At 53.9% G+C, this 60,948-nt stretch overlaps 1 protein-coding gene across 1 annotated transcript; it reads right to left on the bottom strand.

Annotated features, from left to right (window-relative positions):
* Nucleotides 1–2,869: 2,869 nt before the first annotated feature.
* MN1 (MN1 proto-oncogene, transcriptional regulator) lies at nucleotides 2,870–52,515 on the bottom strand. The gene is made up of 3 exons (XM_043437767.1): nucleotides 52,165–52,515; nucleotides 46,823–50,863; nucleotides 2,870–5,869 (listed from the first exon to the last, which is right to left on the bottom strand). Exons 2-3 carry the CDS (start codon nucleotides 50,538–50,540, stop codon nucleotides 5,688–5,690), a joined length of 3,900 nt encoding a protein of 1,299 aa, XP_043293702.1. The 5' UTR covers nucleotides 50,541–50,863; nucleotides 52,165–52,515; the 3' UTR covers nucleotides 2,870–5,687.
* Between the last annotated feature and the right edge of the window lie 8,433 nt (nucleotides 52,516–60,948).

Raw genomic sequence — 60,948 nt, 5'->3', positions numbered from 1 at the left:
GCCCTCACTAGTATTTACAATTAATTTAACAGACACAATTTATTAATTTTCTCCCTAGAACAACACACGTTGATGTTTTTGAAAAGACCCTGATGCTGGGAAAGATTGTAGGCAGGAGGAGAAGGGGGTGACAGAGAATGAGATGGTTGGATGGCATCACCAGATCAATGGACATGAGTTTGAGTAAGCTCCGGGAGTTGGTGACAGACAGGGAGACCTGGCATGCTGCAGTCCATGGTGTTGCACAGTGTAGGACACAATTGAGCGACTGAACAACAAGTTTCTGTCTCTATGGCTTTGCCTTTTCTGGACATTTCATATAAATGGAATCATCTAATATGTGGACTTTTTAAAAAAAAATATGTGGACTTTTTGTGTCAGACTACTTAGTGTAATATTTTCAAAGTTCACGTTTCTATGGTTAAATAATATTCCATTGTATGAATATACCACGTTTTGTTTATCCATTCATCAACCAGTCGATGGTAAGACGGTGTTTCTGTTAATATGGAAAAACCAACCTGCCAGCCGCACCAGCCTGAAGCTTGAGTCCCACCCTGCCCTCCTCGGGGTGAATACACACCTCAGTGTGAAGCCCCATCTGTTTCACATGATCCCATGCCTTCCCCTCAGTATGCCAGTCAGTGGTCCCTTTGGTTCATGAATCCTCGGAGACGTGAACCCCTTCACTTTCTCATCCATGCGTTTCACACCGATCTGAAGGCTCTCAAATGCTCATCCCTCAGTGTTCATCATTCTCTCATCTTTCTTCCCTTCCTTGGGTACCAAACATGGTCATGTACCACTGTTGCTTTGAATAGGAGATCTTTCAAGCTTGAGGAGATTTTTGCGCTCCTCCAGATTATAGTGAATGGAGAGGTCACAGTCTTAAGACTTTACATTCTGACAAATACACTGTTGCATAACTGCTGACCCCTGAACCACAAGGGGTTTCAGGGTGCTGACTTGCCCTCAGTTGAAAATCTGCATGTAGTTGATAGTCACTTCTCCTTATATCTGTTCCTCCAAATCTGTGGTTCTGCATCATTGGATTCAACCAGTTCCAATTGTGTAGGACTGTAGTATTTACTATTGAAAAAAATTTGCCTGTAAGTAGACCCACACACTTCAAACCCATGTTGTCCAAGGGTCAACTCTATAAGAAAACTTTAAAAACTGAAGGGAAGAAAATACAACAAAATTTCTGCCAAATCAGGGTCTGTTGTATGCTGGGATGAATAAGGTGAACTCCTGTTCATCCTTCAAAACCCTACCTGGACATGACCGTTGGAGGAAGCCTTCCCTAAGCCTCCAATGTGGGGTTCATGAATCCCTGGGAGTGACATTCATCCCTTGTCCTACAGTGGGTGACTGGGCATATTCCCCTCACTGGTACCTGTCAATTTATTTGTCTTGTCTGTCTCCTCCCCACCACATCTCCCCCTTTGGAGACAAAGGGTCTGCTATGACCTCAAGTCTGAGGCTGTAGGTACCAGAGTGAACCTGCTGCCCAAAGGGAAGCCCATGGGACAGCCAGAGCTTTACAGGGCCTGTGAGCTAGTGCTCGTGGTAACCTTCGAGCTAGATGTGATTTACTCCATTTTATTTATTATTTAAATTTTTATTTATTTATTTTGGCTGTGCCTTGCAGCTTGCAAGATCTTTGTTCCCAGACCAGGGATTGAACCCAGGCAAGGATAGTGAAAGTGCAGAATCCTAACCACTAGGCCACCAGGGAATCCCCTCATTTGCTCCATCTTAGACATAAGAAAGAGCTTCCCTGGTGGCTCAAATGGTAAAGAATCTTCCTGTAATGTGGGAGACCCGGGTTCGATTCTTGGGTTGGGAAGATCCCCTGGAGAAGAGAATGGCAACCCACTTCAGCATCTTGCCTGGAAAATCCCACGGACAGAGGAGTAGGGCTGCAGTCCGTGGGTTGGCCAAGAGTTGGGCACACCTGAGCAGCTAACACCCACACATACACACAGACAAGAAAACGGAGGTGGGGTAAGCCACTTGTCCATGGCCCAGGGCTGCCAAGGAAGCAGCCCCCGATGCAGAACCGCCCACCTCCAAAACGCCAGCAGCCGCAACGTGAGCTGATCGACATGACGCTAACAGTTTATGTATATGGAGCCCTCCCACGTGCTGCGTCCACACAAACCGTCTCCTAGAGCAACTCCATGAGCGCTCATCTCACAGACGAGGAAATGGAGGTGCTGAGCACCTATAAAACCTGCCAGAGGCTAATGAAGCTTACTGGGATCCGAATGCTGGGACCTGAAAGAATAACCATTGCCCAGCACGGCCCCGTGCCCCTGCCTCCCTCCTGCACCAGCGGCTCTCAGCTCCAGGGGGCCAGGTCCTCCACAGGACATTGAGCAAAGCTTGGAGACGTCTGGAGTTGTCGCAAGGGGTTGGGGAGGAGAGATGCTACTGGTACTCAGCGGGGAGAGACCAGGAAGGACGCTGAATGCCCGACCGTGAACAGGACGGCTGCCCCCGCCCGCCACAAAGACAGAGTCTGAGATGACCCGACTGCTCACATGTGCGCATGCGCGCGCACACACACACTACAGCATCCAGACCCACATTCCCATCCCCCATGGGCTTCCCCAGTGACTCGGTAAAGAATCTGCCTGCCATGCAGGAAACCTGGGTTTCATCCCTGAGTCAGGAAGATCCCCTGGAGAAGAGAATGGCAACCCATTCCAGTATTCTTGCCTGGAGAATCCCATGGACAGAGGAGCCTGGCAGGCTACAGTCCATGGGGTTACAAAAAGAGTGGGACACAACTGAGTCACTAACACAGGTAAAAGGGGAGGGGTGAGGAAAAATAATGCAAGCCCCGCCCACAAATGTACCACCGTCACCATTAACGTCATATTTATTGTTATTTAGCTGCTCAGGAAAACATATACAGGTATATACAATATGCATGAATACAGAAGACTGCACTTTACATATTTTTTTAAAAAAGAAAGAAAAAAATAACACTCAATTTCATGAGCTATTGTCACAGTCTTCCAACCAAGCATTTCAGAAATGAATTTCTTTTAAGAGTCAAAAAAGATTACAGGATTGCCTAACACACAGCAGAGTTAAGTTTCCATATTTTACATGTGCAATAACGTTTTCATATTCTTTCCCGAAGAGTTTTGCTATGCAGTACCGATTACCAGTGTTTGTGGAGTCTCATGGGTTGGGTGTGTTTTTAATTTGCTTTTATTCTTTCCATTAAACCAAATCTAGTGAAATAACATCCTTTTGCTTAAGGCTATTTTTAAAGCTGTTCCATTCTGGGGTCGTGGGGAGCGAGAAAGTTGAAAACTTCAGGGGTTTCCGAAGTTGCCAGGACCACGAGCTGATGGCCGTGTGCTGACGGCCTCAACACAGGGAAGGTCAAAGACAGAAGTCAAGACACTTGGCTCCCCGGCCTTAAGCAATTAAGGAGAAATCATTCCTGTTTAAGAAATAAAAGGGTGAAGCTCTCAAACAGCTGTACATTTCAGAATCAGAGGGGGCGTGGAGTTTTGCTCAGACTATGGCTGGCCCTCCTGCAGTCCATTGCAGGAGGGGACATTCCCTCCCCCTTTTTCTCCTTTCCTGGCAGAACCCGGGACTGGGTAAGCCCCCACCTTCTTCTCTCTGATCAGTCCACACCACCTGCTTCTGCCTGCCTTCTGCAGGGGCCAGGGTCAACCCAGGTCAAACTGCCCATGCAGGAACTCTGGACGGTCCAGACTCTGACCCCGAGCCAAAAGGGCCGGCAGGAGGAAAGACGAGGAGGGGGAAGTGGAAAGAGCCAGATTTTTCTGGATGCTCTTCTCCCTTTGCTAAAAAGTTCTTTGAAATAAACAATGTGGGTGTTGTATGGTGAGCTCAAAGCCTTCAGGTCACTTGCTAAAAAAAAAAAAAAAAAAAAGCTGGGTCTGTAAACTCTGGGGACCTGGGGCGGGGGGCGGGAGGAAGGATGGAGGGGGCGTGAGGCTCAAAATGGAGCATTTAGTAAGATGCTCAGAAATTGAAATCGAGCAGAAGATTTACGGATTTGGGTGACGTGGTATCAGCCACTCCTTGTCTGGCCCACCCTGGAATCTGGGCCACCCCCACCACCCCCGTGAATCACACAAGCCCTTCGCGGTCATCAGCAGCACCCAAAGAAAGCCTCCCCTGCCCACGCCAGGCCTCCGCTGACCGCTGCTCTGGGAGCGCCAGGTAAGAGGCCTCAGCTGGGTCCCTGCTCACCCAGCCGCTCCTTCACCTCTGCTCAAAGAAGTCATCCCTTCAGGAGATGCTCAGGATGTGGCTCTGGTTTTGCAGCAGGCTGAGATTACACCAAAAGCGGGAGGGGGGATGCCGGGGTTTGAAAAAAAATAAAAACGCCCAAGAATCAAAGTCACTAGTTGCAGTCCCTTTCTCTCCCCTCTAGCCCTCGGGAGTCTGCAAACTCCTCCAAAGAAGACACACAGGCTGGAAGGAGGAAAGGGAGCTTGGCCGAGAAAGCCTAGGGGCTCCTTTACTCAATGAGCTCCTCCAAAAAGTGCTGGTCCCTCCCCGGGATGGGGGGCGGCCCAGAAAGGGGAGAAGTGGGGGATAACCCAGAAACCACTCCTTCTTGCCCCAGTGCCTGGTTGGCAACAGACGTCGGGAAAGGTCAAGGCTGAGACCTGACCCTTCAGCTCCAACAACACCCGAAACCCAGCAGACCTGGCCCAGAGCAGGGCGGGAGCCTGCCATCATCCCCATGCGGATCAGGGATGCTCCGCACAGCATGAAAATTCAGAGCCTGAGCGTTTGGTGCAGAGGCCCAGAAAAGGAGAGAAAACACCACAGTCGAATATTCCAACTACTTCCCACAGAAGCAGGCTGGACACGTCATCACCTCCATCGCAGTGAAAGGCAGCTCCCGGCAGAAGAGAGAAAGGAGCTGAAGGCTGAGCGTGTGTTTGTAGGAACGAAAATATATATGTCTATTTTCTTAGGGAACAGACAAAACAAAATCTCAGGCGGAATACCTAAGGGGGGCATTAATTGTTTGGCTCCTGCCTCACTGATGACAGTTGGGTGTCAATATATAATATTGTGATGACAATTTGACTCTCACCCGGCAATATTCCAGAACTACTATTCTCCAGGATTTCCATTTTAATAAGCAGTGAACAAAGCAAAAGGAAAAAGAAAAAAAAAAAAAAGGAAGTGGGGAGGTACAAGACTAAAAGAGAATTAAAAAGGAAAGCAACTCTTGTCTTATTATGAAATAACAATACTTGGACATACAGCAGCACGAAAATAAAACAAGGAAAGAGGTCATCTAAAAAAACGTATGCCAAGATTACAGAAAAGAAAATGGGAATTATCTAGCAGGAAAAAATGCTTCAGCAAAAGTTTGCTAACTGCAGAAGGGTTAACACTGGTAACATACCGTGGCGGACGAGTTTCTTTTTTTAAAAAAATTTTTTGAGGTTTTTTTTTTTTTTTTTCCCCTTTAAATTAACCCCTTCCGGTCCATATGCCACTAAGCAGGTACCAACCTAGAAAAAAAAAAAAAATCACCCACTCAGCAATAGTGGCCCTTTCGAATTCACATGGTGGGGGTCAGTAGGGTGGGGTCAGGTGAAGGGGGAAGAGGAAAGAGAAAGTGAGGAGGGGAGGGCCTGGTGGGGGAGGGGGTATTTCTTGTCACTTCAAGTCAGGGCGGCCACGAATGTCCCGAATCTGTTGGAAATGTCGGAGTGCAGGGACCGCCAGGTGGGCACAGAGGCTCGGGCCTTGGCATCACCCACGTCGTCTGTGCAGTGGACAGACAGGCACTGCAAGTGGCTGCCGGGCTGGGGCGCCAAGGCCTTGTTCGCAGGAAGGTCGTGGGCTGCAGAGAAAGAAGGAAGAGAGAATGTTAGCAGCTTGCTTGATTCTGCAAGAGGCCCTGATGGGGACAGAGAGGCAGAGGCAGGAGAAGAGAGGACAAGTCCAGGCCCTTTTTTTTTCATGCCTAAAGATAGTCTAAGGAGATCTAAAGTCACTTGGTTTGAATCCTCCTGCTATTGCCTTTGACTTGGGCTGTCACGCTTTAGCCAAGGGAAGACCCCTCCCTCTTGGGTCTATTTTCCCCCACCACCTTGGAAAATAGAAGAGTTAGGCAGGATAAACACAGGGTTTGCCCATCTCTGATGGACTAGAGTTCCCAAAAGATTAACTGCTCCTGAAGTAAGTTGGGAAGGCTTCCTGGAGGAGGCATATCTCAACTGGGTGTTGAGGGATATGTAGGAGTTCATCAGATGCAGTGAATTAAATAAGAGTGGGGAGGATCATCCAGGTCTAGAATATAACCCATTCTCTTGTCATCTGCTGGACAGACATTTGCTAAGGGGCTGCTATGCGCTGGGAACCCCCTTATGAAGTGCCAAACTGCTCAGAGCAGTAGAGACTAAGAGTGTGGACTCCCCAGCCACATGAGTGCCTTTGCCCATCCCCAGCTGCTGCATGAAAAGACTTTCGGTGACAGAGGTAAGGGAATCTACTCCTCTCCTACACCCTCAATGAAAATCCCCTCAATTTCCTTCTCATTCAGTCATACAGCACCAGAAACAGCACAGACCATAATCATGCTTTGATTAGACATCCTTGAGGGGAAAGAAATTTGACAACCATTCACACCTATTGTAAATTATATTAGAAGACAACAGGAATTGGGAGTCCTAGGGCAGGGAAGGAAGACAGCAGTCATTTCAGAGGACTTCTAATTTACTGTTGCCCAGTGACCCATAGTTCTGTTCTGAGGCCTATTAAATCATGATTATTCTCATTGTTTCATTTTCAGAGCCTGACTCTCAGAGAGGCAAGGTGACCTGCCCAAGGTCACACAGCCAGCAAGGAGCAGAGTTGGGTTTGAAGACAGACTGATAGTGAACTCCTGACTCAGCAAAAGTGAGAAGAGCTGGCATTGGGGGCGGGGGCCCAGCTCCAGCCGAGGGAGCACACCCAGATACTGAACTCCACGACCGGCCCATCCTCCTCAGCACACTATGGAGGCCCAGCCTGGGCCCTGCGCCAGGCAGGAGTCACCCCACCCATCCCGCCCTCTGGGATCCGGGGCGGTAGAGGGGGGGAGGCTTCCCCCGAGAGCTGAGCCACAGCCTGCAGAGAACAGCCCTCCCAGAGGGACGGGCCCAGGCAGCCGAGGCCAGGCATGACTAACTGGGTTTGGGGTCCCCACCCTGAAGCCCCAAAGACATCCAGCTTGGGGACCTGCGTTCTTGGGAGGAGCTGAGGCTGGGAGGGAAGATTCTCTCCTGTGCCTCTTCTTTCCTTCATTCGATTATGAAGCCTTCACTGGGACCCTACTATGTGCCAGGCATGGTGGTGAGCCTGCAGATTCCAGCAGGGAACAAGGCACTTTCTTCCTCCTCCTCCTCCTGCATCTGACAGTAAGGCTGGGAAAACAGCGTCAGAGCCCAGTCACTTTGGAGTCAGAGACTGAAGCCTGAATCCCAGCCCAAGCGCTGTGTGCACAGGGTCTGACACTTTGCCCTCTCTGACCCTCAGTTCTATTCACTGGTAAAGTGGGGGTGATGCTGTCTCCCTCAGGGTCTTGTCACAGGTGTCCTGGCACACAGACACATCCCCAGGCAGGGCTTATGAGACTGTCATTCATGTCTGGGGTTGGGGAAGCAGTCCTTGCAATCATCTAGAAGCCTTCAAGCCTGGTCCCCTCCTTCAGACTGGCCAGCTGGGAGTGTTCCTGCCCATGAAACGGGAGTCTTTGCCCATTTTGTGGGCGGGAAAGCTGAGACTAAGATTTCAAAGTCAGTGAGAGGTGGTGGAGCTGGGATGCTGTGACCTCAGGAAGCTAGAGACACCAAATTCGGGGTCCCCTTGCTCCGAGCAGGCCCTGGATTTCAGCCACGCTGATGCACAGCCCTCACTCACATCTCCGCTCTTGAGCCCACGCTTGCCTTGCTTCCGGTGACACCCTGCTGCTTAACACCGTTGTGGGTATTTTGTTCTGAGCATTGCAAGATCTGGATTTGGGGGAAGAAGTAGCATCTATCAGAGGGCGGGGAGAGAGAGAGAAATTCTGAAAGGAGTTCCTTACTTCACACATATTATTCCAAGAAGCCAACACAGCAACGTTTGTGCCCATTTTACAGGTAGGAAACAGAGACCCCTGCCAAAACTTGCAACAGCTAAAGAAAGACAAGACCCAGACATCAGCTCCGGATCCCCAGCTTCCTGGCTCTGCGGCTGACGCACCAGAAAGGCAGACACAGAAGGGCCAGGACACTCACAGGAGCTGGGTTTGCTCAGCTGGTTCCAGATTGCTCCAAATGGCCACGTTTCCTAAAGATGCTCTCTTTCCAAGACGCAGACAACTGAAACGCAGGCAGTGCGCCAAAACCAGAGACAGCTGCTCTTCTTCCTTGGGGTGGATTTAACGAGGGCGTGGCAGGCACACAGCTGAACACATCCATGTATTATCTAATTCCATCCCCCAGCAAGCCCAGCAGCAGGGGGACCCTTCTGCCCACTTGAGAGGGGGCACCTGGGGCTCAGAGAGGGTGAGGGGCTTGCCTGACATCACAGAGCACGGACACCGGATCTCCCAGCCTCTCTGCTGGGGACAAGTGAGCGAGTCTGGTATCCACGGGGAACGTTTCCAGCAGAGAATATGACTCTTCAGTTCTCGACAACCTAAGCATGACCAAACTCATCTTCCCGCCGGGTCCATTCCAGCTGGGGGGACCCAACACGCCCTCGGACCGCGGCTCCCCTGGGCTGCCGATAAAATCAGTCCTGCAGGAGCCGCCTCAAGTCAGGGCCTGCCCCGGCCCGGGGTGGGGAGGGGCCCTCCATCCCCCCTCCTCGGGGGCAGCAGATGGGCCAGCCCCCACGCCAGGGCCCAGAGATAAAAGCTGCCCCCCTCACCCAGCTCCCAGGGTTGGGAGAGACCCTGGGGTTACTCAGCGCCCGGCACTAACAGATACCGCAGAACCGCTGGGTGTTGTCCTGTTTTCCCTTGTTGGCTGTCGGCTTCGTGGGGGAGGGACGGGTCTGGCCTGTTCTGCTCAGCTGGGCCCCGGGCACGCTGACTGTGAAGGGACTTTCAGCCCCATTTGGCAGATGGGAAGACTGAGGCCCCAAGGGACAGGGAGCTGCCCAGGGCTCACCTGAGGCTAGGTCGCCAGCTCTGAGACCCGCCCTCTCCTTTCAGCCCGGGATTCCTCGAAGGGGCAGGCTGAGATGGAACCCCAGATCCTCCAATCTGGGCCACTGGCCCCCTGCTGCAGGGCCTCAGCTTCCTCATCTATAATTTAGGGGAGGCGGGGGTGGGTGGTGATTCCCACGGGCCTGGCTCTAGGCTGCTGGAGGAGGCCATGCAAGAGAAAGAACTGGGCTTCCCTGGAGGCTTAGCGGTAAAGAATCCACCTGCCAATTCAGGAGACACGGGTTCGACCCTTGGTCCAGGAAGGTCCCACATGCTGCGGAGCAACTAAGCCCATGCGCCACAACTACTGAGCCTGTGCTCTAGAGCTCGGGAGCCGCGACTACTGAAGCCCGAGAGCCCGGGAATCTGTGCTCCACAAGAGAAGCCACCACCACGAGAGGCCTGAGCACCGCAACTAAAAATACCCCCTGCTTGCTGCAGCTAGAGAAAAAAGCCCGCACAGCAACGAAGACCCAGCACAAACAAAACGAAGTAAATAAATCAAATTACGGATGGGGGAGGACTTACTAAAATTTTTTCTTATAAAAGGGGAAGAGCTGCTGACACCCTGCCTGTGGGGTCAGTTCCTGAGGCACGGGTGGCATCGACTCAAAATTATAACCACGCGGTGCCTCGCCCTGGGCAGCCACAGGGGCTGAGATGAGGGGCTTCCGGCTCATAGGACAGGATGGCATGCCTGCCCAGCAAGGAAGGACCGAGGGGCAGTTTTTAAGGTCACCCCCCTAATTGGCCGGGCTTCCCAGGTGGTGCAGTGGTTAGGAATCTGCCTAGCCAATGCAGGAGATGCATGAGACGTGGGTTAGATCCCCGGGTAGGGAAGATCCCCTGGAGGAGGAAATGGCAACCCACTCCAGTATTCTTGCCCGGAGAATCCCATGGACAGAGGAGCTGGTGAGATAGAGTCCATGGGGTGGCAAAGTCAGACATGACCGAATGAGCACACAGGCACCCTAATGGCCGGAAGGTACCATCTGAGTCCGCACGCGCAGGGCAGGGCCTGAAGCTGGGATGCCTCGCTTCTCCTCTCCCTGAAGGCTCTCCCCACCCCTTCCCCCTGTGCACAAGCCCTGGCTGAACCATCCGGCCCGTTCTCAGCCACCCCTCCCTAAACGCCACCGACCTGGTATCACCCTACCCAGATACCAGCTGCTTCGGGCTCGCCAACACAAGGCCACGTCGGATTTTGTCTTCAGCGTTTCCCCATCCCGTAAATTCCACAAAGGGAAGACGGAGAGAACCTTGAGCCGGTGCCCAGAAAGTGACCGCGTGAATAATGGATGGAATTCCACTCCTCCGGTGGGTTCCGCAACCATCGTGGCCTGCCGACTGCGGAAAGTGGGACTTTCGGGCACGTCACCCCTTTCAGCTCTCAGAACCTCAGTCCCAGGAAATGGGGGAAATAATCAGACTGGCCGTCACGGAGGCAGGGATGAGGATTAAGTGAAATGATCCATGTAAAGTGCTTAGTACACAGGGTTCCTGCCATCGCCAAGAGGACTGCCCTGTGCGGTTGTGGACCGGCCCTGCAGGGACCGGCAGGGCTTGGGACGGCTGGTCGGAACGCTAACGGGGATGGCTGGGTGAACCTTGGGCTGGCCGGCAGCGGCTGCGGTGAAAGGGAGAAGGGAAAAGATGCGCCTGACTTTACCTGGGGATGTCTCGTTGTTAATTTCACTTCCAGAGGTGCCGCCCACGGAAGGGGGCTGGGTGTTTCTTTTTTTAATGTCAGCAAAGCAGGCCTTGTCACTGCTTTGCTCTGCACTCAGTATCCTCAGGACTGGGCTCCAATCTGGGTGAGCCATGTGCTCAGGCATCCAGAATTCTGGGGGGTGGTAGCTGCCTCCCACCTCCCACCAAACCCCCCAAGCCCCCCAGGGCAGCTTAAGTGCTGCCTCGGCGGTACCCACAGCCACCACTTTGTTCTTGAACCCTCAAAGAGGGGACTTTGACTGGTCACCTCCTGTTCTTCAGCACCCCCTCCCCAGAAGGAAGGCCAGATTATGGGGGTCAAGGGTGGGCTCCAGGTAGCACCGGGGTCAGAGGCCCCCCTGGATGCTAATTCAGGGTGTGGCCTAAGCAAGGGGCTGTAAAACAGGAAACTATTCATGGGCTTGGAGGAGAAAGTGCAATCCCATGGGTGAAGACTTCAGCACGTGATTCGCCCTCAGAAAAGGTTAGCTGCTCTTAGGATTTTTATAATACTCACGACAGTTGAACAGCCCGGGGCTTTGGAGGCAGGCAGAGCTCGTACTGCCGAGCGCCGGCCCTGTGCCGTGGGGCAGTTTCTTTGTCTCCTCGGGGGCCAGGGGCCTGCCCCGCCCCCTGCCCGCCCGAGGCTGGGGGTTGGGGTGCCCCTCCAGGGTACAATCCCAGGCAGAGAGGCAAATTAGAATTCCGAGCGTATTTTTAACTTGAAGCTTATGTAAGGAGCAGTGTGGGCCCCAGAACACAATAGCGAATGACTCTTGCCCGGCTCACCAGCTCACCCTCGCCGGATTCCGACAAAGGGAAATGTATTTTGGTTTTTCCTTTATTTGGACCTGGAAGGGACGGGGTGCAGGGCGGGGGGAGATGCTGGTGTCTGTGACAGCTGCCACTCAGCTAGGGACTGGGCCTCTGGGCCTTGAAGCAGAGCCGGCAGGCCTGGAAGGCAAGGGCTGAGGCGCTGAGCCACCCGTTCTCAGCACCTCTGTCCTGAAGCCCGGGAGTCCCTTAGGGCCCCTAGACACATCCACGTCCCCCCACAGACGCTCCTAGCTCCTAGTCCGAAAGGCCAAGCCATTGCGCCCAGCCTAATGCTGGGCGTCAGTCTTCTCCAAGCTTAAAGTCCAGCACCAGGGGAGGAAGAGCCTGCCTCCAAACTTCACCATCCACTTCCCTCCCGCCCTGCTGCCCCCACCCCAGCCCAGGCCCCCACACCTGCCTGCAGTGGCCACCTTGCTGCTCTGTCTGCTTCCACACTGGCACACACGCCCCTCTTCCCCGAGAGCCAGGTGAGAAACTCTAGAACGCCAACCAGAACAGCCCCTCCCCTCCTGCTGAAACCTTCCATGGCTCCCCAGTGCCCCCAAGACAAAACCTCCAGCGTCCCATGACTTCGCCTGCTGCCTTCTTGGGCCTCCAGCCTCATCTCTCAGCTACAAAGCCTCTCACAGAAGCCTGATCCTTCCCACCTCCACCCCTCTGCTCCTGCTGTTTCTTTTGCCTTGAACACCCCCTCTCCCCAACCCTGCTCCTCACCTCTGCTGACTCCTACCATCGACCTGGCTTGTCAGCCTCATGGTGATGTGTCCCCAACTCCCCCCGCTTGCAGATGGCACCCCTGCCACCAGCCATAATAACAGGAATGATGCCACCAGCGACTGCCCCATGGGCTACAGCAAAGTGGCATCACACCTCCCCCAGCAGAGAGGGAATCCCGACTTCCCAGCCCCTTATCAACAGGTCACCAAAGATGGAAAACACCATGGGGAAGCTTGGGAATCAGATGACCTGATGTCTGCATCTCAGCCCCTGGCACTTTCCCCAGCCTCCGCTTTCCCATCTGTAGAAGGGGTAACATTCCCACCAGTAAAGTTCAGAGAAGCCTGCCCTGGACAGAGTCCCCCGAGAGCCAACACACCCAAAGGGCTCCCCACGGTCTCTCTGGGCGCTGGCACACAGTGAGCACCTGATAAAGATTCGTGAAATATTTAAATGAATTACTCACATTCCCATCGCCCAGCTCTTTGGAAAAGACCCTGATGCTGGGCAAGATTGAGGGCGGGAGGAGAAGGAGATGACAAAGGATGAGATGGTTGAATGGCATCACTGACTCAATGGACATGAGTTTGAGTAAACTCTGGGAGTTGGCGATGGACAGGGAGGCCTGCCATGCTGCAGTCCGTGGGGTTGCAAAGAGTGAGTGACTGAACCGAACTGAAATGAGTAGATGCACAAGCCCCCAGATCTTTCTATCCCTTTGGGATGGTCAGACTTTACATTCAGTGAAGGCAGGAGGGTGAGGTAGGTGCCCTCTGAAAGCAAGGGACACTCAGACACACTAACATACACTGACCTCAGGCTCCCTACGGGACTGGGCCTCGGGCCAGTCTCGCTGGACCAACCCAACACCCGGGGAGAGGAGGCATTTTACAGGGGAGGAAGCGGAGGCTCAGAGAGGGAACGTCACTGGCTCACAATCACACAGCTGATTGTGTGATTGCGGCAGAGCCAAGGTCACCCTCAGGTCTGTCTGACGCCAAAGTCACAGGAGGAAGCAAGACGCCCCAGCCAAGGGGCAGGGACACCCTCTCTGTCCCCATCACTCCCGTTCCCACCCCGCTCCCCCAGTCTCTCTTTCTCTTGTCCACGCCCTCCCTCCTCGTCCTCGTCTCCTCTCCCCCCTCCCTCCCTCCCATTCTCTCTCTCCCCGGATCAGCGCTCCCCTTTCAAGGAGAGGACCCTGCAAGACACAGATGGACTGAACGACCCCCGGGGATAGAGCAGCCCAGGACAAAACCCGAGACTCCCATTCAGTAACTTCTCCGTGGACGCTGACCCAGCGTTTCCACACCAGCCCCTTCAGACTGGGGGGCAGGGAGGCAGGACACAGCCCCACACAGCGGGGGGCTCCTGAGGAGGCAGGAAGGGCCCCCTACCAACAATCGGGAGGCCCCACGAGTGTGAGGAAGGGGCCTCGCTCCAGCCGCTGGGGCGGCTCTGTCTGGGGAGAGCCTCAGCCAGGCCCCTGGAAGCCTTCGGAAATTAATTGGAGTTGACTTGGCTGAGGGCAGCTGTCATTTAGATTGAGAACTGGCCGAGGGCTCCACTGAGGCGAAGCAGAGAGGGCATCGCTGGGACCAGGCTGCTGAGAGCTGTGGGGAGGGGTGGGCTGGGACTGGGGTGGGGGGCTGAATTCTGGGGACCCTCCCCAGCCCCAGAGGAGGGGGCACCAGGGCGGTGGGTGAGCCCCAGAGCCCTCTCCCCAGCCTGAGCATCTCCTCCAGGCTCCTCCTCCCGGCGCCTGCAGCCACGTGGCCAGTGACCTGTGACGGATGGAGCCCTGTGCACCCCCCGGGCCTCTCCCGGCCTGCCGGCTGCCGAGATGTGACAGGCTGGGGGCTGCTGAGCCCACCCCTCAGCCTGCACCTTCCTTCCGACAGCGTCCACGGGGGCCCACTAAGGCTGCTTGGGCATAGCGCATCCAGAGCGCTGGGCTTCAGGGTTGGCTTCGGGGATGTTCACCTCTCCCTGCCTCAGTTTCCTCATCCTTGGTATGGGACGGGAGACAGTATTCTTCTCACAGGGCCGTTGGAAGAGTCCCGTGATAATGCGAGCAGAGTGCTTAAAACACTGCCACGCACCAAGGGTGCCCAAGGAATAGTAGCTGCTGTTAGTACTTCTACTATGATTATTCCCTTGTGGCTCAGCTGGTAAAGAATCTGCCTGCAATGCGGGAGACCTGGGTTTGATCCCTGGGTTGGGAAGATCCCCTGGAGAAGGGAAAGGCTACACATTCCAATATTCTGGCCTGGAGAATTTCACGGACTGTAAAGTCTGTGGGGTTGCAAAGAGTCGGACACGACTGAGCTACTTTGACTTTACTTCTTCTTCTCTATGATTATTACACTGGAGATTCACTCCAGCCCTGTCTCTAACACAGCCGTTCCCACTCTGTTTTCTAACCTTCTCATCCACAATTCACCCCCCTCCCCATGACACTGGACCCAGTGCTGTGTGCCCCTGGGCAGGACACTGTCCGTCTCTGAGCCCCAGCGTTCCGCCTGTACACTAGGGACAACGTAACATGAGGGCCGACACCTCACTGAGCTCCCCCACTCTGCCCGGTGTGCGGTAAGCCATTCAACCATTATCTTTAGAAAACAAGACAAATCTACATCCATGTTTCTAAAAGAATTAGAACCACGATGCTGTCAGCACATGAGAAGAGAAACCAGATTCAGTGACAGGTCTCAATTTTTAAAAATAAGCTTCTGAAACGCAGATGCTTTGGGTGGAGGATCTTGGGGGCATCTGCCCTGGTCATCCATCCACCGGAGAAGCTCTGAGATCTTCCTGCGTCGGGTCGGCGGGAGAGCAAGTGGCCTTCATGGCCAGGAAACTTCCCATAGCGATGCTGTGTCCCACAAAAGGGCTCTGCTTGGGGGTCAGTCAAGGGACAGTCATGCCCTTTGAAGACAAAAGCTTAGGTTCAAATGCCAAACCTGTCAGTGTCAGGCTGTGTGGTCCACAATCAGCTGCCTCGTCTCCCCGAGTCTCCTAAAAAGTCTTCCTCACCTAAAAACTGAGTCTGGCCATTGCTGCCTTGCAGAGAGGGGATGAAATGCCTGGTACCCAGGGTATGTTCAATATCTGGTTACCATGACCATCTCCCCAAACCAGGCCGGGGGCAGCTGGTAAGAGGGAGTCCTTGAGACAGTGATAATGACATGATGACGAGCTAAAACATCACAAGCAAATGCGTGTTCCCGGCTGAGTGCTGGGTGCTGGGCTCAGAGAGCCCCCGGAGATGAGCTGGAAAACACGTAACTGCAGAACAGAGATGATCCCTGGGTGACGGGTCAGGACCCGGGAAGACTTTGCAGAGTGGGGACATGCTAGGGGGGCTTGAGGGTGAGTATAAAGCTCTGCCTCAAGAGAAGCAAGAGGGGAGCTCCAACCCCACCATGACGGCCTCAGAAGAGTAAGAGGTCAGCCCAGACACCCTGATTTAGGGCCTGGGGGACACAGAGGAAGAGGAGGCTGCAAAGTTCAACTGGAGTCAGTCGTGGAGGACTGGAGACTCTGAGAGAGGAGTCTGGCTTTGTTCCTGCAAAGGAGACCCGAGGAAGATTTCCACACAGGGGAGGAACTTCGGGAATCTGTCAGAATTAATAAGAGGCTTGCACCTTCTCCATCCTAGCCCTGACACAGGACACCCGACTAAGAAACTCTTTCCCTCTTTGCAGACGAGGTCCCTTGTTCCCCAACTCTAAGCAAGTGCAGGGATCAGATGGCAGACCCATGAGAACGATACTCAGAGATCGCTGGTCCAACTGGACCTGCCATTCCTCCCTGGCATCTTCTGAGTCAGACGCCTGTAACCCAAGTCCCCAAGGAATCCAGCTCGGGTCCTAACCGCAACCCTGCCATGCCTCAGGTGGACCCCGCATGAGACTCCACCTCTCTGTGCTTCCGGATCCCCTCGGCACAATGGATGTGATCACTGTGCCTGTGCTTTTACATCGCTGAATCCTCCCCGAGGACTCAGGTGGGGAAACTGAGGCACAGTGGGGCAGAACTGCACCCCGGGTTATCCACTGATGAGCAGAAGGGTTGAGGGCAAGTTACCTGATCCCTCTGCTTCTCAGTTTCCCCATCTGTGAAAAGAGATCCTATAGCAGCTGGGCAGTGCTGCTGGGTGATGGACAACTGATAGAATTAACTAATAGACAAGAGCTGGTTAGAGAAGGCAATGGCAACCCACTCCAGCGTTCTTGCCTGGAGAACCCCAGGGACGGAGGAGCCTGGTAGGCTACCGCCTATGGGGTCGCACAGAGTCGGACATGACTGAAGCGACTTAGCAGCAGCAGCAGTTAGCACCTATCATGTGTTTGTTCTTTTAAACTCACTCCTTCCTCAGCAGAACCTTGGAGGGCAGCTGCTACTCAGCCCATTTCACAGATGAAGAACCAGCCAGCGTTAGCATATTACAACCCCTGGGGTGAGTCCGGCCCACTGTCTATCTTTATAAATAAAGTTTTATTGGCACATAATAATGCTCAAATGTTTATATTTTGTCTATAGCTGTTTTCATGCTATAGTATCAGAGCTGAATCACTGTGACAAGAGGTTGTATAACCCACAAACCTAAAATATTTACTATCAGGCCCTTTACAGAGAAAGTTTGCCAACCCTTGAATCTAAGGCTTAGAGGGGTGATATCACTTGTCCAGGTTCACACAAGTCAGAAGGAACAGCCAGCTACCCAGGAGGCGCTCAATGCATGCTCCCAAGAAAGGTATTTGTGTGCCAACAGCACTGCTGATCTGCGAAAACTCACATGGTGATGTGTGGGGAATCAGAAATGTCCTCCCCATTCATAAGGTCCCGGTTTACCTTCTCTGGCCATGGAAGAAACTGACCTGCCTTCCTACTTAAAAATTAATGACACAGTAAAAATGTTGCTTGTAGGGGAGAGGGGTTGTTGTAAAAAAGAAAACAAAACAAAAAAAAACATTCTTGTGGGAAGTCACTGTATAGCACAGGGAGCTCAACCCAGTGCTCTGTGACAATCTAGAAAGATGGAATGCAGCGGGGGGTGGGAGGGACGTTCAAGAGGGAGGGGACATGTGTATGCTCATGGCTGACTCACACATGTTCATACATGGTCCATTCATGGTTTGTTGTATGGCAGAAACCAACATAAGACTGTAAAGCAATTACCCTCTAATTTTTAAAAAGAAAATCTAAAACAAAAAAAAAGATTTCTTTCTTTTTTTGAGAAAGACATTCTCAAGAGCATCCACAAATACAATGAGAGAGGAGAAAGGTGGGCTTTCCGAGGAAAGGTGGGTGGCCCACATCAGACCAGAGGTGATGGGCAGCCACCCAGCAGTCACGGCCCCCCGAGGACCCTTCTCAGCTCAGCCTTGACTCAGGGAAGGACTGAGGGATGGGCGAAGTGGTCGGTGACAGGCTGGGTGGGCAGGGCCTGAGGGCTCTGGTTGGCCCACCCCAGGGCTGGGCCGGGACCTTCTCTCTGGCTGATCCCTTTTACCGCCGCGACAGCTCCGTGAGGACTGAGGTCACACTGCTAGACAGTGGAGAGCTGGAACCTGAACCCGCGTCTGTATCCCTTCAGCCACCCCGTGGCATCTGCTTGGCCTGGAGAGGGAGGCGGTTGGAGCGGTAGAAGCTGGTCAGGGCCTGGGAGAAGCTGGCTGATCATTCTTCATTCCCACACAAACAACAGGGACCAAAGCTCCTGGGGGGCCTAGTCCGGCAGGCCCACCTTCCAGGGGTTCCAGCAGGTCCAGTCTTGGCTTCCTGGGAAGAGGGTGTGTCTGCTAAAAACAAACCCCAGCCTGCTTTTCCCTGCATGCTGGGCTCTCCGCCCCTACTCCAGGAAGCCGGCTGTGTGACTTCAGGGGCATCACTGGCCTTCTCTGGGCTGCCATCCCCACGGTATGTGTCAGGAGTCCCCGCCGCGAGGCCTGCAACCCTGTGACCTGTGACCTGTGACCTGTGATGCCGGCTTCTTAAAGAAGCCACCCAAATGTGTGTTCCCCACTTCAAACTGCGCTACAGGCTGATGGGAAATGTTAGCCAATCTCTGCCTCGGAGTGATGGAGGGGACTGGCTTGGCCCTGAGCACTCCCACACGGCCTGCAACGCCCACAGCGTGCCTCTGGGGTTGACCTGCCAGGTGGGGGCCGCTGCATTCCTTCCAGGCAGGGAGCGTGGGACGCGGCAGGCACAGGGTGGGGGCTAGGTGACTAAGCCGACCCCAGTCTCGCCTTCTGTCACATTTTCCCTGGTCTGGACGCATTTCGCAACACTCACACTCCACCTCTTGGAAGCCTTTTCCGGATCTGGTTTATGTCTCAGGTATGGAGAAGCAGGATTAAGACTCAGCGCCTCTCCTCCCGTGGCAGAGGTCACAGACCCTTCTCCCTGTGACCTTCTGGGGAAAGCAGAATGGGATTCTAGGAAGACCAGACTGACTGGCGCCGTACCCTGGAGAAACTGAGGCCAGAGAGGGTGGGGTCCAGGGCAGCAATGCGACCCAGTAAGAGGGTCCGGGCCGCCTGCGCAGGCCAGCACTTGGTCCTGTCCTTATGCAGAAGATTTCAGTCACATCTGCAGTACACGGTCACCAAGCAGTGGAAACACTATCATGCCAGCTCTCCCCTCTTCCCGGACCACCACTGCCTTCACCTAAGTAATAATTCCACATTCTCCTTACTCACGAAGGTCTCTCCCAGCCCCGCAGGGGGCTCCAACACCCACCAGACTGTAGCATCTGGGGCTGGCCATGACTTCTCAGAGCTTTCTTGTTCTGGGCTACTGCCTCCAGAAGGGGAGCTCCATGAAATCAGAAGTCCTGACTCTCCTATTTCCCCCTGTGGCCTGGCACCGGGTATATGGTTGACTCTCAAACCATATGTGCTGACTGCAACAAACTCCAAAAAAAAAAAAATCATTAAAATAAGGAAGACTCGAACCACATCACCTGGGCCTCCAGACAGACCTGAATAAGGACTTTTCAAGGTTTCCTTGATGACAGAGAAGTGAGACTTTGTTAGGAGGTCTGCCCACTGCCCCTCCCCAAAATCTACTGAGAAGGACCACTCCCTCCAGCCTATCCAGAAATGGAGGGGTGGCATCCATTTAACTCTCCAGACTCCCAACCCAGTCAACAGACTTCCTTCAAAGAGGAAGTTAGCATTCTCACCATTTATTTTAGGCCCCGCTGGTGTATGAGAAGGCACAAGATGCAGGTGTCTTTAATGGAGAGAAAAATTCAAGGGTCAGTGGACATATGCCAGCAATCTCCTTCTGCCAGAGGAAGATGACCCAGGGAGGCCCCCTCTCCTGACCCAGGCCCCCACCAGACACCCTTCCTGCCTATGGACCCTGGGCCTGGACCCGTTGGAATAACCTCTGAGATGTGCTTTAAGTTCACACCAGGCATGGGAATCAATCAGATTACCCGCCAACACTTTAATACCATCTCTTTTTTTTTTTTTCTTTTCCAGGGAAAGGAACCATATCCCAGACACCATTCTATGCATTTCTTTCACATCTCTGTATTGGGTCCTCTTGTTAACCTTTGGAGGGCAGGGCTGTAATTCCTTTTCTTTTCTTTTTTTTTCAGTGTTTGCCCTTGGGTTTGGCTGACTGTGTGCACATTATTCTTTTAATGGATGTTAGGAACAGGTTCAGAGAGGTAGGGTGACTTGCCCAACATCACACAGCTAGGGAGTGACCAAAGTAGATGAAGTCAAGTCATTTTCCAAAGGCTTGCTACTTTTGCCCCATGCCAGAAAGAGAGGGAGAGGAAGGAAGGAAGGAAGGAAGAGAGAAGAAGGGAAGGAAAGAATAAAAAATGGTTCTCAATCTCCTAAAGGCTGTCTGTCGCCTGGCCTTTGGTCTTGGCCCATCCACTCTGTTCATTAGAAGGACTGATGCTGAAGTGGAAGCTCCAATACTCTAGCCACCTGATGCAAGAGCTGACTCACTGGAAAAGACCCTGATGCTGGGAAAAATTGAAGGCAGGAGGAGAAGGGGCAACGAGGACAAGATGATTGGATGGCATCAAAGACTCAATGGACATGAGTTTGAGCAAACTCCAGGAAACAGTGAAGGACAGGAAAGCCTGGAGCGCTGCAGTTCTGGGGTCGCAGTCAGACACAACTGAGCAACTGAACAACAACCACCCACTCTGTGTCTGGGAACACCTGCCTGTTTCCTGGGGTGCTATGGGATGAGAAGAAGGTGGCCTTCATGTCATGGCCTGAGGGGGGCATCTAATCCAGGCCACGCCTTGCCCACTGCAAAGTCTGAGCCCTGGGGAACCAGGCGCCCTGGGGAAGGCAAAGCGGAGCAGAAAGGAAGAGCATTTATCCTCCTGTGCAGAGCTCACCCACCTGAGCAAAGCTCTTGCAGAGGTGGTTTCCAGCTGCCTGGGGGCAGGTATCTGTTGCTAAGCAACAGGCTTTCGCCAGACGACCTAGCCAGAGTTCACAGCATGCTTGGGGTATAACAAGTTGGTGACCTTGAGGCCTCTCTAGGAGTCTAGAAGCAGGCTGGCCAATAAGGTAGCCACGAGTCACGTGTGATGTTTTAAATTTAAATAGAATGTAAACATCAATTCCTCATTCACAACTAACCACAGCTGTCTGGACAGTATAGACACAGGAATCCCCAGGAATCCCCGACACTGCAGAAGGTTCTATTGGACAGAATGAATCCAGAAGTATAATCTACCAAGTCTCTCCTGATCTGTACCATTGGCCGCTGTGACCACTAGCTTTCTTACAAAAGGAAAGTCCTATCATCTCTCACACAGGAAGCTCCCATAGATGGAGGCAATTTCTGAGCTAGAAGGAGCCACAGGGGTCATCTCTTCCAGGATTATCAACAAGTTGGGACTCACACCGAAATCATATTTTCTCTTGAGCCCACAGCAGACATCACTCGTCAGCCTTGGCACTCCCTCCTGTGGAACCCAGACCCAGCCTCAGAGTCTTTCTCAACACAATGCTCTAGGCAGCCAGAACTAATCCATCCAGATTAGCACTTGACATTGAATCAGTAAATCTGACCTAGTCCAATCACAGACAGGAAGGCACTGAGGCTCGTGAAATAAAGTGACTTCCCCGGGGTCAGACGATGGGTCAAGGTCACGTTAGGATTAAAACTCACATCTCTGGCTTCCTGTTCTCCCCACCACATCCCCCCCGTGAAAGCTCTGGATAGTCCAAGTTCAAAATCTTCAAAAAAAAGGGGCCAGGAAATGCAGTGACTAAAGACTAAGAAGAGTGATGGTAATATTAGCAATAATAATAACAACGATGCCATGTTATTGATCACCTGCTATGTGGCTGACCCCAAGCCTCACTTTTCACCAGTACCTTCCGTTATTCTCATGACAACCTCTAAGGAACACAATCACTCTTCCTGTTGTCCAGAACAATGAGTAAAGGGAGACTGGAAGACCTACGGGGACCCGCCCAAGGATGCATCATCACTAAGTGACACTCACACTCTGATATTGATAACTGGCATTCGGAGCACCTAGCACTGATCACACATAGTCCCACAGTCCTCACTCCAACCTAAGACAATCCCTGATCTCGTTTAACAAGACTCTCCCCCTAGTCCTCTCTGGCCAGGACAGCAGATGGATCCCACAATCCCCTGCCTTGATTCACAGAATGATCAAAATTGCCCCCATTTTACAGGTGAGGAAAACTGAGGTTCAGAAAAAGGAGGTGTTCCGAGCCAAAGTCCCACAGTTGGGAAGTGGCATTGCTGGGACCCGAACCCTGGGGAGAGAACACTAAACCTCCTAGGGTTCCCTTTCTGGAGGTCCACTATTTGGATCTTCCGGGGAGATTACAGGACAGGACGGATGCAGGGCCACCTGCTGGAAAAATCAAGCCTGGTACTGCTTGCTGAAGCTCCTCAGACATAAAGTATGCAGAAGGGGCTGTGTATGTCCAACTGCTCGGACCTCCACAGGGCTCTCTACCTTGGGGAGAAATCTGCGGGCTTAAGTCCTGGTGATGGCGACACTTGGGGGCAGTTCACATCTAGCCACTGACAAGCCAGCACCTGGCCTAGCGGGCACCAACTCAGCCTGCTCTCACCCCTCATGCTTCACCACCTCTCGGTACAGAAATTGCCCAAGACTAATTGTAAGTAATATTTAATTTTATCAGGGATAATTACCTGAAATTAACTCAGCTTCTACCTGGAAGCATTTTGTTACCATTGGCTCTCCCAGGGAGCTGGGGGGAACACTGAGCCCCACCTCCCAGGAGCAACCAGGGGAGGAGAGGAGGGAGACGGCGCTGAGAACAGGCAACGGGCATCACCAAGTCATCAAGCAGAGATAACAGCTAGCGCTAATGTGAGCACCTACTGTATGCTTGTGTGAAATGCTCCTCGGATGATGTCACTTAGCTCCCCACGATCCTGGAGGTGGGCATGTTAGACCACGCACCCCCCCAGACCCCCCCATTTACAGAAGAGGCACAGGATCCCAAATGCAATAGGAGCAGACACCTGTGAGCTGTCAAAGAGAGAGCCGGACTCTGGCTGAAGCCCTGCCGGGCCACTTCCTAGCTGTGTGATCTTGGACAAGCCAGCTTGGGCCTCAGTTTCCTCATCTGTCAAATGGGAATACAGAGAGTAAACTGCCCCAGTGGTTTTGAAGAGTCAATAAGGCCATGCAGACAAGACACTTGACACAAGTGGGCGCTTGGTGAGGGCTCCAAGGATGCTGCTTGCACGTTCACTATCACCGTCATCTGGCAGCACTGCTTTCGGGCTGGGCCTCCTGCCTCCACTGGCCCCCGTTTGAGGCTGGGTTGGGGGAGGATCAGGAGAAGAATTTGAAGAAGGAAGGCCTGGCTTTCTCGGCCTCCCCAAGGAGGCCTCACACACAGAACTTCTGAGCCAAGAAGTACAAATGGGCCCCCGTACAGACTGGGAAACCCAGGCCGCCCCTCCCCAGGCTCCAGCCCCCCAACCCAGCCTTCCAGGAGCCCCATTTGGGGGCAAAGGCTCGCCCGGGGCACCAGGAAGAAAAGGGGGCCCCTCTCCCACAGCTGCTACCCTCGCCAGCCTCCCCAAGGCCTGAGGGGGGTCCGGAGCGGCTCTGAAAGGCCGCCGGGCGCCGGGGGTTCATTCAGCTGTTTTCGGGTGGCTCCAATGAGTTCATTTTACCACGGCAGAATATTAAACAGCTCCTGGGGAAACAGATGCTGGGCTTTGGTTTCAGAGGGAGGGAGGAAGGGAGGCCACGGGCTGGCAAGGGGAGAATTCAAGTTCCACTTCAGGTGGCTCCAAGGACGTGTTCGGGCTCAGCTCAGCCTGAGTCGTCGTCACGGTGACTGCGGCCTGGGGACCAAGTGCATGGCATCGTGCGAGGCGGGGGTGGGGGGAGCAGACTGGCACCTTGAATGCCTCACTCAGGTCTCACAGCCACCCAAGGAAACGGGAGCTCTACTATGCCCATTTCACAGACGAGAAAACTGAGGCACAGGGCGGCAGCATGACTCACTCAAAACCACACAACACAAGAGGGCACCAAGATTGGAACTCAGGCCTCCAGACATCATCTTGGTCCTTTTAGCTACGTCACTATCACTCACTGCCCCCATGGCACCCGCCCGAGGGCAGATACTGAGCAAACGGACCCCTGGACAGATGTGGAGATGCTGGGTGCCACACGTCCCTTGTGCTCGGGTTTCCTTCCACTCCCTATCATTTTAATAATAATTTCCCACAACGGAGCAGCTCTTTCGGAGGCTGCCAAACACGTCCGGGGAGGATCACTTCCTCCGAGCTTCATAGCAGCTTCCCCATTCCAGATGGGGAAACTGAGGCCCAGCCAGCAGGGCGAAACACAAAGCCGCTGCCCAATTAAAGGCAACATGATGGAGCCCACCCTCCTCTGCTCCCCCTGCAGATCCAAGGTCCAGATTCATCCTACTGCCCACTGAGGAGGCTGGCATTCTCCCCCCACTGCCGGAGCACAGAGAGGTGAGGAGACTTGCCCATAGCCACACAGCTGGGTTCAGAGGTCAACCCCTTGAGCCAGGGTGGGGCGGAGCCCCTCGGTCCCAGCTCTTCCTGGCCCTCGGCTCTCCACAGAGGTGCTGGTCATAATATGAAGCTTCTTCCCTTTGAGACTTCATCGGTGCCTACATTTTTTCCCATCTATGATTAGGAATAAACAATAATGACAGTTCCCTGGAGAAGGGATTGGCAACCCACTCCAGTATTCTTGCCTGGAAAGTCCCCTGGACAGAGGAGCCTGGCGGGCTACAGTCCATGGGGTCATAAAGAGTCGGACACGACTGAGCAACCAACACACAATGTGTATTGAAGCTTACCAGGTACGAATCACTGATCATAAAGCTTAATGTATATGAACCAGTGTAGCCCCCAGCTACACCGGACCCCCACGAGGTGGACACCCATCATCCTCCCTTCAGAGATGAGGAACCGAGGCTCAGGGATCAACACCAGATGGTCTCCCAGTTGCCCTCGGGCAACTCCACGGGTGATGGAGACCAGGTGGTCACAAGGCATGAGCTCGGTACTGTTTTTCCTTGTTTCCATGAACTGGCAGTGTCCCCGTGCTTAGGGGCAGCCTGGCCCAGCGGGCAGAAAGATGAGAGTTAGGGGGCGGGAGCAGATCTGGCTACACCACCCGCCGGCCACATCCACAAGCAGATCCTTCACAGCTCTGCACCTCACCCTTCTCATCTGTAAAATGGGTCAACAGAAGCAGCTGCTTCATAGCAAGGTGAGGGTGACTCAGAAACTGGCACAAGCTCAGCTCTCAAACTGCCCCCCTGCCCTTTCCACGGCTGCAGAGTGGTTAAGGAGTCCAGACACCATCCTAGAGCCTGGACTTTTCTCTTACTGGACCCTAGGGATGGAGTCGGGGGCACTGGCAGGGCTGGGCAGTCTCCAATAAGTAGGAATCAAAAGTTCAGGACAAGAAGAGCTGAGCCTCCATCCCACCCCTCAGCCTATCAGCTGGCCTCCTGGGCCTCAGGATTCCCATCTGTGAAGTGGGAAGCTTTCTGGGATGCTGACTGGGTTGCCATTGTTCAGTCGCTCACTGTGGCCGACTCTTTGCGACCCCACGGACTGCAGCACACCAGGCTTCCCTATCCTTCACCATCTCCCAGAGCCTGTTCAAACTCACGGCCTTTGAGTTGATGATGTCATCCGACCATCTCATCCCCTCTCTCGCCCCCTTCTCCTCCCGCCTTCAAACTTTCCCAGCATCAGAGTCTTTTCCATCAGAGTCACACTGATGGACTGTGAGCAAGTGAATGTGACCAGACCTGCCCCACCAATCCCGTTTCCAAATGGGCACCATCTTGAGCCCACTTTCCAGAACAACACAGGGGCTCAGTACGTGCTCCGGGGACCACAGACCCAACCTGCATTCTTCCAAGGGCTGCTGATGTGACTGCCCCAGCCCTCATCCTGCTCGCCTGCCCCCCACCAACACCATGGAGGGGGTTAGTTTTCAGCCTGCTAGGTGCCTGCACGCTCAGTCATATCCACCTTTTTGCGACCCCACGGACTCTGGTCCACTGGACAGGCTCCTCTGTCCATGGGATTTCCCAGCAAGAACACTGGAGTGGGTTGCCATTTCTGCCTCCAGGGGAATCTTCCCAACCCAGGGATCAAACCTGCACAGGTGGATTCTTTACTGCTGAGCCACTGAGAAAACCCTGTTTTCAGCTCGAAACCCTAAAAAAAGAAGTCCTGGTGACAAAATTCCCCTGACTCCAGTGAAAAGAGTAAGAGGCGGCGCCCGGAACCCGCAGGCAGGGGCTGGGCTCCAAAGGGTTAAGCTGAGCTCTGATTTCTCCGGATGGCAGAGACAGCCACAGGCTGCCCCCTGCTCCCCGCTGCCTGAAGCCTGACCCCTGACATTTCCACTCCCAGCCGCACTTGCATTTAAAAAAAGGGAAGGAAAAAAATTTAACCATCCACACAGACAGTTTGGGTAGAAATGTGGGGGGCGGGGGAGGGGAGTATCGGGGTGTGGGCAAGGAAGGAGGGAGACTGCTGCAGACTTCCTTTAACAGAGTTCAGTTCACCCAAAAAAACATTTTTTTTTCTAAAGAAAGACCTAGAAGGGAGGCAGAAGGGGGGAAACAGAAGAATGAAAAGGTGGCAGACAAGTTCTCCGGAATCACCGGGCACCACTACATTTTCTGATTAATTAACCCTGAAAGGGCCTCTCTCTCCCAGCCCTTCCTGGGGGAGGCTCTGGCTGGCGGAGCCCCTCTCTGGGGGGGATTCACTTAGAGGTCCCCGGGGCGGGGGGGTGGTGGTGGTGCTCAATTCCCTCTTGCGGACGCATTGCAGCTAAAGCCAAGGATGATAAGGAATTTATCAAATGAGATTTACACAGGGAAACCCTAATTAAGAGGTTGGTCTCCAGTTTAATTGCCTTCAAACCTAGGCAGGCGGGCCCAGGCAGATGGATTTTCAGTCTGACCTCATTAAAAAATAATAATAACCAAATAGAATACAGAGGAAAATCCGAAGTCTGCAATGTGGCTAGCAAGTGGAGGGGGCAGGGGGTATGAAGGGCCGGGGCTCGGCCTGACCCAGAATCCGCTAGCTCGTGCCCCCTCCTCCTTACGGCTCCTGGGCAGGCCTCAGACGCCGAGCTTGTGGTCCTTCTTTCTCCTCTCTGGAAATCTGATGGTTTGGGGGCTCCCCGCTCCTTGAAGTCTCTTCTCCCCTAACCCTTGCTCCCCTTGGAAGCTGGCACACCAAATATAAATTGGAAGCATGCATTTCCCCCCTAACCAAACCCAGGCAGACGCCACATACCAGACAAAACGACTACAGGCCTGGTCATCTGGGGTTAAGAATGGTTTTTGTTTTTGGCAGGGAAGGCGGAGGAGCCCAGAGGAACTGCCCTGGACGATTGTTCCAGGAATGAAAGACAGAGAAGGAAAGACGAGGGGCGGGGAGAGGGAGATGGGCAAACACCTGGGGAACAACAGCCAGAGGTGGTTTTCTGTCCCCCAGGGGATGACATGCAAAGTTTTTAAAACACAAGGGGGGACGTGGAGGTACCCCAACTCTGGGCAGATAGAACTTTGTTCTCTATATGTACCCTTTTCACCGCCCCACCCCCAGCTTTGTTTGATTAAACCATAAATTAATACACAAAGTGGAAAATCAGAAGAGATTTCTTTCCAAAAGAAAAATTTAGGGAAAAAAATCTCCAGCAAACGGGCTTGCTCGCTGTCCCATGGATCAGGGGAGAAACACAAGCAAGACGCAGACTCCTAGAAAGTGTCCGTCTTTTCTGCTCCAAGTAGTTGACCCAGGCCGATGACAATGTACCAGGTCACAGCTAAGGGTGCTTCCTTCCAGCCAGGCACAGTTGTTTTGTTTTGTAACATTCCACTCATGTATTTATTTAAAAAAAAAATTGTTTTTGGCTGCTCCACGGAGCTCATGAAACCTTAGCTCCCCCACCGGGGATCGAACCTGCGCTCCCGACAATGAAAGCAAACAGTCTTAACTCCTGGACCACCAGGAAGTCCCCAGGCACAGTTTTGAAGGGTGACTCAAAGTTTATTTCATAACCACCCATGGAGAACACACCGCTGCCATCCATATACAGTGCGATTAATATGCTTTACACATTATTAGCATCGCTGCTAAGATTTTTTTTTTTTTTTTTCAGAAAGTTCCCTAACGTTAGTAAGCAACTGATTTTCCAAACCCCACATAAACAGAGACGCTCAGACGTGGGTATGTGGGGCTGGGGTATTGAAAACTCTAAGGGGCTTTGGAAAAGGCACAGTTTTTGCCTCTGAGCTGTTTCTCACTGACTTGCCTTCCAAAACATCTAGCCAGCTGTCTGGGGAGTTTCTGCCAGCTGCCACCATGGCTACCATCCACAGCACCCAAAACCACCTCCGAGACTCTGCAGGTGGAGTTTTCAAGGCCCACAGGGAAGACGTGATGCTGTCTAGGGGCACCCCGCTCCCCACTTCTCTGTGGTATGCCACCTCTTCCCCTTGTAGGTCCCCGACTCCTCCTGCCCAGAAGGTGGAAAGCACTGTATTTACAGCAGGGTTTTGTGACCACTATGATGCGCCAGACACGGGGCTGAGAGCTTCCCTTTTTCTCCCCAAGGCCCTTGTTTAGCCCAGAAAACACGAGGAGACTGGGGCCCAGGGCGTGAAGGGATGCACTGGGTCGCTACAGCTGCTGCCCGCCACGCTGTCCTCCTTCCTGAGGCCTGGGATGCAAACGCCAACAGTCTGCAGTCAGGGCACTAACAGAGGAAGCTCCGGCCTCCTCTCCAGGGTCAGGCGAACCCTGATGTCTGTCCCAAGCCTTGGGTAGGACAGAGGCTGTGTCCTGGGCCCCTGGGTCTTGGGCAAGCACAGCCCATGGAAGAGAAGGGCTGGTGAGGACCAGTGTCAGGGCAGGAGGCGGGGAGCGAGTGAAGCTGGGACAAGGAATTTCGATGCCCTAGCCTCCCTCCCTTTCTCACTCACCCCTGCAGAGATGGGGACTGGGATTCCTTGACCCTGGAGCAGCCCCACCCCAGGTCCTCTGGAGGACACCACCATCACTCCTGCCAGGTGTCAGGAGTTTTGGGGTGGTACTGACCCCTAGCCCTGGGACCAAAGATGCACCCCAACAGCTGACAAAGCCCCCTTCTTTCATCCATCCAATCTCTGGGCACCCACTGGCCGTGGGTGGACCAAGACCAGGGGCTGGGGAAAAACTGCCTCTTCCATCTTCATTCTCCATTTACACAGCAGAGCCCCTGCTGTCCTGGCCAGCGGGCACGCCCCAGATCCCCTCTCCTCACGCTGGCCAATGTCCTGTGAATAATTAACGCAATTATCCTTTTTTTCTATATACTTACTGGGTAATTCCCTCTCTTAACAAGCCCGACGTCTGTTTTATCCACAGCACCGATTCTGGCATGGTGCGGGACACAGAGAAAGAAGGTGACAGACACACAGGCCGCATGCTGCCCACTCACGGGGCTCCTGGGAGATATCAGAATTGACCCACTTGACAGACAGGCAGACTGAGGCTCAGCAAGGGTGCCGAGCCTTGCCCAAGTCACACCAGGCCACCTCCTGGCCCCCAAGCCCGGGGCTCTGCCTGCTGCCCCTTCATCCATAGGGAACAGATGGCGAAGATCTGGACAGTCAGTGACAGGACTGACAATTGTCAGGAGGGGTGGCGCCAGACTGGGAGCTGATGTTTGTTTTGGGTTCTCTTTCTTTTGCCAATCTCTATTTTTACTTTTTTTTTTTATTGAAGTACAGTTGATTTAAAATATTGTTAGTTTCCGATGCACAGCAAAGTGATTATCTCAAGCACCTGTCCTTGAGAAATCAGCTTCCTGGTTCATCCTTAAGGGTTCTGAGCACAGGCTCCCAAATCAGACAGGCCCAGGTGTGACTCCACTCTCTGCTGCCCAGCTGGGTGACCTCAGGCAGGTCACTTTCCCTCTCTGAGCCTCAGTTTTCTCAACAATAAAGCAGGGCTTGGTGTGACTGGGGCTCAATGACCACGGCCTGTTACGACTCCTTTGCAACTCAGAGTCAGGGAGGAAAGCCAAAGAAAGGTGGACGCCAGGCCCGGGTCACCCGGAGGCTCAGTCCGGCTGGTCCTACGCCTTCCTGTCCCGTGACCTCTGAAGGGCCTGGAGAACAATGCCTGGGAGAAGAAGGAAATGGTCTCCCTGCGCTAGGACATGAGCCATGCCCCGCCCAGATCGGAGAGAGGACAGTCACTCTCCCCATGCCCCCCGACCTGCGGCAGGCTGAGTGCTCCCTGGGACCTGAGGGTCCTTGGGGAGGGTGGGGACACCCCTGTCCTAACCTATGGCTCGGGTGCTATCACGCTGTTGGAAGAGAGTTTCTGCCTCCTTAGAAGGGACCAGGCAGGAAGAAAGAGAAGGGAAACAGACATTTCTCAGCTACTCTAGGCTCAGATGCAACCAGCATTAATCACTCATCTACTATGTGCCCTGAGCTTCCATCCTCTCGTGCCCAAGGCCCTCCCCCTGGCCCCTCACTCCATCATTCTCAGAATCAAACCATCCTCCTGACTTGAGTGTGATGACAGCCCTCAGTGGTCCAGCCCTTCTTGCCTGGACAGGCTTCCCACACACGCGCGCGCGCACACACACACACACACACACACGCACACACACACACACGCACACACACACACACACACACACACACACAGCCCCTCCCTGTTCCTGAAACTTGCCAGCTCAGTCCTGCCTCGGGGCTCCTGCTCTCCCCCTGCCTGGAACACCCTTCCTGCAGATCTGGACCGGGCTGGCTCCGGGGTGTGGGAACCTATTGTTAAATACTCAGGAATTCTGCAAGCTGGCTGACAGCTGACGTTACAGCTTGACATGGGTCATGGTGGGAGTATTTACACCATGGGAATCGGCAAATGCTCTAAGCAGAACTTTCCCCCTTCCTAGAGAGCCGGCTGTAAAACAGTTACCACGGGCTGACTCCTTCTCGTCACTCGGGGCCTGCCTTAACCATCACCAGCTCACAGAGGCCTCCCCGGTAGCCCCATCGAGAACCTCTCATGCCTGCTGCCTTCTGATTCTCTGTTCCTGGCCCTGCTCTCTGTGACATTCTTCTCATTTGTTGTTTGTCTGCCGGTCTGTCCCCTCCCTTAGAATGTAAACTCCTCGAGGGCAGGAGCTTCTGTCTATCCGCTTCCCCACTGAATCTCAGCACTTACTACAGCACTGCCACGTGCTAAGCATTTGACACATATTTGTTGAATGAATAAACATGCCAGGTGCTGTGAAGTCAGACTTTACTATCATGTTTTGAAGCTCACCTCAATCCTTCACTGTAGTTCAGGGGTTGTCAACCTTGGCATTTTTGGCATCTGGGGCTGGTTAATTCTTTGTCAGGGAGGAAATGGGGTGAGGACGGTCCCTGGGTGTTGTAGGGTGTTTAGTAGCATCCTAAGGGAAATCAACCCTGAATACTCATGGGAAGGACTGGTGCTGAAGCTGAAGCTCCAATACTTTAGCCCCCTGAGGCAAAGAGCCAACTCATGGGAAAAAAGACCTTGATGCTGGGAAAGATTGAGGGCAGGAGGGGATGACAGAGGATGAGATGGCTGGATGGCATCTCTGACTCAATGGACACGAGTTTGAGCAAACTCTGGGAGATAGTGAAAGACAGGGAAGCCTGACGTGCTGCGGTCCATGGGGTCACAAAGAGTCGGACACAACTTAGTGACTGAACAGCAACCGGACTCTACCCTTCAGATGCCAGTAGCGGCCTCCTTTCCTGCCATTATGAGAAGTAGACACTGGCAGGTATCCTGGGGAGAGGGGAGGGGTTCCATCACCCCAGGGTAAGGACCACAGCCAGGGCCCCTCAGGGGACTGTGTCACTTGCCTCAGTTTGCTGCTGAGAACGCTGAAGCTGGGAGAGGAGCTGGGACATGGCCCAGGGCCCCCGGGGGGAACAGAGGATGAGTCCCCTCCAGCAGATCCCAAAGTCCTTGCTTTCACAACCTTCCCCCAACTGCTGCTCACTGCCCCCACGGCCCAGGGCTCAGCGACCCTCTGAGAGAGGTCCAGGGATCCCACCTGTGTTACGGGTTCTGGAATCGGTGATTCACTGGCCCAGGGTCACGCAGCACACAGGAGGCAGCACTTGTGCCCAGGGATTCGAACCCGGGCCTGTGTGACAGCTAAGCCCTCCCACCCTCACCAGGGGCAGGGGGTCGGTCGCCCACTCGCTCCCAGGCACGCTCTCTCTCTGTTCAGCCCGCGCCTGTCAGGTTCCCAGGGCCCCACCTGAGGTGCCAGACGGCGAGGGGTGGGTGGGGAGGGGTCTAACTTCTTCATTGCCAGCACCCAGACTGTTTCTGGCTGGCACAGGCTCCTGGCAAGGCGCTCAGGGGCCAGGGGCCAGCTCATTGCACAGATTCCTTCCGCGAGAAGGCTGACCATTCTTCACACGCATCAGAAAGCTGTTCCTTCGGAGCCCAGGAGGGCTGTCAGGTGAAAGGAAAATACCGGAGCGTTGGCATCCCAACGCCAGGGACCCGGGCCTGAAACCGCGGCTGCCCACACCAGGCTGGGGCCAGCCCACCGAGGGGCGCACGCGGTCTGACTGCCCCCGGCAAGGGCAGGGTCTGCAGCGAGGCCTGAGATGGCTGCTGCAGGAGCAGGGGGTTCCAGCCCTGCCCTGCCCTTGGCCACATAACAGATGCTAAGATGTGCCTGGGTGCCAGGCCCCACGCTCAGGGCCCCAAGTACAGCCTGGCGAGGCTGCCCTCCAGCCGGCATGACTCCATAGCCCACGAGAAGTCACGCGGGCTCTCCATGACTCATTTCCTCACCCCCTAAGATGGGACAACCTAGCAGCTATACCATCTTGCACATCAAAGGGTCATAGGACAGTGCAATGGGAACCCCAGGCATGGGGGCTGGCGGGGGGGGCATCCATAAAAGCTGGGACTGGCATAGTGCGTCCTCAAAGTTGGGCAGGCTTCTAAGCATCTGCTCATGTGTGTGTTAACTCAGCGAACCCTCCCTGTCCCACAAGGTACACTGTTATCCTCTTTCCCTGATAAGGAGATGGAAGCACAGAGAAGTGAAGAAACCTGCCCAAGGGCACACAGCTAGGAAGTGGAGCTGCTTGGGTCTGAACCCAAGTGGTCTGGCTGCAGAGCCTGTGCTGTTAACCTCATCATTATAGAATCATAGTCCCATTTAGCTAAAATTGTCCTATTTAGTCTTCACAATATGTCCATGAGATAAGCAGTAATTTTTTTTTCCCCTTTTTCCAACTTTATGAGGAAACCAGGCTGGGAGCCCTGAAGAGGTGATGGTCACATAGCTCAGAGGAGTCAAAGAGCCAGGCCTGAAATCTAGACCACCCTTCTGGTAGGAGCCAGAGCTACTGTGGTTTCCCCAAGGTCAAGAATTGTCTCCCATTACAACCTATACCTCCTATAGCTCTGAAAGAGGAAGGGGAACGGTGCTGCTAACAACATGTGTCATGGTGCTTCCTACAAAAGGTTTGGAAATTTCAGACGTGGAGCCTCAGCATCCAAGTGCGGGGTCAAGAGGTAGGAAGGCAAGATGAAAGCCGAAGTTCAGCTTCTTGTGCAGCTGCGCTGTGTGACTTTGGCCAAGTTGCTTGCCCTCTCTGGGCCTTGGATCTCTCAGCTGGAAAATGTTGTGGAGAAGAGGCACAGAAAGAGAGAAGCTTTTCTCTCATTCTATGATTTTACCTATGCTTTCACCTTCGTGATGTTTCAATGGCGAAAATTACAAGCATGTTTTCCAGGACACCCATCTACCACGGCACTGAAGCGTCAATCTCCGTCATGTCTGGACATCTGAGTTGCCAACACAAGTCTACCCAATATCTCCACATACGCACACCCTGGCAGGAAAAATTGGGTCAGCAGACAGTGGCCCATAGCAGCCAGCAAAATAAACTCTCAAAGACTTTCCACAACGATGCCGCCGCAAAGTTCTGCTGGAATGCACAAAGTAGGCCTTCTAAGAAGTTCTGCATTTCCACTCCTCCCAAAATGGCCACAGAGGCCCTGGCAGAAAGGCAGAAAGCTGACCCACAGAACCGCCCCTCAGCAGGCACCCCGGGGCTAAAAGCATCCTTTCTCACAGTTGTCACAAAAAGGGGAGAAGGCAGTGGGCACCTAGGGCTCCTGGGAAGTAAGGAAAAAGTCAGGGATCAAGGGACACACCAAGAGGATGATGGGAAATTCCCTGGGGCAAGAGAGGTTAAACCTCCTACCCCGGGAAGGTAAGGGGGTAAGGGGAGCCCAGCACAAATAGTTCAGATCTCAAGACCAGTTTCTCTGTCTGTGGAAACTGTCCAACACCCCCAAGCCCACCACAGGAAGAAGAAAGAAAAAAAAAAATGTGGGTAAACCCATCCCCTCTCCCTGTTCTCAGCCTTAACGTGGACAGAGAAGAGAATTACCATTCCATCCTCTGCAGTATCTAACTTCAAAAATCTTGGGTGCAGAGCAGAGAAAGAAGGGGCCAACCAAAAACTGGGACACCAGTTTTTGCAGGCTTAAAAACAGATTAAAAAAAAAAAAAAAAAACAGATCAATTTTACTCTAAAGTTTAAAATGAAACATGCTCCTGTTTGGGAAAAGAATTTCATTAGGAGGAAAATATAATATAAAAATACCCATTTAGGAAGAATGTGCTATTAATTCTTAGCACTCTATGCAGAAGGGAAAATTGCATTTTTATCTAAATGGTTTTTCTGCATAAGCCATTTACAATACTCTTTGCCTCTCTATAATAGGCCCTGCTACCATTAGTAGTGGGACAACCAGGCTGAGGGCTGAAATCGCCCTCAAACACATTTAATACATAACCCCTGAAAATCTATTCCAACAGGGACCTCAGCAAACAGGCCCAGCATTCCTTTTTTAAGGAAGAAATAAATATTGCTGAGGGGGGTTGGGAGTGGTGTGCTGATGGGGGAGGAAGGGACAAGATGGTTTAAGTTAAAAGCAAGCGCTCTGGGTCCCTTTAGCAGAGTTAAAATTGCAACTGATTTTGGCTGCATGATTGCAACCATTTGACTGCCTGTGTGTGTGTGCAGTTGTGTGTGCTGGTATCCACCCCCCACACACACACTCATGGGTTTCCATCAAACAAGCAAACAAGCAAAGGATGAAATTCAGGATATGAAAACAAACTATTTTTAAACACTAAAGCAAACACACCAAGATAGCAATACTGTTATTTTCCCATTAAACTAAGTTTCTCTCAATTTGAAAAGTGAGAAAAATCTAAACAATACTTCCAAACAAACTGCATAGAGCCTGGGTGTTGTGGCCTCCGCCGGCTTTAACAACGGAAAAATCGCCTCCGTGGAGAAGCAAAAAACAGGCGGGGATGGGGCCAGGCGGCTTTGCCAACGGCCTGCCACGTCCCACCCAGCGGGTCCCCCCCACAGCAGCCCACGCCTGGATGCCCAGTCGTCTCCAACTTCAGAAAGCGGTACTTTTTCTTTTTTCCAAAAAAAGTTTTGCTTTTTTTTTTAAGTCTTCCAGCTCTTTCTCTCTTGGATTCCCAAAATAACTACTTACTTAATACCAAATGCCGGGGAGCTAAATGAATTCATTAAGGAAACGCAAGGGCTGTGATGGACACTGAATGCGGGGGCCTCCATGATTCTGCTGCCATGAGCCAGAACGCCTCGGGCCGCTCTCTTCCGGCAAAGCTTGGTCCATAAATTCCTCCTTTCAAACCAGGGGCCCAGAAATGTCATAATTATAGCTGATACAGGTAACAGGTGTGCCCCTCTGTCCCTCCCACCCTCTCCCGCCACCCGCCTTCCAGACAAGCTGCTGGAAGATTTAGTGGTCTAGCCAGGGGTGTCGTAATTACCGGAAACGACTCTGGTTTTAAGGGTTAGATAAAGACCCTCTCCAAATTTAAGGCCAGACACCGATGTCCATTAGACTTTAACGGGCCCACATAAAAAAAGAAATTGTATCCTCATCTCTCCGAATGCCTGCTTCCCCAGCGCCTCGAGATCATTTCAGGCTGGCTCAGCGCCCAAAATACTCCTGTCCGGCCCTCGTTCTGCAAAGGCAAGGACTCGGTAGAAACTGATGTGCCAGGCATTAAGCAACTGGGGAGGGGGGCTCAGGAAACACCTTTGCTCTATAATTGTTACAGTCAAAACCTCTCTTTTAAAAAATAATAATAAAAGTGGAATTTTAACCTATCATCTAGAAGCAGAGAGACAAGGAGGCTATAGGAGCCTGGGGAGAAGGGGTGGGTGGCTGGTACCCAGAGATGCCCGGCTGAAGAGCCCAGCACCATCAAGAATGACACACGCTCCCCTCTGAGACTCAGTGCTCAGAAAGGCCAAAGCTGTGGGCTGTTTTGCCCTGTTTTTCTTTTTCCCAGCTTTCGAGACTTACGCATACTTTTTCTTCCTTCTTTGGAAGTCAAGCCAGGCGTTCCTCTAAAAGTTACACACACATACACTCCAGGACTACTGTCTGTCCAGGGGCAGCCTGGAAGGAGCCCCCAGAGAGGTTTACAATCCCTCACTCTTCTCCATGTCTGCGCTCAGCTCCCAGTCAATTAAGAATTAATGCTCAGAAACTTTCCGGGGACCAAGACACCAGTAGGAAGCGGATGTTCTCTGGCCATCTCCAAGGCACTGGGAGGCTGAGTTTGCTGGGTCAGGCTTTTTCTCCCTCCTTCCAGACAAGTGATGCTTGGAGGGTCCTCACCCTCCCTTTCTGCCCTGGGAAGGTGGTGGGAACCTCGACTGGGGGCCTTTATTCCGTGACGGGCGAGCGGGCCCATTAGTGCGTACACACACACTCTCATACACACACACACATACACGCACACATACTTCTAATCCCAGCAAAATGCTTCACACACACTGAGCACAAAATAAATGCTTATTAACTAAACTGACCCAAAATAGTGAAATGTACAAGTAAATTAATCATGCCTCTCCCGGAGGCCTAACAGGATTACAAATTCGGCAAAAATTGACCACACGGAGATCAATGAGCTTCTACTTAAAATTCAAAGGGGCCAAAACTTTGTAGGAGCTGCTTCTTGGAGAAAAAAAATAAATGTATTTTTTCATCTCTTATTAAGATTCCTAAGGCCTGTACGTGTGCATGTGGGTGTATGTGGGTTTGCTTGTGTGTGTACTCAAGTCGGGGGCGGGGGGCGGCGGTATGGGAGTGCATGCATGCACAGCAAGCAGAAACCAGCAAAAGGCAACCAGAGCTTTATGCCCAGACAATTTAGAAATAGTCACGGCATAAAGATCGTGAAATTGCTCCAGTTTAAAAAAAAACAAAAAACAAATTTTGGTCCACAGCCTCCCTTTCTTTTCCCTCAAATATCAAACAACCACCAAAAGTTACATCACAGGGGATGAAAGTAATCAATTTGTTTTCAGCCAGTTAGGTCTCACTTGCTACAGAAGTTTTAAGGGCTGCCGATGGCTGGACCATGGGTGCTCCCCCCAACCAAATGGGAGGAAGACAAACCTCTACTGTGTCCAGCTCCTTCACACTAAGCTTATCTCAAGTCAGGGAAACCTTCCTCTTGCTGAATTTGTCACTTAACTTGCATTTCCCTTTTCGCCTACCATTCAGAAAAAAAAGGAAAAAAATATATATATATATACATATTGTGTGGGAGGGCACTGTTTGCGTTTTAAGACGGTGGAACCTGCCGGCAAGGTCTGTCACAGACGAGAATATCCCTAAAGAGGTTCAGGGCTGGAAGAGACGCATCAGTGGTCACTTTATGGGGTCACCAGGGAAAAGGTCACTCCTTTTTCCCACCCCCATCATCCCTCTTTTATGGAATGACCTGGGGGCATCTGTGAAACTTGATGCTTGGCAACAGGCCCCGTGGGACCAGCTCCTCTGCAGGACAAGTTGGCCACAGCCACTTTACAAGGGCTCAACCCGCCCAGGGCCCGTCTGGGTCATCATCTCCACTCTCCCCCTGCCCCACGCGTCTAGCCTGGCCTCTAACTGCACAGAAAGGGGGTCTGATTGCTAATAGACCCACGATGCGGACATCAGCCCCAAGCTGGGTCCCCTATATCTATTTCCCCCATACAGCTGCGGTCATGTGGAAACCCCAGGCCCAGCAGAGGGGAGCTGAGCTAAGAACTTTCTGTCCTCTGTGAGGGCTGACACCAGCCCCCAAGCCATGCCCTCAACCCCCAGCCTTGCCCAAGAGATGGTATTCTAAATGTCTTCCACACTTATAAATTATTTTCCACTCCTGAACCCCGCGTTGGTAAACAACATTTCAACTCTGAGGGGCACACTTCTCCCTTCTCCATCCATCCCTCAATCACTGTCCCCCCCAAAGAAAATAAACTACATCCCAGTCTGCATCCAGTGTTCCTAACTGTGGCTGGCGTTTCTCTCTCTGCCTTCCGGCTCATAGGAAAGAACAGAGTGTCCACATAAGGACTCAGGCCCTTGAATTTCAAGGACTTTTCCAACAGCCCACGCGATCCGGGTAGAACCTGCTCACTTCCATGTGAATTCTCAACCAAGCCAGGCTCTCTCTGGAAGGCTGAGCTCTGGGGATTTCAAAGCAGGCTATGTTTTCTGCCGACTCCCCTGGCCCCTCTCTGATCATAAGATGGTCCCTCAGAAGTATTTTATTCCTGGTGGTCGTTGCCAATCACTCAACAATGCTTGTGTTCCCAGATCCAAGGGCGCCTGAAAACACTGCTTCACGGTAACTTTAAAGGGTCCTATCTTTTTCACATCACACCCTGCCCCGGACGACTGGATGAACAGGGGGCCGGGTGTGTGTGTGTGTGTGTACAAGTGTGTGCGCATGTCTGCGCATCTCCTCTCATTGCAGGAGCTCCCAAATACAACCAGGAACACCATCACTGGGGCCCTCAACTCTGGGGCAGACAGATTTCTTTCCCCAGTCACACACCGCAAAGTCACCTAGGACAAAAAGGCCCAAGCTTGCCCAACTCCAGTCAAAGCGTTGACCTGAGCTCTAAGAGCAAAGGAAACCTCCATGCCCAAACTCTCTTTAAATTATCATCAGCAATGAGAAGGGAAAACTCATTTTAAATCCTCAGATCACATCTCCAGGCTGCTCAGGTCTCACAAGAGAGACAGGGCTTCTGGAGGAGAGAGGAGGGGCGGGGAGGGGGGAAGTCCGGAAGGGTCTCAGCACCCAAGTTAGCCCACATCTCCTGCAAAGGCATGACAATGTTGTCTATTTCTGAGTCGCTGTGGAAAGGGTTTTTGAGACATGCAGGATAAAAACAAGAGATGGTTCCCTCCAACCTTCCAAAAGCCATCCAAGTCACTGGGCCCCAAAGATTCCTCCACAGAACCATCTCCTTGGGTCCCTAATCCATCTTCCAACACACCTGACTTACCTAAACTGAACACTAGCATAGGTAAGTCAGACTGAGCCCCAGAAAACCAGAGATCCTCCCCCTAAGAATGGGAACCCCAGGGCCAATCGCCAAAGGGTCCAAGGTTTTCCAGAAACGTCAATTCAGGAAGAAGACCGAGCCTTGGGGTCACATGGTCCATCCTACCAGCCACAGGGGAGGCGGGGCAGCTAAGTCTGCTGGACCCCTGAGCTTTACTGATCAGAACATAAAGCCCTGCTCTCCCTCTAGCGTGTGAGTTTGCGTGGGGATGTTTATTGGAGGTTTCCCCCTCTTTGGGGAAAAGTCTATCCCATGTATGATTCTCCTTCTGGGATACTCAGAGAGCCAATCTGTTATCGTGAATGCGCTAAGGCCTCCAAACTGTTAAATTCAACTGCCATTATGTTTAAAGGGCATTTGGGTCCTTATGATGATGTACATCAATTGTGAGAAGTTCCACGCATGACCACCGTAAAGTACTCCCTCTGATCCCGCTTTGCAGGAAGCCGAGGTGATGAAACCCTGCCGACTTTCTCAGCCAAAAAGGAAAAACGAGAATGTGGGATGTTGGGGCTACCATGGACACCCCCCCGCCGGGGGAGGAGGTACCCAGGATGGCAGTCCAAAGGGGCCTTGTGGGACCAAAACCAAAAGCCATCGGGACCCAGCAAAGAGCCCCTTGGATTTCTCAAGGCTGGGCAGCCTCTCCACAGCCCCCCCAACCCCTGTCCTTCCTGGACAAACACCATGTTGGGAGCAGACCCTCCTCTTGCTTCCCAAACCTCAGAGGCCGCTGATTAAAATGCAAGCCAGCAAACAAAGCAAGCCTCGGCGTCCTGCAATAATTACACCCCGTGAGAATGATGGCTTGCAAACGTCCCTTCTCTGCGCAAGTACATGAAACTGAACTCTGCCTTTCGATCACGGTCACAAAGTGAAGTTAGGAGTTCAGGGCTCCAGATGTGCACACCCATGGGGTAGCTTCTGACCCACACCCTGAAGTCACCGATGGGCCCACGAGGCTGTGTGAGGATGCGTGCTGTCACGTCACTGGAAGATGGCAAAAAATGATCAAGGCTGCCGCAGCCCTGGGGAACCCCATCCTGCAAAACGTGATGGGCCAGGGTTCCAGAACCATCTCTCCCTTCCGATCCGGTTCGTGAGTTGGGGGGACCGTTGGCTGAGCTGCTATGCACCAGGACTCTGAAGGCAAAGCTGTGACTAATTCAAAAGCCCAGCGTCCTCTCCGCCAAGGCGTTGGTACCAAAAGATTACAATAAAGGAGAGGAATTTCCATAAATGAGAAGCAGCGTCCGCTTCCCACCACTGGGAGGGGGCGTGGGGGAGGGGGGTGGTGGTGGTGGTGGGCCCTGATTCAAAAGATTCCTCTCCTCGGCTGGAGGGAGTTCAGTTAGCTGAACTCAGCCAGAGACACCTCCACGCGCAAAACCCAGCAAGGGACGACGTGTGTCTGCTACCGAAATACTCCAGATCAAAGTCACCCACAGCCCGGGAGGCCCGGGAGGCCGAGGTTTCGTAATTAGGATCTTCAAAATCCTCCTCTATTTTTAGGACGTGCGCTCATTCAGTCCTTTAGAGAATCAGAACCTGTCAGCTAAGGCCAAAGAGACTGAAGGTTTGGTTTCTCTCCCCGCTTCCCCATTCCCACCGCCCCCCCCACCAACCCTACTCTGCTTTCGGAAAGCAGATTAAGGGGAAACTAAAGGAGTAACTGGATGAATTGATGGAAATATACTTGGCCATGCATATGTATATGCGCATATGCTGGGGAGGGGCTCCTTCCCAAGAGAAGGCCATGGGCCCTGCTCCCCTCCTGTGGGCTGCGGACAGACCCCGACCGGACACTGCACGTTGGCCACACTCTTTCAAGCCAGCCCCCAGACCCCTTTGCCGGGCTCCAAGGTGTACCAGAAGGCGAGGAAACTTGGAAAATGTCCCCCAAATGTCTCTCTTCTCAATCATGCACTCGTGTACGTATCAACATCTCTGCCACTAGCAATCAAAACCCACACTAGAATCTGTCCACCCAAGACGCGCCTAAAAATAGACATCGTCCTAAAACAAACACATCGCCTGGGCAAGTCAAAATCCTGACTTGAGTCAAAACGATGACGCTGGGGTTCTTCCAGCCCCTCCAGACTGAAGACATGGGTGGAACAAGCAGGGGGGCATTGAGGGAAGGACATAAGGTGACCCCACTAGTTACAGGGGACCCCCCCATAGATTCAGGGGCCCCCTCATAGATTCGAAGGTCCCCTCTGATCTAAGAGGTTTGGTGCTCTCATGTTGCAATGTGCTTGGGCAGCCTTCTTGCCCTCACACACTGCCTGGACATTTGATCCTATTACATAAAGCTATAGTTTTTTTAACCTCTAAAATTAACCAAATGTAGGCAAATACAGTATCTCTTCCTTGGAGTATTTATCTCTTAACATCTTTCGGTAAAGCAGATCATTCCCTGGGCAAAGAACAAGACTCGACGTTACTGTCACTCAGAGAGAAAGGTGATGTTTGCTAAATCTTCCAGCATATGGTGGGTTCAGGACATTCCGTGAAATCCCAAAGATGGGCTCAAGTTTGCCCTTCCAGAGTGGGAAGAATGCCCCTCCTCTAATTTCACCTGGTCCTCCCGGACTGTTTATTAAAGATGTATATTTTATATCAGACAGAGAATCTCAAGTAACTTCTTGGCAAGGGCAGCTGTATTTTCAGGACCCATTAAGATTCTTTGTGGAAATTTAAATACCTCTGTCAGGCAAACAAAATCATATCAGGAATCATAGAATTTCATTGCTAGAAAGAGAAATTAGATTAACCAACCCTCACTCCTTTCCTAGAAATCTCAATAAAATAGAAGTACATTTCAACAGTCTCTTCCGGTCTGAAGGGGCCTCACCAGCAATCTAAATGAATTTAGGTTTAAATTAAGAAAGCTAAAGAAAGCTATCCTGAGAACAGGCCTTCCATCTGCAAATACTGTATACATCGATACAGATGATAACATATAAGTGTATATTCCATATTAGAAGGCAGAGCCTATTTAAAATCAAAACAGACAGAAAAAAACCCAGTGGCAGAAACCACGACAAGTTCAATGCCGATAAGCTTCAGCCCCTTGGAAATCCTTGTCCTTTATTAATATTTAGTAGAAATGTATAATTGCAGATGTGCACTTGGTTGGGGTTTTATGTCGGGAGGCGGGCAAAGAAGACAGGTTTATTACAACCATGAAATATTAAACAAGCACCAAAGAAGAGGAGCTGTGTGTCCCAGACTAGCCAGGGAGCAGGCAGGCCCAGACCGTCAGCTGCACAAAGGGGGCTCCTATCTGTTTACATTACCCCTGATTAACACCTGCGAAGTTTTGGGTTACATCTTCCGGAGGCTGCAAAAGTCACTTGAAGGCATGCAACCCGTGCTGGGTGATTTCTTGAGGAAATAGGACTGCAAGGCTTCGCCTTCCTAAAACCAGTTGGAAGGAGCCTTAAAAATTCTCTCCACGGTGTGAGGAATGGGGAAAACGACTCAGAAGAAAAAAAAAAAAAAACAGAAAAACAGCACTAGCAGCCTTCCCCCTTGCCTGCCCCCACGACTAAGGAAACCCAGCGTTCAAATCCTGCCTGCCTAGTACTACTCAGCACCGCTTTACTGGGCTCTGACTGGAACACTGAGAGAAGCATGAAATTCCAAAAATTTCTCCCGCATCACTGTAAAAATATCATACTTCCAAAAAGGGCCGGATTGCATGCAGAGCGTAGACGGAGACCTCTCCCGTTTCCGTGTGTGTGAAAGAGTGTTTCTAGACATCTCTGGATTTCATGATAGAGAACAGCCAACAGAATGGAAGTTTGGCAAGGGTAAACTTATTACAGAAGAGAGTTAGTTCAAGTTTTGAAACCTGTAAGGGACCTGTGGGCAGGGGCCGGGGGACATACATTTTTAGGCTTAATATCCTTTATCTACAATCTACGATAATTTCTCCTTCTCTCTGGGTTTTGAAATTCCTCCATAGCCAGACACCTATTACAATGATGGGTGGATGATTTTGCAAACTAATTTCAAATTCAGGTAATCCTCACTGATTTAATAGATGTCTGAATAGGCCCAAACTCAGGCTGGTTTTTCTTTTTCCCCCTCTTCCCAACCTCACCCTTCCCCCACCCCAACTCTGTGCAAACAGAATCTCATGAGGAGACCTAGAGTTTCATGATATGAAAGTTGTTTGGCGGGTTGATTAAGAAGTCTAAGGAAGCATAATTTGCAGAGGCTCACTTTCCTGTTTTTTGGTTTAAAAAAAAAAAAAAAAAAAGATCATCATCACATGTGATTCTGGCCTAGACTTTGTGAGAACGGTAACTTGCCAGTCAAGTTCCCTCCCCTCCGAAGGACATCTCAACCCCAGAAGACAATATGGACACGTCCTCTCCAATCTGAGCAGGATCATTTCTGTTAAAGACCGACTAGTATTTTGTCATCGGAGCGAAGAAATTTCAGAAACAGTGTTAATATTTAATCACATTAGTACTGGCGTGTTTTATGGCGTGACAAAATAAAATATCATTACAAAAATGGGCTTTGCCTGAGGTGGGGGGGATGGGGGCGGGTGGTGAAAGACGGTGCTCGCTGGGGCTGGAACTTGGAGAAGGTACCTTCAAAGCTGCTTCGTGGCTGATGGGACCCTGGGCGTGTGTTTACAGAAAAGCAGGATGCTTTCCTTTCAATTCTTTTTTTTTCCCCTCTCTCTCTACTCTGTTTCGAAGGGGTACACTTCATTCTGATTTTCAGCCAGGGCACCAGGGGCCCCGTTGAAGGCTCTGTGTACCTATTTATACAACGTGCAGATGGAGCTGCGGGGTGTTATCATAATGAAAAGTTTAATCGTCCTTATTTACTACCAGTAAGGGAGCAGGAATCAGATGCAGATATCTTACAAAGCCTTAACTAGCAGTCCCAAGGCTGCAGAAGCTGTGAGTGACCTCAATTCGGGGCTTTATCTAGGAAACTGTCCTTCCTACATCACAGAGTGGAAAACAAAGGAGGTCAAGTGGGTGTCCCTGCCGAGGCTTCTAAGGCAGCCAGCCCCGAAGCCGGTCCCTGGAGGAAGTTTCCCATCTCCCCGTGTGCAGGGGAGGGTGGTGTTTAGCGTACAGGGGGAAATCAACCCCGAAACTAACTAGCATCTGTTTCCAAAAAAATATTTTCCTTTGCCTGACGGTGATAATGTAACAAACAAAACAAAACATTTTCTTCATTCTCAGTCTGCATTTTTTTTTTGTCTGCAAAGGAAGATTAGTCGGGCTGAGAAGGTAACAGTGCAACACCTTGAAAAAAAAAAAATCTCATTAAAACCACCCAATTCCTCTGCACCTAAGGCCCTTCAAAAGACTTGCAGGCCAAGTGCTATTGGTTTTTCTTTATTAATTCTCTAAATCGGGTTTTGTTTTTTTTTTTTTTTTCTTTCTTTTTGACTCTTCTCACACCATTTTGGCCAATGTGGTCTTAATTATGGGTGCGGGGGAGGGATGGGAGAAGGGGGAGGGGGAGGGGCAGCCAGGCCAAGCCAGGTAGAAGTGACAGGGGCTGGCATTTGTGCTAACCAGCTATCGATCGGCAGGACCAAGATGTTGTGTACAAGAAAATAAAAGAGAAGGGAGGCAGAGAGACCAGGATGCTGAGTCCAACTTCATTTAGAAAAAGTGGGGGGGGGGGGGCAGGGAGAGGCAGCAGAGGGTCCCAAACTAACCAATTTATGGCCTTGCCTGGGAGAAGCCTGGAGAATGCTGATGCTGGCCGCAGCATCTGCTGTGCATGCTAAACACCCAGCTTCAAATGAGAGAGCGGCGTCCCGGGCTGGGCAGTAGGCGAACAAAGAGAAAAGCAGCAAGGCCGCATTCATGAATTAGAAAACCCAAGCGGGAAAGCTACCCGGGACAGCGGTCAAAGCCCGGAGTTCTGAGCCACCCAACTCCTGCCGCACTTCCCCTCCCCCTCTCCCTCTGCCCCCATGCCCTGGTCCTAAAACCTACCCGCACCTTAAACCCTGGGTCAAGAGATGGCAGGATGCAGGATGTGGACTGAAACTGAAGGTAGAAGCAGAAGGCAGAGGAGAACCACCCTAAGAGAAGCAAGGATCAGTGGACATATTTTTTTTTAAGACACAGTTATATCGCCAGCTACAGGCTCCAAGGTAATAGCCTGGTGAGACCAAGGGGATCCAGGGTGGTTTTAAAAGCAAAAGGTAGGAATGGGGTGGGGGGTAGAAAATGATGCTACCTAAAAAGTCCCCATAAAAAAATAGAACAGATATCTATTGCAGCCCCGGTCACCTTTAGGTAAAAAAAAAACTATTATTACTTTAACGGCAATGGTGGTCCATTTTACTAACCCCCACCCCACCCACCTTAAAGGCCTCCAGGCCCGACAGGGAGGGAGTGCTTAGAATGCAAAGGAGAACTGGGAGCAGACATCTGTCACCAAAGCCAGGCGAGATATTGACAAACTCGGGTCCTTTGTGTCTTAAGAATATATATCCATATCCCCATGCACAAATGATGCCCTGGTCGACTGGTCTGGTCTCTGCCAAGTAGACCCCACCCTGGCCCCCCCCCCCCGCCACTCCCCCCCACCAACCAAATGTCAAGGAGGTGCACTCTGAAAAGACTGCCTGCCTCCTACAACCCTGACAGGTCTCCAGTTTTTCAATGAAACTCTAATCGTTAAGAAGAGACAAAACAGCTATTCATTAGGAACGAATGTCAAATTAGGCGTTGCCGCTGAATGATGCTGCGGACACCAGAACTGGTAACTTTTTCCCCCAAAGATGCTGGCACACGCGAGGGAGCTCAAGTTGCAGGCTGGCTGACTAGGAAAAGATGGGGAGGCATTAACACAGCTTCCCAGGTGCCCTGCCAGGAAGTGGAAGCTGGGGGGGGGGGGGTTGCGGAAGGATGGTAGGAAACTCCTGAAAAGTGGAATAGGCCTGCTCGTTGAGGGGTGAGGAGGGGTCTGAGTGTGAAAGGGAAGAGGCCTAGTCCTCAGGGCACCCAGAAACTCAGCTAAAACTTGACAGGGGGTACTCTACAATAATCCCCAAATGGGTGCCACTTTAAGTTGTTACTGCAGCTGTGAAACTAGAGTCTACTTGGCAGCACCTAGGGGGAGAGAAGGGGGTCTGCCCACGGAGCCCCTGGGGTAACCAAAGGAAAGGTACCAGCTCTGAGCTGGGCGTCAGGAAGGCCCTCGGGGTCGGGACCCTCCCCTTTTCTGAAGCCTCCAAGGCAGACGCCAAGGCCAGCGATGGGGGTGGGGCGCGTATCCGCCAGGTGAGAAAGGAACTGGGAAGGAGCGCATATACCTTCTTTGCTGTTGGGATTCTGGGGTTTGGCCTTCTCCCAGGGCGCCAGCGTCTTGTCCTCGTCTGTGCCGTCCACCAAAGACTTGTCGGCCGGCATGTACCAGGCGGCGCTGTGCTCTGCCATCAGCGAGTCCAGATCAATGGTGCTCATGGCGCTCTTGACCGCCTCGGAGCAGCAGCTGCCCAGCTCGCTGTCGCCATTCTGCGCGCCCGAGGCCCCGACGGCACACTCACCCTTCTTGCCCCCCTTGAGCCCCAGGGGCTGGTCCTCAGAGATGCTGAACTGCTGCCTCTGCAGCTGAATCTGTGCCTGGAGGATCTCCAGGGGGTGGATCTCGTCAGGTGGCGGGGCACCACCGCTGCTCGTCGGGGTCCGAACCTGCTCCAGGCCCGGCGTGCCGGGATGGCCCGTGCCCCCTCCGCCATAGCTGTCAGGGGTCGAGGTAGAGGTAGACAAGATGCCCAGGCCGAGCGGGGGCGGGGGCGCCTTCGGTCCGTGCTCCCCGGCGCCCACCCCACGGGGAGGGAGTTTGGGCGAGCCTGTCACCAGAGGGCTCCTACTCGCTTTGGCCAGGGCTGGGGGGTTGTCGGAGCTGGAAGACACCTCGTCCTCGTTGGCGTAACTAGTGCTCACCTCGTCGGAGGCGAACTCGCCCACGTGCGGGGAACTACCGTCCGACTTGGCCCCACCGTCCAGGGACGCCATGAGGTCTGGCTGGTCCCCCAGGAGCAGCTCGGCCCCCTTCCCCCACGACGGCGACGTGAGCGCTTTCTCGTGAGGCGTAGGCGCCCCGCGCGCCTCTCCCGAGTTTCCCCCGACGGCTGCGCCCGGCGCCTGCTGCTGCCCTGGGCTCACACCAGGCGCGCCCCCGCTGTCCGGCGCCGCCGCCGCCGAGTACTTGTCGAAGAAGGTCCCGGGGCTCACGTGACCACTGTCCCTTTTTCTGCGCCCCCGTCCCCGGCCGCCGCCCCCGGGGACCGGCTTGCCGTCGTTCCCCGACGTGGATTCCAGGGTGTAGTTGGGGGAGAGGCTAGTGCCGTCCCCCTGGGCGGGCGGATTGGGCGGCCCAGAGGCTTTAGAGCCGCTGCTACTGGTCCCCGACGGGCCTCCGGGCCCTGGAGCCCCAGGAGCAGTCCCTCCTGGGAAGTAATCCGAGCCCGGGTTGCCGGCCACGGCCGCGCCGTCGGTCTCGTTCTGGCTCAGTTTCCTCTTGCCCTCGGGCGGGTTCTTCTTGTTGAAGGTCACGTTGAGGTTGGGGGCCCCGAGGCTGGCGATCATGTTCTGGCAGGCGGTGGAGAGCGCAGCCAGGCAACTCTGGCCGAACAGGTTGTCCTTGGAGCTGGGCTTGTTGAAGGAGCCCAGCGAGAGCGCGCCCAGCTTACTGGCCGAGGTGCGCTGGCTGGGCTGGAAGTCAGGCTGCGGCTGGTATGCGCTCCCGCCGCCGCCGCCGCCGCCACCGCCCGTGCTGCCGCCGCCCCCGCCCGTGCTCGGGGGCGAGTTCACGCCTGGGCCGCTGTGCGGCGTGGCCTGCCGGTTCGCTGCGCCGAACGGGAAGCCAGGCTGGCCCCCGAGCGCGGGCGCCGTGAAATCAGGTGGCTGGGGCCGGCGCTCGGAGGGAGCGCTGGGCAGCCCGACCCCAGCCCCGGGCGACTGCAGCTGGCCCAGGCTGGCCAGGCTGCCCCCGAACTGCAGGCCAGGGGAGGGCAGCCCGGGCACGTGGCCCTCTCCAGGCATCCTCAGCGGCTCCTGCAGAGAGCTCCTAAACAGCACCCCCGAGCCACCGGGCGGAGGGGGCGGCGCCAGTCCTGGGTCGTGCGGGCCGCAGTCGGAGGGCAAGCCTGAACCTCCCATCCTGCGGGGCAGCAGGTCACCCGGCGGCGGATGCGGACCCGGGAACCACGCGCTCTCCTGCGCCAAGTGCTGCGCCTGCGGCTCGAACGTGCCCAGGCGCCCGGCGCCCGCGCCGCCGCTGTCGCGCTCAAAGTTCGGCTGGGCCAAGCCGCCCACTGGGCCGCTGTGCACCAGGCCGCCCTGGCCCACGTCCCCGGGGTGGCCTAGCTGGGGCAGGTTGGGCTGGCGCAGCCGCTGCTGCTGATTCCGCGACGCCATCTGCTTGATCATGAGGGCCGCGTTTTGGCGCTGCTGCTGCTGCTGCTGCTGCTGCAGGGACGGGTGGTCCGGGGCCGGATGCTGCAGAGGTGGCCCCGAGGGGAAGCTGTCGGGCACAGGCGGCGTGAACTCGCCGGGCAGGCCGGAATAGGCAGAGGGCGAGAGGTGGTTGTCCAGAGCGCCATTGTGCATGCTGCCGTTCCACGAAGCGCAGCGATCCACTCCCGCGCTGCCGGGGAAGTCAAAACGCGGCCTCTTGGCCACGTTCATGTAGGGGGGTGCGTCGAAATGCTGCAGCCGCTGGTTGGGCGCCTGCTGCATGTTGAATACAGGCTCGGAATAAGGGTGCATGCTCCGGTTCTCCAGCCGGTGGATGGGGTACTCGAACTGCGCGTGTTGGTTGGGCAGCATGGGCCCCCCGTCCTGCAGGCCGCTGCTGGGCGTGCCCGCCTCGCCCTGCTGGGGACGCGGGAGCGCGGGCGGACACGAGTTTTGTCGGACCAGAAGCCCAGGCGGCGGCGGCGGCGGCGGCTGCTGCGGGGGCGGCGGCGGCTGCTGCGCGGGCGGCTGCTGCGGGGGCGGCGGGGCCTGCTGGGGAGGCTGCATCAACGGGTGCCTGGAGCCGACCCCAGGCTCCAGCCCCACGGGCATCTTGCGGGTCCCGCCGAACCTCTCGAAGAACACGCCGTGCTGCTGCTGCTGCTGCTGCTGGGGCTGCTGCTGCTGCTGCTGCTGCTGGGCGTGCATTTTCGACAAGCCCACCATGCCTGCAGCTCTGGGCAGGGCCGAGGCACCCGGGAAAGAGCCCCCGGGAACCTGACGACCCGCTGCATAATGAGGCAGCTGCCCCTCGGAATCAGAGGGAGAAAACATGTCGAAATGTCCCGAGGGCGGCTCGCCCGGGTAATTGTATTCCAGCGAGTCGACGGCTCCTTGGTTCGCCACCCTCCGGGGCTCCAGACTGTGGGAATCGGAGCCACCGGAGGCGGGCAGGCCGTGGAAGGAGGCGGCTCGGTTAGGGCTCTGGTCCAGCGGCAAGCATGGGGCAGGCACGGCATGGCCCGAGGCGCCCGAACTGTGGAAGTCCGGCAGGTTCCCGGGTCGCTGCGGGCCGAAGCTCTCCGGCCCCTGGCTCTCAGCCATATGATCGTAACCCTCGGCGAAGGGCGGCTGGCTGCCCAAGCCGCCGGCAGCGCCGCCGTAGCCGAGCAGGCGACCCCCGTGCAGGCACGAAGCCCCTGGATCCGGCCCGCCAAAGTTGCCCCCAAAGTGGGGGTGATGCTGGTGGGGGTGGTGGCCTCCCGGGTGGCCGTGGTGCGGCTGTTGGCCTCCAAAGAATCCGTGCACCGGCTGCGCCTGCAGCCCCCCCGCGTGCAACTCCGAGTGGCTGCGCGCGTGAAAGCCGTAAGGCTCCATGTTCATGCCCAAGATCGGGGGTTCGCCCAGCCCGCTCATGGCAGGGTCCACGGGGCCAGGGGGTCCCCCCGCGTGGAAAGCCGGGGCCTTAAAGTGGGCGTTCATGCTTAGTCCGGCCTCGTTAAAGTTCCTCTCGCCCTGGCCAGCGTTCCTGCTGTTGATCTGGGGCTCGAATTGGTCCAGCCCAAACATACTTGGCGGGGGGCGGGGGGATCAATAGGGCATGACAGCCTGCTCTCCGCGGCGCGCCTCCGGCCAGCTACTCGTTCCGGCCCTGGCTTGGGCGCTCCCGGACGCTCAGCACCGCCCGGGCGCAGCGCGCACCGCCACCTCGCCTGGCTTGTGAAGGCTTGGGGCTATCAGCTCCTCTCCCGAAGCTCTCGTTCTGCCCGACGCGGGCCTCTCACATCTTGCGGCGCCGCGGGGCCTCCAGGAGCCGTGTTGGGGGGCCCATGCCCCGGGCGGTTGGCACAGCCGCGGGTGGGTTTGCGGGGAGGGGACGGAGCTGCGGGTGACTGAAGACAAAAAGTTAAGTGGGGGTAAGGAGGCGGGAAGGAGGGAGGGAAAGCAGAGCAATCACCTTCTTAAGTCCGATCGGGTTGGATGGGGAGCCCCTGGACGCTGCCTGAAGCCTCCCGGAGTCCGTGGCGGAGCTGCTAAGGGGCCAGGCAGGGAGACCCTTCAAAGCCGTGGCTGGCGCCGGGGCACAGACCGAGCGGTCCCTCCCCCCTCCCCCCGGAGTCCCCGCGCTCCGCAGCCGGAGCCTCAGCCAAGCACGATCGGCTCGCACAGTCCCCGTCGGCCCCAGCAAGCGGATACTGCTTCTTCAGCGGGTCGGAGGACTGGAAGCTCCGCTCGGCATCACTGGTGCCCGCCCCCGAGCCGGGAGCTGAGCGGGGCTGAGGAGGAGCGGCGGGCGCCCGAGGTTGAAACCGAGGGTTGATGGAAGGCGCGGCTCCCCTATTCCGCGGCGGGTGCGCTGCACCCCGGCGCGCCGCTTCGCGGCCACGTCCGCTGCCTGCCGCTTCTGTCCTCTGCTGTTCGGTCTCTGAGTTCGCGGGGATCTCCGAGCCCCGTTCCAGGCGCGGGCGGGCAGCAGACGAGGAGTTGGGGCGCTCCAAGGCTAGGGTTCCCTGCCTCCGCGCCGAGGTGCTTCGCAAGTCGCCCTCGGACCCAGGGAGGGGGGCGTACGCGGGTTGGGGGGCCACGCTGGGCTAGCAGGCTAAGGCGTTCCGGCTGCGCTTTCGGAGCCCGGAATGGGAGGGGGCGGGGGCAGCTCTGGGGGGTCCGTGCACCCCTCTCCTGGCTGGCGGGGGGGCCCTGCGTGGGGCGTTCCGAGGGTCTCGGCTCCCCTCTCCGTGTCTGCCTCTCGCCCAGAGCCGGGAGAAGCAGCAACAAGTTTTGCATTTCAGCAATCAATTTCAGCCATTACATTTGCACCAATCAGCGCAGCCCGAGCTCCGGGCCCGGGGCGGGGCTCGCTCTTAAGGTGGTCCTGGGTGCTGACTGCAGAGGCCCCCGCCACGAACCCGCACTTTGCCCGCTCCGGGGTCCCCCGCACCGGTTAACCTCGGGGTCCGGTGCCAGCGCGCTGCGGGCGCGCCCTGGCCTCCCCGAGCACCCGGCTAGAGAGGGCGCAGGCGGAGAATGGCGGGAGCTTGGCTTTGTTCACCCCGCTTCCCATTCACCACAGTTCCCAACTCCCCACCCCCAACTGAAGCGAGACCTGCGGGGTGGCTAGGGGGCGGGGAGGCGGGCGGTTAGCGGTGCGGGGCGCTCAGACAATGGGGTCGCCAGGCAAAGATCCTGGACTCACCGCGGAAAGTCGCTTGGTGTCGACTGCACTTCAGCACTGAAGCGAACCTTCGGCTCTCCACCGCTGTCTGATTACTTGTGGCACCCAAGTTAACCGGCCCTTGCATTTTCCTGGAGGTGAAAACAGACAGGGAGCCCCGAAGTTAGGGATCTTCTCGAGAGATAGGGGTGCTTGACTCGCTCCTCCCTCATAGGGCGCGCGCAATTTTTCCCTATCCTCGCTGTCCAGGGTTCCCGGTTCTCAGTGACCGGCTTCCATAACCACTCTGCCACTTTATGGGGGCGCGTTTCGGATGAGCTCAGCGCCAGAGCGTCGAGGCAGCTAGGAGCCCCTGAGAAGACCAACGCGCAGAGGGCCACCCTGGACGGCCAGCGCGCCCTAGTTCAGGCACTCTGGTCAAGGCCCAGGCCCTCTTCCGGTGCGAGGTTGGCCTCCTTAAGAGATCAATTAAACTGAAAAGGCCAAGGAACGGAATTGGGTTGTGATACTAAAATCAATGGGAGTAATTTAATATCTGCCCTGCTCTTTATGAAATATTTATCCCAATAATCTTAGTTAAAATGTTTAGATCTTCCTGATCCCCACTGAGGCTGCAATCTATCTTGCAATTAGAAGTTGGGAGTTAGAGGCGATGGAGGGTAGAGGAAGTGTTTATTCTGTGTGTGTGTGTGTGTGTGTGTGTGTGTGTATTTTCCTCCCTAAAGCTTTTGTAGGGGAGGAAGGGGGAGAAGGCCTTCAATTTTCCTTGCCATAAAATAGCACGAGGTGATTTTGCTAGCAGGCCAGCATTCTTAGGAGAGGAGGGGGGCGGGGGGAGAAGGAACTTTCTTTGAAGTGCCCCTGATATCGCTATTAAATCTAAATAAAATTAAGCATGGTGTATAAAAATGCCTTTTCCCCCCACAAAAGAAAGTGTTTATCGCCCAAGTCTGTCTAGCGTTTGCTAAATTGCGCATGAAATCTGAAATGAAATAAACGTTATAATAAAACCAACCCCTGAGCCCTTTTTATTTAAAAACCTCAGATTAAGCACTCCACCGTCACAGGCAGGGAGTTAAAAAGTTACCACGAGGAGCCGAGCAGATTCATTGCTCCCCGGAGTTACTGGTGGGAAGTCTGGGTGTTCCAGAACTGAAAATGCCAAGAAAATGGGCTCAGTTTAGGGAGAGGGGAATCAGGAAGCAGGGTCTTCAGAGACTCTGGAAGAAAATAATACCCTCCCCCCCACCCACCCAATAAGAATAAAAAATAAAAGCAAACGATAAAAACGTGTAACTTTAAAAGTCAGAGAGCAGAAGCCAGCTCAGATCCCAGGCCCTTCGTGGGACCTCCCCGTGGTGAATGTCTACAGATATTTTTTTTTCTTTTTGAAATTAAAAATGAAAATTACCCCCACCAAAAAATGGGGTCCATAAATAAGCATCCAGGAAGAAGTATTTGTACAGGGCGGTGGAGTTTTAAAAGGATTTTTCTGCAGGATCAGGTTGTTGGTCTGTGATTAAATATTGATTTTGTGTAATTAGTTTTCATGTGAACTATCCTCTTGCTGATAGCTTAGAGGTTTCAGAACTAGAAAAGAAATGGAATTGGACATGGAAATTATTACTTAGCAAAGTGACAGGAAAGTGAGGGCCAGAGAAAAGACTGAGGCTTGGCTGATTTCAGCACAAAGAAATAAAGGGCCTGGGTAGGCCTGCAGGGACCACCCCCTCTATCCCCACCCTGGGGCCCCAGGCCAGATCAGGGGAAGGGCCTCCCGAGCTAGGAAGGGAACCGGAAGAAGGAATGGCTACCCAAAGAGGATCCTGCATGGGCAAAGACCTGTGCAAAACCCATGACACCTGGACACATACTTGGTCCAGAGAGGAAGCTCCTGGGCTCTGGGTGCCTCAGGAGGCCCCCTTGTGAGGACCCTTATGTCTCTGGGTGTCTGGAGGGAATAGAGAGAGTCCGGGCCTGTCTGGAGCCCTGGGTGGGCAGGGCAGGCGCTGGGAAGAATGGCCCGCAGACCTACACTCTGGGGAGACCCTGCTTGGACTGTGCTCTCTGCTGAGGCATGACTTCACGCGGGGCTGGGTGGGGGTCCCCTGAACACCTGGGCAGGTTTCCTGTGGAATAATTCTGTGCGTTCCAGGGAGTGGGGGGGGGGGGGGCGATGGTGTGGGAGTATTTTTCTGGGGCCGTTTCCAGGAGTTAAGTCTACAAGGTGTGCGAGTGTCTGAAAGCAGGGTGTGTTTGGGCCCAGCTGTGTTTCTGTTCAGGATGTGTGTCTGGGTCACCTTTCCTTAACACTGAAGAATGTTGCGCGGGTGTGCAGGCATGTGCCTGCGTTCATGTCTCCGCCCGGGTGCGGGTGTCCGGCATCCGAGCGTGTCTGTGTCCACGTGTGTGCCCGCCCGCGTTGCTGTGTTTCTGTGAGTGGCCCTGTCTGTCCCCCAGCCCCTTGCTTCTCTCTCCGGATGCCTCTGTGTTTGTATACCTGTGGGGGTGTGTGTGTGTCCATGGCTGTGGGCCTTGCACCTCGTGTGCCTGTATCTCTGCTCATGTGGATCTTGCTTTCCCCACGAGTGTGAGAGCCTGTGCCCCTTTCTGTGCCCATCTGTGCCCGTGGATGTGCTGGCGGGTACGCCTCCGCGGTGTGGGCGCCCCTGCGCGGGTCTGTGTCCGCGCTCCGCCTGCGCCGGCCCCGCGGCTTCTTTGGAACAGACACACTGCCCCCTAGCGCTCAGACGAATTCCAAGTCCCCGCCCGCTGGCGGCACACAACCCCAAGCTACAGGAGCGGCAGGATCCAACCTCCTCGAACCCATTCCCTCCTCTTCCCCTTCTTTCAGCCTTTCCCTGGAGAGGGGCACTGTGTCCGAGGGGGCCTCCCGGGCAAGGAAAGGAGGAGACAGCTGGACGGCGGGCCCCAGATCTGAAGACGGATGCTCTCTGCTGGTGACAAGTAGGGGGCTGCTCGGAATGGCCCCCAGGAACTCCAGTCCCAAACTAGTGAGCACTCCCACTCTATGAAAACACAAAGCAATCGACCCTCAACACCCTTTCTCCAGTAGACACACAGCCGTCACCCTCGCCAAAACCAATCAGGCCCCCCAAACCAATACAGACTCGCACACTCACAGTCACAGACACACACACCTCCACAGGGGGACACGTCTGCACACTGGCTGCAGGCTACTGACAAGCTCCCTCTGTGTGGGGCCCGGGGCTTTTTCATTCAGGGTCACATTTCATCCTTGTTGTAACTCCTCAAGTTAGGATTCTGAACCCATTTTACAGATGAGGCCATGGAGCCTCAGACTAATCAAATGACTTTCCCAAAGTCAAAAGAGGCAGAGCTGGGATTCCAAATCCATCTGCCCCACCCTGAGGCCTGGCTCTTAACCACCCCCTGCTCTACATGTCTGTACTCATTCAGGTAAAGTGACCAGCACAGCGCAGAAAACGCAGTAAGTGCCAAGAAATATTGACTACTTTTATCACTATTGCCGTTGTGATCATCATGAATATTATTGTGATTACGATTAGTACCATTCTCAAATTAGTGTGTGTGTGCCCACACACACACATTGTTTTATCCTCAGCCCTCTCCTCGCTAACCTCCATGCCCTTTAGAGCTGGAAACTCACAAGGATCAGAGTGAACCTGGTCTCCCTTGCAGACAAAGTCCCCCAGGATGCCTGGAGGGCAACCTGCTTCTGCGGTCACCTCTCTCTCCTGAGTTAGTGGCAGAATGTATGTGGGCCTTGGCATTGCACACCCAAATTCAGATCTTGGCTTCACCACTGCTGATCTGTGTGACCCTGGACAAAATACTTTCCTCCTCTGAGCCTCAGTTTCTCCTGTTGGGAGGGGGATTCATTGCCAGTACATATGGAGCATAAGGATTGGAGACAATGTTTTAAAAGTGGCACAGAGGGTGGCAGATGGTGGGCATTCATTAGAAGGTAGCCTCTTATTACCATTAGTAACATTATCATTTCTTCTGTGTTTGGATCCAGGGAGGTAGAAAGCAATACAAGGATGCCAGAGAAACTGGGTTTATTTGACAAATCAGTTTTGCCTCACCAGCCCGCCTGTGAGAAAAAGGATGACTCTCTTAGGTACTCACATCAAACTCTCCCATCCCCAGCTGTGCTGGTGTAAAGTGGGTGCAGGCCCAGCTTCTGTTCAAGGAGCACTCAGGGCTGAAGTCTTTGGGGAAGGTCCCGCTATGGCCGAATACAGGATGCAGTAGCTGGCTAGAGGTTGGAAGGGATGAGACCTCCGTGTAACCATGGGCTGCCAGTTGCTAAGCAACAGCATCCCCCTCCCTCTCTCTATTTTTGATGCCTGCTATCTTTGGGGGTCTCTCCTCCATTGAATAAATACGTATTGAGTGCCTACTGAATATCAGGGTTCAGCCTAGAAACTCAGAAGAAAACAGTGGAAGTTCTAGCCCCAACCCTCAAGCCAGATCAAAGGAAACCTAGTATTCTATGCAAAAGGGACTATGTCACACACTATAAAGGATAAAATAACTGTCCTAAGAGAGGGATAATCCGGAAGTGTGCCCAGAGATGGGTTTTGAAGGTAGAATAGGAGTTTAACAATCCAACCAGGGTCCAAAGACTTCCCAAGCAGAGGAATTAGATTAGAAGGAGTGTGGGAAGTTTCAGGCAGCACTTTGTTGAGAGCAGATGAGAGAGGGGCAGGATCTGAAGCTCAAGAGGTCAGCAGGATCCAAGATCAGGAGGGCCACATAGGCAGATGGGGAATTTTGGACATTGTTCTGGGGAACCAGACATGAAAGGGTTTTAAGCAAAGCCAAGTGACATAGAGGTGAGTTTTAAAAGGACCTTGGAGACCTCAGGGTCTCCCTCTTCTTTGCCTTTCAAGGTGACCCCAGAAGCCATCTTCGCTAGTTTCCCTGGAAACAAGGTCTGGGAGAGGGAAAGTTCCAAGTTTGTCCCCAAGGAACCAGCACAGATCAAGGCAACACACGCTGACTCTCCCATCCCAGGGTTGTTTGAGTGAACAAGGGTCTCCTCTGGCCCCAGCATCTAGGGCAGATAGATGCTGCTTCCCACTGAGTAGGACTTCCCACCCTCAGCGGGGTGGAGGGGCGGGGCGAGGGGAGGCCAGGGGACATTTACGAAAGAGGCATCCTAGGTTCAAAGCCCAGCTCACCACACCCTAACCACATGACTGTGAGCAAGACCTGGGGTGGAGCTCCTCTTTCTGGATTTACCAGTGTCCTGGGGTGTCTGGGGGCTAAAAGTGTGGGAAAATACCCAGCCTACACTCTATAACCTTTTTTATATAGACTAGATATTACCACAGTCTATCATATATTCTATTATTGTATTGTTTAGGCTTCGCTGGTGGCTCAGACAGTAAAGAATCTGCCTGCAATGCAGGAGACCCGCGTTTGATCCCTGCATCAGGAAGATACCTTGGAGAAAGGAATGGCAACCCACTCCAGTATTCTTGCCTGGAGAATTCTGTGGACAGAGGAGCCTGGTGGGCTATAGTCCATGGGGCTGCAAAAGAGTCGGACATGACCAAGCGACTAACACACATACACACTCACACACACTCACACACACACACACACTCACACACATACACTCACACACACTCACACACACACACTCACACACTCACATACACACACACACTCACACACACACTCACACCCTGTGAGGTAGGTTCTGTTGCTGTTTAGTCGCTAAGTTGTGTAGCCCATGGACTGTAGCTCCGCCAGGTTCCTCCGTCCATGGGATTTCCAGGCAAGAATCCTGGAGTGGGTTGACATTTCCTCCTCCAGGGGATCTTCCCGACCCAGGGATCGAACCACATCTCCTGCTTGGCAGGCAGGTTCTTTACCATCTGAGCCTCCAGGGAAGCAGGTTCTGTTAGTTTTCCCATTTTATAAAGGAGGAAACTAAGGTGCAGAGAGATGAAGGGACTTGACCCGGGGTCATCCAGCAAATGAGAGGCAGAGTGGGACACATACCAGACCTGCAGGGACCCCCACCATCGGCCTGCAAACCAGTCCACAGTCTGTACAAATGTGGGCCAGGTCTGAATCTCAGAGGCAGGGGCATGGGCAGGGCCTGAGACACTCCCGCTCCCCTGCACACGCCCAGCCTGAGATGGGGTCTCCTCCCTCTCTGCTCCTTCCTGCACCTTCCTGCTTCCAGGAGGCCCCTGGGACCTGACAGAGGGTCTCAGTATGGTGAAGCCACTGACCTTTCCCGCGAACAATAGCTGGATGGGAAGTGGCTGTTTCCCAGCTCACCTGGCCGGGAAGGGCCACATGCACAGGAAAAGCGCTCTGGCCACCATGAGGCATATCGGCTTCCCAGCATTGAACCCTCCTTGGCAACCCAGGCTTCCCTCTGGCACACTCCCTTTTCAGGATCTAGCTCAGAACCAGTTCGGACATCCAAATGCCAGGGCAACATCCTGGCTGATCAGAGATTGGGACCACCACCTGGAAGTGTGAACAGCAACTTCGATAAGAGCTTCCCCTTTTTCTGAACATGGAAGCTCTCTGAGACCTTGTTTCATCTCAAAAACACTCCCAGGAAGATGGTGCCACCTTCACCCTTGGGCACTTGCTGGCGGCCACCAGGCTTGTCCGTGGTAGGGCCCAGGCCCAAGCCCGGGTCCATAGGATCATGAGGCTATTCAGCGAACTTCTCCATCTATGACGATTTCTCTTCCGCAGACAGCATCCAGCTATGAGCTTCTATTTTCCATTCTCTAAGCGGAGTGCACTGAACCCAGGCCCTGGTCCCAAAATAACTCAAACCAGCCCCACGAGCTGGAACTGAGGCCCTGGTGACTCCAGAGCCCAGTCCAGCCTCCCCTTGAAAAAGTTCCCATTCAGCAAAAAAAAAAAAAAAAACAGGCATCATACATCACGCGTCACGCACCACACAATTAGTTAGAAAATGGGAAAGTTTGGGAGGGTTCATAATTATTCAACAAACCTATTTAGCATGATTCCCCCCCCCCCGCCCCCACCTCTTCAGTTTTCTTTCCCTGCAGCAATCAGCTATGCAGGCTCATTACCACGGAGAATCTATCTGGCAAAGCAGCTTCATAAACGGAACCAAACAAGCATGCATGATGGGAAAACTTTGGACCAGCCAGTCATTAGCCAAAGCTTTTCAAGTCACATCCCTGTGGCTCCCCCCATCCCCACTCTTCCCCTGCTGGGGAAGACTGCTGTTCAGTGGTGTTTCCATGGGGCAGGGATGGTGGCTAGTAGCATCACCCCCAATGCAAGGGGAAGTTCACCTAGACTTGGTCCCACAGTGCCTGGGGTCACAGACTTGTCTCCCAGGAGGGAACCTCTCTGGGTATCAATCAGCAGCAGCTGCAGGGGCAAGGGTGATCAGGTAGGTCCCTGTTTGCTCAACTCTATCCGACCCCTCTTTGCTTCTCATCACAGAGGAGTAGGCTGGTGTGACTCAGAGCACCACACAGATCTGAGGTCTGTGACCAGGTCATCCCCTTCCCTGTACCTCAGTTTCCTCATTGGGCACCTGTGAGGATGGATTAAGTGTAACAGGCTCACACTTCCCCTAGGAGGTAAGTGGAGGGGGGTTAAAAGGACACAGAGGCATCCTCTAAAGGACTTTCTGGAAATGTGAACTCCTGTGTAGGAAATGCAACCCTCCCCCAGCAACTCACAGAAAGAGGGAAGCAGTCTCCAGCCTTGAAGCATCACGGTGTGCTGGGCTCCATCTGAGTCTTTGTCATAAGGCTATTTCTCCTATAACAATTGCCACAGCAACCCTGCAACAGGGGTCCTAGGCATGTGTCCATTTTGCAGAAGGGAATGTAGAGAAATGCACATCACTTTGGGAAAGAGCATGGGGAGAGTTCGCCCATGCAGTTCGCTCAAAGCATCCTGGCAGGAGTCACACAGAATTTCCCCAGGGAAGGCTCAGACTCCCCCCACTCCAACCGCCCCCCCACCCTTACACCCAGGCAGTGAAGTGCACTCGGGGCTATTGGGCTTTGAATGCCTTTCCACTCCGACAAGGAGATAGAGCCCAGGGAGAGTAATGTACTTATTTGAGTCAGATCCTTGGAAACGTTGACAAATTATCACTGTTTGGCCTGTGACAGTATGAATGGATCTTCCTCTGAACGTTGTTTTGCATGTAACGGGCAGGGCAGCGTGGCCTAGGGGTGACATGTGGACAGCGGCCTCAGGCTCGGCCACTTATAGAGGCTTTCCCACTCATAGCCTCAGTCTCCCCGTCTGTTCAATGGGGAGAATGATATTTCCGAGGGTTGTCTGGGAGGGGGCGCCCGGCACAGAGCACTTAGCACATAGTTAACACTCAATAAACAGCAGTGCTACTGCCGCAGCAGCGAGGCCCCTGCAGGGCGGGCCCAGCTCCCACAGGGCTGCCCGAAAAGGATTGATGAGGTGCCTGTGTCACACGTTTGCTCCCTCCCCGACCCCAGCTGTGAGGTCCCGAGGCTCCCAGCTTGCATCCAGAGTCCTCACGATGCCAACGCTCTGCCAGCTCCCAGGAGGGGCAACACTACCTCTACCCCACCCACCCCGGGTTCTCCCGGCCAGGCCCCAGCTGTGCGAGGCCCACCCTCCCAGGAGCTACCGCCTCGCCAGTGGAGGCCCAGCAGCCTCCGACATTGGCCACCGGGCCACCTGGTGAGCTCCGGGTGGGCTCCAGGCGCCAGCTCCCCCCCAACCCCCCACTTCTGGCTCGGGTGAGCTCATCTGGGTTTGGTAACGTCCGAAGCAGCCAGGAAT

Source organism: Cervus canadensis, chromosome 1, assembly GCF_019320065.1.
Source record: "Cervus canadensis isolate Bull #8, Minnesota chromosome 1, ASM1932006v1, whole genome shotgun sequence".
Lineage (NCBI taxonomy): Eukaryota > Metazoa > Chordata > Mammalia > Artiodactyla > Cervidae > Cervus > Cervus canadensis.
This window is presented reverse-complemented; position numbering and strand designations above follow the sequence as displayed.

Coding starts and splice junctions, on each gene's coding strand:
- MN1 (XM_043437767.1), bottom strand. CDS start 50,540: ATGTTTGGGCTGGACCAATTCGAGCCCCAGATCAACAGCAGGAACGCT. Junction 5,870..46,822: donor GAATCCCAACAGCAAAGAAG/GTATATGCGCTC, acceptor CTTTCTCTGCAG/CCCACGACCTTCCTGCGAAC.